General features: G+C 39.6%; 2 protein-coding genes and 1 pseudogene across 6 annotated transcripts in view; 2 read left to right on the top strand and 1 right to left on the bottom strand.

The window, feature by feature from the left end:
• CATSPERE (catsper channel auxiliary subunit epsilon) overlaps positions 1-4,348 on the bottom strand; it is a 181,102-nt gene extending 176,754 nt beyond the window's left edge. For 2 of the 4 annotated variants that reach the window (XM_025391765.1, XM_025391772.1), the window contains exons 1-2: positions 4,180-4,348; positions 1,707-1,755 (exon numbers count right to left, since the gene is read on the bottom strand). In XM_025391765.1, coding sequence (XP_025247550.1) covers positions 1,707-1,755; positions 4,180-4,244 — 114 coding nt within the window. In that variant the 5' untranslated portion in view covers positions 4,245-4,348. The remainder of the gene's footprint in view (positions 1-1,706; positions 1,756-4,179) is intronic. The other 2 variants (XM_025391780.1, XM_025391790.1) reach the window with 2 other exon arrangements.
• Positions 4,349-13,959: 9,611 nt separating this feature from the next.
• ADSS (adenylosuccinate synthase) lies at positions 13,960-58,006 on the top strand. 2 transcript variants are annotated; one of them, XM_025388339.1, is made up of 13 exons: positions 13,960-14,568; positions 28,442-28,544; positions 29,316-29,384; positions 33,532-33,576; positions 41,771-41,837; positions 42,116-42,223; positions 43,265-43,346; positions 45,899-46,025; positions 47,265-47,419; positions 48,404-48,528; positions 50,102-50,199; positions 55,051-55,200; positions 56,852-58,006. In XM_025388339.1, the coding sequence occupies exons 1-13, from the start codon at positions 14,386-14,388 to the stop codon at positions 56,902-56,904; spliced, it is 1,365 nt and encodes a 454-aa protein (XP_025244124.1). In that variant the 5' UTR covers positions 13,960-14,385; the 3' UTR covers positions 56,905-58,006. The 2 variants fall into 2 exon arrangements, with proteins under 2 accessions (XP_025244124.1, XP_025244113.1); XM_025388328.1 differs by having other exon boundaries at positions 33,526-33,576.
• A 9,630-nt stretch (positions 58,007-67,636) lies between these two features.
• On the top strand, positions 67,637-71,382 carry LOC112635279 (annotated as a pseudogene).
• Positions 71,383-72,089: the final 707 nt, after the last annotated feature.

The raw sequence follows: 72,089 nt of genomic DNA, 5'->3' as shown, positions 1-72,089 counted from the left end.
TCCTGCTCAAAATTTCAGTGGTATCCCCACTGAGATACACTTCTGTGGAGCAAACTCAAGTATGAATATTGATAAAAGAATCTCATATAAAATAGTAACAATAGTCCCTGAAAGCATATTGAAATACTACATTGATACTGTGTGGGTTTTTCCAAAATCCAAGGATGATACAATATAAGTGAATATATTAATATGATTCACTATGATAACAAGTCTAAGGAGAAAACTCATAAAACTTTTTTCCGTAGACTGTGAAAAGGCATTCCACAATTCACTATAAATATCACTTATAGTGACTATTTTTACCATATTCAATAAATTAGGAACAAATGAATACTTTGTTAATTTAATGAAATGTATCTCTCTCTGCCCAAAAGGGAGCATCTGTTTAATTGGGAGACATTAGAAGAAATCTACTAAAGTTAGGAAGAAGATAATGAGATCAACTCTGGAGGGCTACATCATTCTTCATGAATTGGAAGATTCAATATCATAATGATACCAGTTACTATGAAAACAGTGTCAGTTCTCCCCAAGTGCAATTCCAATAAAAATCTAAGCAGATTTTTGTTTGTGAAAATTAACACTTTTTTGAGACTCTGTCTCAAAAACAAACAAACAAAAAAAATAGAGCCCCCAAAAGTTTAAATCATAAGACAAAGGGGGAGAGATACTTGGCTCATCAAAATTTAGCTTTTTTTCCCAGTAAAGTATCCATAAACAAAGTTAACAGAAACTTGAAAGAGATAACTGAATCTTTGAAATCAACATTTGATTAACTTTTAGAATACAATGTAGCTAGCACTGTGTTAATCAGAAAAGGCAGAAAATTAAATAAAAAATGGGCAAAGGGTATGAACAGGTAATAGAAGGAGAAGCCTGCATAATACGCAAAGAGATGCTCAAAATCACTAGTCATCAAAGAATTGAAAGTAACAACAGCAATAGCTATCACTGGATAATAATGAGATTGGGAAAAAATAGGAAATTTAATAATATCAAATTTTGGTGAAGATGTACATTGAGTGAGAATATAAATTGTAACTGCCATTCTGGAAACAGTCTTGCAGAACTTCCTTAAATTAAGTGTATTTCCCATGGCCAGGCAACTCTATTTGGCTACATATAGCAGGTAAATGATTGCACAGATATACAGATACATAAAAGGACTTGTAGAGAGGACACTCATTACAGTATTGTTTGTGATAGCAGGAAGCTATATGTCCAGCAATAGGGGTATATAAAATATAATTGATTTACACTAGTAATTAGGCAGCAATAAGAAGAAATGAAGTAGAAAGTATTGAATAAAAAAAGTAATATAGAGAATGAGGTCTATAGTTTGTGTGACCAAACATCCTGATTTGTCTAGACAGTTCCAGTTTATACCTCTTGTATAATTATTAATAGCACTCCCATTCTCAAGAGGTTAGGAAGTATACTGAATGGTTATCCTACCTATATAATAACACCACATTGTGAATAGTAAATCACAAAAACACTCAAAACAACACTATTTTTGCTACATGCAAATTTAAGGACATGGATTAAGGAGGGTACCTGTGTTAGGGTAATACACGGGATGAAAGAAATGAAATGGAAGAGCGACAATGACTGTAAAACTCAATATGATTAACTCTGCTCTCTGCTTTAAAGTTCAAAAAATTTAATACTTAACTATAGTTTATTAAAAATTCAACACTTACAGTACTTCTGGTACTAAAAATGCGATAGTTTGGGCTGTTACTGGAATACCTGTGGAGGAAGAGGCCAAGTATGAATATTAAAACTAACTTATTCTTCAAATATGAGGATTCTCTACATGGTCAGGGCATAGCTGGGTTGCCAGGAGCTTCACCCTTCTGCCCAATTCCCTTCCTGGACAGCAACTCAGGGCTGAAATTGGGGCTATCAGTGACCTCTACCCACATCTCTGGATGTGTTAGGGTTTGCTCAGTATCTGAAGACGGTAAAACAAGATGAGAAGTTAATACTCTTTACCTGTTTATTTTGGTTTTTTTTGTTTTTTGGTAGGATGAAAACTCTTGAAGAACATGGGCTGTAACTCTTTCACTTACAAAGAGTTAAAATAAGAATAAAGATTGGAATTTCAAAAACCAGTATTTTTTTTTTTTTGAGACAGGGTCTGTCTGTGGAGTACAGTGCAGCACTTTTGGCTTACTGCAGCCTTGACCTCCCAGGCTCAAGTGATCCTCTCACCTCAGTCTCCCGAATAGCTGGGACTACAGGTGCATGCCACCATGCCCAGCTAATTGTTGTATTTTTTGGGTAGAGACAGGGTTTTGTCATGTTGCTGCAATGGAGGGTTCTTAATTCCTGTCTAACGCAGGATTATCAGATTCATCTAACGCAGCCCTGTCCAATATAATTCAAGCCACCTCCTATTAATTCAAGTAGCTACTTTAAAAGCACAAGAAGAAATGGGCGAAATCAATTTTAATAATTTTTAGCTTTTAATTAATTAAAACTAAACAAACTAAAACTAAACTTAAAATTAAACTTAAAATTAATAATATTAAGTTTTATTCAACACGTAATCAGTATAAAACGATTATTAGAGAGATATTTTACATTCCTTTTTCATACTAAGTCTTTGAAATCCAGTGTGTACATTACACTTACAACACATCTCAATTTGTGTTATATTTCAAGTGCTCAAAAGGCACATGTAGCTGGTGACTATCATAAATCATCACCCTACAATTCCTTCAGCTTCCATTTGCTTCAAGAATCTATTCCATGTCTATATTGCATACCTAATTGCAATTGGAATTGCTCCATCCCTAAAGTTTTAAATCAGAGGCCTTTTTTCTGTATGTAGAGGAGGAGTTGCTAGGATATCATTATGCAATTCCCTTATCAGAATTATACAAGCCTTAATAGCACTCCGAATTCTTATTTTTAACAGAAATCAGTCACCTTTATAATGAAACACATTTTCTGTATATACAGATCGAATAAAAAAAAGTTCATGTATTTTACATATACCTATAAATAAAACCGAAATCTATTGTCATTGATGGCTTTTTTTGAAGTGTGAACCACCTCACACTTCTTATGAATCTAAGATCCCTTTCATTACAGAGAGAAAAATACAAGTGGCAAATTTTGTACTTTAATTTACAAAGTTAAATTATGTAATTTAATAAGATCTGGTAGTGAAAGGATGAAATGACCTTTCCTGGCAGGCCTTTTCTCCTCACCTGCTCCCTCAACAGCTGCTTCTCACTCCTACTGGGGCTGAGGACAGGCTAGGGAGAGAACAGTCGTTCAAAGAGTCACGTTTAATTTATTAATTTAGTCCCAGATAACAATGACAATGCCTTTTCATTCTTGCTTTATCATGTCTAATATTTAATGTATTCTTGTTGGAAACGGATCTAAGAGGCCCAAAGGTATGTGGGGTGTGCAGATAGACACGTGCTATTTTTTAATGAAAAGGGCACTGTCATCTCACTCTTGGACCACAATGATCCTCTCCTCTGGCAAAAGAAGGGTGCACAAGGGGAGAGGAATGTAAGTATTCACAGGGGCTGGGGTGTGATGGCTTATGGCTCACAGCTCATGGCCTGTAATTACAGCACTTTGGGAGGCTCAGGCAGGAGGATCCCTTAAGGCCACGAGTTCAAGACCAGTCTGGGCAATATTGTGAGACCCTGTCTCTGCCAATTTTTTTTTTTTTTTAATTTAGCCAAGCGTGGTGGCACGTGCCTGTGGTCCCAGCTATTCAGGAGGCCGAGGTGGGAGGAGCGCTTGGGCCCAGGAGTTTCAGGCTACAGGGAGCTATGATGGCGCCACTGCATTGCAGCCTGGGCAACGGAGGAAGAGGCCGTCTCTAAAACAGACAACCGCCGCCCTAAAAAACAAAAAAGTAAGATTTCACTGGGACTCAGATGTTCTGAGGACAGCATGAAGGTACTGCGACCTTACTGCAGGAACTGGGTCAGCAAAGTGCAAACAGCGGCCCCTCGCGCTCATGGAAAACTCGGGTGGGAGCGGCGGGACACTGGTGCTGGTGTTGGGGAGTCGGGAGACGAGGCAGTGGTCGGCCAGGGACAGCGGTCCCGGGGCGCATGGGGTGGGGAGCGGGACCCTCCCGCCTGCCCTGCCGGGGGTAATCCCCGCCCAGTCGCTCGCGTGCGACTGGCGTCTCTCTACCTCCAAATGGCCAAGCCACAGCAGCTCAGCCACGACAGCAGCACGGCCACTTCCCGGGCTGACATGGCGCCTGCTCCGCCGCCGCCCAACCGCCTCGGCCACTCCCGTCCAGGCCTCGCGCATTCCCGGGGGACGACGGCCAGGCGGGCGGCAGGAGGCGCTTGGGTCCCGGCGCGGCTGGACACGACGGGCCGGGCCTGAGGACCAGCGAGGGAGAAGTGCGCGCGTGCGCGCTGCTGCCTGCGCTCCCTGGAGGCCTGGAAGTAGCTGGAGTGCGAACCTGCACACCGGATTTTAGGAAAGGCAGAACCAGGCTTTCCAGCAGTGAGATAGCAAAAACACTTCGAAAAATCCGAGTTGCCAATTAAAAAAAAAAAAGAAAGAAAGAAAGAAAGAAGGAAGGAAGCAGGGAATGAAGAAAGAAAGAGAAGAAAAAGAAAAATCCCAGTTGCCTGAATGAATGTGAAACTTTTAAGGTAGTGTGTGTTTTAGCCCACATCTTCATGTGACTGTGTATGGACACTGCAATAGCAAATACATATCTGGCAGTGCTTTCCAGGGAGCAGGCACGTTATAAGTGATTGTTGTTGTTGTTGTTGTTGTTTTGAGACGGAGTCTCGCTCTGTCACCCAGGCGGGAGTGCAGTGGCCAGATCTCAGCTCACTGCAAGCTCCGCCTCCCGGGTTCCCGCCATTCTCCTGCCTCAGCCTCCCGAGTAGATGGGACTACAAGCACCCGCCACCTCGCCCGGCTCTTTTTTTTTTTTTTTTTTTTGTATGTTTTTTTTAGTAGAGACAGGGTTTCACCGTGTTCGCCAGGATGGTCTCGATCTCCTGACCTCGTGATCCGCCCGTCTCAGCCTTGTTGTTTTTGAGACAGAGTCACCCTCTGTCACCTAGGCTGGAGTGCAGTGGCTCCATCTGGCTCGGCCCACTGCAACCTCCGCCTCCCGCGTTCAAGCGATTCTCCTGCTTCAGCCTCAGGAGTAGCTGGGATTACAGGCATGTGCCACAGGGCCCGGCTAATTTTTGTATTTTTAGTACTGACGAGGTTTCCCCATGTTGCCCAGGCTGGTCTTGAACTCCTGGCCTCAAGTGATCCACCAGCCTCAGCCGCCCAAAGTGCTGGGATTACAGGTGTGAGCCACCAGACCTGGCCAGGCACACCATAAATGATTTTTATTTTATTTATTTATTTATTTGTTGCAGGAGACTAGAGTTTTATTATTACTCAAATCAGCCTCTCTGAACAACAGGGGAGCAGAGTTTTTAAGGATAGCTTGGTGGGTTGGCGGAAGCCAGTGATCCAGGAGTGCTGGTTGGTCGGGGATGAAATCATAGGGAGTAGAAGCTGTCTTCTTGTGCTGAGTCACTTCCTGGGTGGGTGCCACAAGAACAGATGAGCCAGTTGATTGATCTGGGTGGTGCCAGCTGATCCAGCAAGTACCGGGTCTGCAAAATCTCTCCAGCACTAATCTTAGGAGCAGTTTAGGGAGAGTCAGAATCTTGTATCCTCCAGCTGCATGATTCCTAAACCTATTTCCAAATCTTGTGGTTAATGTTAGTCCTACAAAGGCAATCTAGTCTCCAGGCAAGAAGGAGGTCTGCTTTGGGAAAGGGCTGTTACTGTCTTTATGTAAACTATAAACTAAATTTCTCCCAAAGTCCAAAGTTAGTTCAGCCTATGCCCAGGAATGAACAATGACAGCTTTGAGGTTAGAAGCAAGATACAGTCCATTAAGTTAGATCTCTCTCACTGTCTCAATCATAATTTTGCAAAGATGGTTTCAATCCTTCCCTTTGGGTAGGTTATGAAGATGGGAAAAGGCCGTTGATCGCTCTGGCTTCTTCCAGATGACAGAGGACGTAATGGGAATGGGAGTGAACTCCAAGGTGAGAAGAGTGGAACCGCTTTGCAACTGGTCTAAGCGACTCATGCAGGCCTGGTTGGGTTTCCAAGGCTGGCATGGCAAACACATTAGTACTCTCATCTATAGTTTTACTACAATGTTTAAGTGAACAGCCTGCTATAAGGTAAATAATGAGTCCTAGGATGAGGAGTACAATTCCCAATTTTAAAAGCAAAGATTTGAAAGCATTAGTCTGGGGACTTCTAACCCACAAAGAATTTAGTGTTTAGTCTAAACTGCAGAAAAAACCTCAAGGACACCTAACAACCGTGTACTATAGTTTTTCTTTTGAAGCATAATTTTTTTCTCTCATCACCATTTTTATTCAAAACAAACCATGATAGAACTGATTTGTTTACAAAATAAACTTTAGTCTTACTGTACTTGGCCTGATTATTTGCATAAAGTGCAGCAATAATAATTATTTTTCACTTAGGCTTTTTTCATTGGCTTTGATAGAACTCTGTTCCATGAAGAATCTCAGATAAGACTTTTTAAAAGGTGAGCCCAGGCTGGGCACGGTTGCTCATGCCTGTAATCCCAGCACTTTGGGAGACTGAAGTGGGTGGATCACGAGGTCAGGAGATCAAGACTGTCCTAGCCAACAAGGTGAAACCCCATCTTTACTAAAAATACAAAAATTAGCTGGGCGTGGTGACGTATGCCTGTAATCCCAGCTACTTGAGAGGCTGAGGCAGGAAAATCACTTGAACCTGGGAGGTGGAGGTTGCGGCGAGCTGAGATTGAGCCACTGAACTCCAGCCTGGTGACAGAACTAGATTCCGTCTCAAAAAAAGAAAAAGAAAACAAAAAACAGCCCAGCCTCAAATACCTGTGAGTTGGTATTTGAAAATTCCTTTCCTCTTGAAGTCCCAAGATAACTTGGAGTTCCTGGGCCCGTTAGAAAGTGACATTCTTTACTTACCACAGGTCAGGAACCTTGTACAGGGACTCTGTGTGGACAAGGTATGAGGCCAGATTCCCCAGTGGGCTTTAATTGGCTCTGTAAGTCAACTTTGATTCTTTCAGGGAAGCATGCCATTCCAGTCAAAGCCTTGGTAAAATAACCAATTTCTCCAATTGTGTTCTGTTACAAAAGAAAACAGATTCTTATTGCACTTATTTAATTAACCATACTGCCATAAATTGAGAATATTCACAAATAGTTTCCAAATTCTGGAGAAATCAGATAGAGAGGAACAAATATACTTTAAATTTTGTTCACAGGAGTATATTTTACTCACCTGTTAGAAGTTGCAAATAGCTCTAAAGAAATAAGTTCTCTTGACTCTGAAAAAAAAGGTTTAGCAATGTTTAACACATTAGCTCTCCATGAGAGCCCTGTAAGTTTGGTTTTTTCCCTCTATTCCAATAACACAATTTTTAAAGTTATCTGAGACCTGCACTCAGAGTCCTGTATCTGTCATATAAACTGCCCTTTGAAAAGGACCAAAGCAAGACAAAATGTCTGTGGATGGCAAAAGCCCATAGCCACTATTAAAGCTACAACTGACTAGGAATTTTGGTTACTTCTGTGGCATACAACAATTTTACATAACAATTATAATTATTAATAATGTACACTAAATTATCACATTAGAGAAATGTCCCATAGTTTTGGAACACATACCAGTAACATATTTATACAAACACAGCCCCAAAGAAAACCAAACACCATTCCCTCTTCTATTTGAAAGGTTTTTTCTATTCTAATGTCACAATCTCCCAGAGTTATTAATCAGAAACCTGCATTTAAGAGCACTTGTTAAATTTTATAGCTGATTATAAAATCATGTTTTAAAGAGGACCAACGTGAGACAACAATTGTCTGTGGATGACAAAAACATTTTAGGGCAGCCACTGTTAAAGGCACGACTGACAAAGAAATTTACCTCTGTGGCACACAGTCATTTAACATAATAATGATAATTATTACTGGTAACATATCCTAAGTCATATTAGAATTATAGCAGTTTTACCTAATTTTGGAACATATACCAATAACACATTTACACAAATATAGACCAAAGAAAGCCAAACACCATTTTATATTTGACAATGCTTCCTGTATGATTTTTGGACTTTAGAGGACCTAATATCTAAAATATTACGTTAGAAAGAGACATAATTTATAATTTGATTTTGGAAAGTCTGTCAAATATCAAAGGTTTAAAACACTGGATATCACAAAATAGAATCCCAGGTCACCATAAGTCATTCATTTGGCCAAAATGGTAACTCCAAAACAATTAAAAACAAAAAGAAAAACCTTTACTGTGACAGAGGTGACTTAGCTTTCCAAAGGAAGATCCAATGAAAATAGCATGAGGCCAACTGAATCTTTCTTCTCTCTCTCCTCCTTTTTTCCCCCTGCCATTTATCCAAAGGAGAAAACAAAACCCTTTCATTATCTTTTAACATTACATAAAAATCGTCTTCAGAAGAGAAAACCAAATTTCATGTGCATCTTTAATGTTAAAGCTAGTTTTTTAAATAAAGTTTTATATCTCTATCCAGTTTTAATTAGTTTGACCATAAGGTAAGATTTTCATAAACTTTTTAGAACCCTTTACAATTTTCCATCAAACAGCAGATCAGTTTTCTAAGAAAACCCTGTTATTTGGACACGGGGGCCCAGATTCTGGCCCCACATCAGTATGATTTTAATATTTTAACCTACAGAAAAAAGCTAATTATTTCTTTCAGCTCTTAGCCAACTTGTTTATACCCACAGAATTTTTTTTAGATTCACCCTTTACAAACCTTTTCACTTTGCTTAAACCTTCAGATTTGTTCCGTTCCTCTTTCAGGGTGAGACAATCTTTAAAACCCTCTGAACTAGACAAAATTACATGCCCTTTAACAAAAGCCATATTCCTGTGCCTTCTTATAATCTTTTACCAAAAATCACATTCCCTACACACCTTGTATGTAAAACTGTTTCTCCAGTAATCTCAGTTTCACGTTAGCAACTTTCATTTTAGTGAAAAACCTGATCAGTGAGTGAGTTAATTCTAGGGGTGGAACCTAGGACACCAGACAGAAGTGAAGATAAGGCCTGTTTTCAGCATAACTAGGGGCATGGCTGTCCACGTCTCCCCAGGCCTTCTTTATAACCTAATGCTCCAAAATAGGTAAATCAAACGATTTTCAAAAGTCCAAGGAACAATTTGACTTTAAAGCATTTAGCAAATCTGATATCTGATCTTAATTTAGACTAAATGTCTATATTTTCATGACATTTTACCAATAATCTTTAAAACTGTCTTTATTTCCAAAAGATTACTAAAGTCATGTGAATAAAAAGGCATTCAAGTTTCTATTTTTCCGACAAAATATGTGATGTAAGCGCTCATTTTTCTAAGGAAATTAATCAGAGCTTTTTTATATAAACATCACACACCAGACAGAAGATTCAGCACTTGTAAGATTTTTCATTTGCCAGTTTTTTAATTGGATTACTGGCTTCATGGGGGAGCCCCTGGAGGAACAGGGCCAGGAAAGCTTGTGTTTCTAGGGCCAAATAAGCAGCAAATAAGCCACTGAAGGCAAAGACAGATTCTTAAAAATAAGGGTTCCGTTTTATACTGGATCCTGGATCCCAAGAGGAGGGAAATACTTCGAGAGAAGGCAGTGCAGTGCTTTTACCGACTGTGCATTTCATTGCAAGGCACCGCAAAGCCAATTAGTCCATTTGTAATTAGACCACCCCCCATGGGAGTCTCCTCTCTCTGTGGGGCAGGGGGAATGTTTCCATGTCTTCCAGGTGGCCAAAGCATGCTTCTCTGATCCAAGTGTGCCAAGACTCAAGTATGCCTCCATAACTACTATTAGCCAACCTCTAAAACATATTTCCTACCTGGTTGTTACACACCAAAGCTCTCTCAGAATGAGAAGTAATTTCTGATACCCCTAAAACTCAAAACCGTCAGGTAACACAATGCAAAACAGAACAGAGCCTTTGATTTTGAGAGGGATCTATCTGTTTTTAATTCTCGGGGTTTCATGAGGAAAACAGAACTTTCTTCCAGAACGGGGACTGTGGTGCCTCCTGTTTTTCCCACGGAGTCCCAGGCTGCCGGAAGCGATCTCACGGCCTCTCGTGTGCATGAAGATAGGCAAAACAAAAAAGTGGAGGAAAATAATTCAGTTGACTGAGAAGGAAAAAAGATCTTTTTCCAGAAAAACAAGATCCAAGAAGACAGAAACATAAAGGCCTTTTAAATATATCTATAGCTGGTTTATCCACTTTTAATTAAGCTGACTCTTAACCATAGTGCTCTTTAAAAAACAAACCCTTAAAAATTTTATTACCCAACTTTAGCCATGCCAAGCGGCCAATATTTTTGGCTTTTGAATTCTACCACAGGTAACTTCCCATATGAAATTAATACATTTTAACTGAGGTTATAATTTAACCATGGACACACAGGTGTCTCAAAGAGATGGTAAGCAGTTTTTTTTTTTTTTCTATAAGATTTAGAATCTCCCCCAGGGTAGTTTAGAGAAAGGAAAATTCAAGACAGGAAATCAGAAGCTATCCATGGGGGCGGGGGAGGCGGGGAACCTCGATAAATGGCAAAGTTACATAAATAAAAAACCAGAGGGGAATCATTCCGGAAGCCAGGAATAGAACGCAGACCCCCACTGTCAAGAGGCAAAGCCTTAGCTACTGAGTTATACAGCACTGAGCAGTTTCTATTCTTCCCAGAAGGAGCCTAAAGAAGCCAATTTCAAGCTTGCAAAGGCTTTTAACTGCTCAAGAAAATGTTTAGGGCTAACCTACAAATCTCCAAATTCCTGTCTTCTAGATGGCAGAAACCAAGAGAAATTATCTCCACATGGTCACAAAGTTAAGCTCTTAAGGACACAAAACAAGACAGAGAAATTTCACACAGTATTGGCTTCAGGGACCTGTAGTAACGTTTGTAACTGACCAGCCTGCCAAGCTGGCTTGAAAAGCAGGCTTATAGGGGTCCTAAAGCCACGTTCTATCCTGTGGATACCCATCTCTCCACTACAGAACACAGAAAGACAAATTCTTAGCACAAAATTACACCAGATTTGCTACAGCCTAAGACTAGTCTCACAAATCCTTTTTTCTATTCATCAAACCCTTGCAGAGGAGACAAACAGTTTACTATTTACTGAGAGAGAGACAGAGACAGAGAGAGAGAGAGACCAGAAACTTGTCTGGTAAGAATTTCACACCCTTTTTGCCAACATACCAGATTTCCAGGTTCCCTTTCTCTGCAGCTTCCAGAAGAATGGAGCGGCTTTTGATGACCCTGCTTGCTTGTGCTGTAGCTGTGGGGTTCAAGCCACTTTACAAGGGAAAGTCACCCTTTCCTGCTTTATGGAACCGTAGACAAAATTCTTAATTTGCAAGATGCTGCCCAGAGGGCTGCGTGGGGGACCAAATTAACATTTTCCATCCCAGCAAAACACACATTAGTCACCTCGTTCAGCACCCAGTATCAGCCTGGCAAAGCTCAAAACCTTTCTCCCGTTGGTCCCTGTTGTCTTTGAGCCACTCCAGGTGGGGAGGGATGACCTCGGAATGGTAATTCACAATGGGGTCTCTGGGCAAGAGGAAGAGCAGATAGTCGCCCCAAGACAGGCCTGTTGACCCTTCTCTAGGGCTCATCAAATGTGACCAGACAAATAAGGAGGGGTCTGAGTTAGGTCTGCTGGACTCCATCAGCAACCTCTTCTGAGATCCCTTCCACACAGACAAACACACACAAAGACGAGAGGACAGAGGCCTTCCCAATCAGATCCCTAACCAAGAACTGCAGGAGTGTCCCTTCCCAACTATCCTCCTATTCTCCTGAGAAACCTCTTTGAAATCTTCCTGATTGAGGAGAAGTCTCCCAAACCTGGACTCTTCCTACTAGTTAGAGCCAACCGAGACCGCCCAGGAGCCGAACAAACACCCTGCAGTGGGGCTACAGACACCCCACCATAGGGCTACAGAACCAGTCGGGAGAAAGGAGGCATTGGCAGCACCTAGGATGCTCTCCAATCCAGACACCCCGCCCCGCAATGGGGCTACAGACAGACACCCTGTGATAGGGTTACAGTTAAGGGACATCTCCCCAGGACTATTTCTCCATTGCAATTAAATCCATGCACACTGGGTTGGCAGCGCCCCGCCAGTAGAGAGAGTACCAGAGTCAGCCCCCAGTCCAAGAGAACTGGGTGGCCACCTGGGCAGGCTTCTGGATCCATCGCTGGAGGGGGGCCACTGAACCACGAGCAGGTAGCCACAACAGCAATCCCAGACACGCCCCCAAATTTGTAACCGCCCAAGCAGTTCACCTTGTCCACTGCCGAGACAGAGTCGATTCATCAAGACAGGGGAATGGCAATAAAGAAATAGTAATTCATGTAGAGCTGGCTGCGCAGGAAACCAGAGTTGCTTTATTACTCAAATCAGTCTCCCATAAATGATTTTTAAAAATTGAATGGAAATGACTAGTAACATGTGCTTATTCAGTATCTACTATCTGCCCAGCACTACCTCGGGCATTTGAGTAGAAAGAAATAGATGGCATTCTCATTTCCAAAACGTTTGTGATCTTGTAATAAGGCCAAGATAGACACCAATTATCACATATTATTATAATTAATTTGTTTACTAATCAATAGACCAAATAATTTGAATCCTTGAGGGCTGCAATTGTATCTTTATTTCTCCTATGTTATCAGTGCCCAGGACACTTAGTAAATAGCAGGTTCTCAATGTTCCTGACTTAACTCATTGACTAGAAATAAAATACTAAAGTGCGCTCTAGAGACCATTAGTGAACATACAGTATGTCCAGGCGATTTGGGAGATGGTGCATGTAATGTGATTCTATTCCCACTTTTTTTCGAAGCACCTTTTATCAGAATTAAACATCATGGTTAATTTGTGTTGGAGTTGAAAGGGCATTAGATGAACAGTAGGTATACGCCAGAATCTAGTTACAACTGTAACTAAGAGACAGTGGAATCTACAGGAAGGACATGGGCTCTGGACTCAGATTATCGAAGTACCAATTTAGGCCTCACTAGGGCAAGTTACCTAGCTTTTAAATCCTGTAAAATAAGGATAATAGAGGATCACCTACCTTATATGGTTGTGGGGATTTAAAAAAAGAAAAGAAGTGCATGACAGTATCTGCATATATGTACTATATATGACATAGGTAATCCACTCCTCCTCTCTGAGCCTTTGTTACTACTGTGTAAAATGAGAATTAGGACTTTACTTGATTTATTGATTTCAGGTCTCATGTCCTTTATCTTATCGCCTTACTGTTGAATTTTGTCTCTTTTTTTTTTGAGACCTTGTCTCGCTCTGTCGCCCAGGCTGGGGTGCAGTGGCCGGATCTCAGCTCACTGCAAGCTCCGCCTCCCGGGTTTACGCCATTCTCTTGCCTCAGCCTCCCGAGTAGCTGGGACTACAGGTGCCGCCACCTCGCCCAGCTAGTTTTGTTGTATTTTTTTAGTAGAGACGGGGTTTCACCGTGTTCGCCAGGATGGTCTCGATCTCCTGACCTCGTGATCCGCCCGTCTGGGCCTCCCAAAGTGCTGGGATTACAGGCTTGAGCCACCGCGCCCGGCCTTGAATTTTGTCTTATTTGATCCCTGTCCCCATCTCTGTTACTTCCAGACTTTCAATTTCCAATTCTACACTTACACGTTCCGATTTTATGCTGTTTGTACTGAGAAATTCCACACTTGGTATTTTGTACACGTTCATTCCTTAATAAAGACAAATCCAGACAAACCTGCAGATGGCAGACACAGTGGCCCCAGAATACGCCGCCGCAGCCCAGAGCGTTGCGTGCTGGGAGTTGTAGTCCGACGCTCCACACGCGCCTCCGCGCCTCTCCAGTTTGAAAGCGAGAGGTAGAGCGGGTAGGCGGGGTGCTCAAGGAGAAGCGCTCTCGAAGCCCCGCCCCTGACCTTTTCCGCTCGCGAGGTTCGCACAGGAGTGGCGCGCCAGGCCGCGGAAGGGGCGTGGCCTCGGTCCGGGGTGGCGGCGGTTGCCGCCACCAGGGCCTCTCTTCCTGCGGGCGGTGCTGCCGAGGCCGGCCTGCGCGGGGCAGTCATGGTCCCCCATTGAGCGGGCTGTGGCGGAGAGCGGGGCGGGGACTGGCTGGAGGGTGGCGGCCCGGCGGGGCGGGGGCGGGGCCGGCCTCTGGCTCCTTCTTCCTCCGCATGTGGCTGGCGGCCGCAGAGCAGTTCGGTTCGTTGACTCCTCGGCGGCCGCCTCTCCTTCGGGCTCTCCTCGCGTCACCGGAGCCATGGCGTTAGCCAAGACCTACCCGGCGGCATCCTCCCTGCCCAACGGCGATTGCGGCCGCCCCAGGGCGCGGCCCGGAGGAAACCGGGTGACGGTGGTGCTCGGTGCGCAGTGGGGCGACGAAGGCAAAGGGAAGGTGGTGGATCTGTTGGCGCAGGATGCCGACATCGTGTGCCGCTGCCAGGTGAGGCGACGGGCCTCTCACGGGAGGCTGGGCCCGGGAGCTCGGGCTGCCTGGCACCTGGTGCCCAGGAACTCGGACGCAGGACCCGGATCCACTGGCCAAAATGAGGTGTCACCTTGAGGCTCTCTCCTCCTGTCCTGAGCTGCGGCGACGTGGAGAAATGGCGGGAGGTCGGGGACCCCTGACCTGGAGCGTCGGGTGAAACTTGGGGTGGTTCTGGAGGAAAAGGTGGGCTGGCGGGGAGCCTTTGAGAGATGCGCGATGCCTGGGGACTTGCAGTTTGGCGTCTGGGGACTGGTGCTCCGCCCCGGGACTGAGGCCAGGGTGGAGGTGGGATGCGGTCCGAGTTTGAGGAGCTACCGCCCGAGGCCTGCTCCCAACTCTTCCGACTGCGGGCGGAGACCCGGCGCGACGGCAGAGTCCCCCCATCACCGCCCCCCCACCCCGCCCAGGGCGGCGGAGTGAGAGTGGATTGTTTCGAAATGTCCTGAAACCCAGACTCCGTCTGCAGGACTGTGGCATGCAGTGTTTTGCTTCCTCTGGTCCACTTTGTTGACATCCAAACCCACCCACCTCTGGGCTTTGGACTGTTGTTTTAGGGCCCTGAGTTTCTTGTTTTTGTTTTTGTTTTTACAATGTGCTCCGTACCTTAAAGTTAAGGAGAAATTACTTTTACTAGTTGGTCCCAGAGGAAGGAATCCCTTCTCTGTTGAAAAAAAGTAAATACATGGATGTCAAATTGAGTATTTAGAAATAAATATTTGCATTGCTAAGGTGACATCGAAAGTGCACTTTCGGAAAACGAGGTGGTAATGAACTTCTAACGGGAGACACGTGGTTTTCAATGTAAGCTTTCTTCCTATTTGTCGTTTCCTTTGAAGCAACATACAGGGGAGGCCTTTTGTAAAGGCTCTCAGATAACTCTCTCCAGCTTCAAAATTCTAAGTAGATGAGTAATAACCACGTTCAAAACAAAGCATAATGTAATATTTGAAGTTAACTGCTGTCTGTTTAGGTTGCAAGAGTATTTGTTTTTGAACATACATGGCATGATATGATGGTGCCATGCTGTATATGTTCTAGTAAGTCATAGGCCCCCTTGAATACCATTCTGAGCATGCAGAAACAGTGAAATCACAGGTATATAGGAGAGCTAAATGCAAATATTGCAAATATTCTCTGATTTACCTTGTTTCATTTTGTTTTGTTTTCATGCAGAAATCCACCCTGTCCATTCTGAAATAGCTGTTACACTAATTGCCTCTTAGGAAACCTTCACTACCACCTCTCCCTCCTTCCCTTCCAGCCTATTACTTCTCCACCCCTCTGGCAACACACTTTGTACCTTAGCACTCTGGAGGGTGCTGCCATTAAATTCCTGCCCCACACTTTCTTAGGAAATACTCCAGAAATCCAGCCTTTACCTACCTTTTGTCTTACATTCAGATCTGGTCATGCTGTGGGGAAGACGTACCAGAACGCCGAACTTTCTTGCTGTCTAGAAGGGGAGAGAGGCGGAGGCCTGTGTGTCTCCTTCACTGACATCTTGAAATCTTTACGTGGAAGTAGCTCAGGTTGAGCTACACTATGGGTTGTAAGAAGGTTTGGAGAACACAACCATTATGGTATTTATTCTAAAGGATTCTCAATTTAATATTCTATCGAGAAATATTAGAAGTAGTTTGTAGCTTGGAGAAGGTGTTACTAATGTTACCAAGAAAGTAGTCTTGAAGTCGTGGACCGACCTGATCTGATGCCCTTGGAAAGTCTAGAGAAGTGATTGAGAAGGAACTAAGTTTGGCTTTAAAATGTTACCTGAAGATGGTGGAGAAACAAATGAGGGGCCCTGTTAGGCAGACTTCCCTCATCTATATATTTTTGACCTAACTACCTTCCTTATAGAATCCTTATGTTCTTCTAGTGCCTTTTAAGAGTGTATCATTAGGATTCTTTATTAGTCTTGTTAGCAAAAAATAGATGAGTAATGAATAGATTTAAGCATTATCTCTTGTGATTTACCTTGGTAACTTTGTATTATTTGGTTAGCCCTAGTAAGCTGGCATCTACTTAATGAAGTTCTCCTAGGTGTTAAAATTGGAATGTTGGAGTTCTTACTGAGTGTGTATAGAGAGCTGGAAAAAATCAACAGTAAGACATTGTGAGCTTGGATTGCCTTGTCTGATGTCTTAAGTTTTGTGTGTTGGTGAAAACATGTCCTTTGTTAGAGTTTAATATATTCTGCCATATTGATGTCATGAGTTCAAATTTTATTCAGCACTGTTTCTCCAGAAATGATGTACACATAATGTATCCATATTTCACCAGTAGAATCATAAGGACTTTCTCCCAACATAAAACATAGTTTTAAAAAGAAAAACTGGCATTGCATTTAATGATAAATTTTAATATATAAAATGCCTTTTTGGAAACACTAGATGCAAACCCAATGGCATTTTCACTCTTACAGCGCTTAAGGCCTGTGTTATTCAGATTCAGGATTTATGGGAAGTTAAATATAACTTGGTAGGTTCCCCAGATCCGTAAATATGTAGCACTTACATCAAAGGACAGCCACTACTGATGCCTTAATTTTAAATCAATATTTATTTTAAGAAGAAGAGAGAAGAATTAAATAGAGGCCCAACCCTGGGTACAGGTCATTCATCTAGTAAACACTGAGTATCTTCAGGGGATCACTTAGCCTGGGAGTCAAAAATCTGAAAAAGGCAGGGATTGTGCCTACAAGGAGCTCACAATCTGGGGGACAACTGCTGTGTAAGCAAAAATATTGAGAAGGTCGGGATGGAGAAAGGTACTAGCCTAAGTGTTTCAAGGGATTAAAGTATGGGACCAAAAAGGTCCCTTTCTGGCATCACAGAAGGAAGTCTAATACTGTTTTTTCCCAAATTCTCTCAAAGTAAAATACTATGCTTTGGTTTCTTTATTTTGCTGAGTAGAAACTACAGAAACTTCTTAACTGTAGTAGTTTATACCAAGCTTTAAGCAAAGGCTTATTCATTGTTTTTGAGGAAAGTAAGTTTGGTGGTCTTGGTTATAATGACACACACGAAGTTGCCTGTGATCAGGAAAGGCTAGAGCAGTATTCCCTGTGTTTTCTCTCCAAGGCTTTAAAGCCAATACAAAAAGAAAATACTAAAGTTAATTATAAGGGAAGGCAGACCCCATCACTTGATATATGTTTTTAAAAGCTTGCTGTAAAAATAAACATACTGAAAAAATACTACTATTTTCTAGCTAGATACAAGTATCCGCTGAAGATCTGAAACCACTATTAGTAAGTGTTAAAGAAGCATAAAAGACATACCAGCAGCAAACTGAGACTTTCTCCTTGAAATAAAAGGTGAAAGGTAATTTAAAAGAAAATGTTAGTATTATTTAATGCCTTGACCTTGTACAGCTAAAATGATCTGCCAGGATAGTAGGTAATTAGCATTTAAGGTAAGCCATTCTTCCAGGTTTATAACAATTGCTATTTCCATTTTCTGATTCTTTTTGTATCATTTATAGCATTTCCCTAGTATATAAGTATTTACCAATGTCTGTTATACTATACTTGGTTAAATCTTGTTCTGTTTGGTTACTGTGGTTTCTCTACCAGAATGTAAATTTTCTCAAAAGGGGGACTTCGTTTTTTTGTTCTGTAGCGCCTAATACTATATGAAGCAGAAGGGAAATACTCAACCAGTGTATTCTGGGTGGCAAGATCACCCCTAGAAATTTATTTGAAATAAGTAATAGTAACCCTTTCTTGTAATTGTTTTAACATCTCTCTGGACAATTTAATTGACTGGTGACATACATTTAAGGTGGAATTCCTAGCATTCCTTGGATTAACATTTGTTGCTTAGTTTTTTAGCTGGAATGTTTTACATTGTACCATTCAAAGGCTTTGTTTATATTAAAATCTTATTTCTTGTTTCTAGGAGAAAATAGGTAACTGATATTTATCTCTTTTTCATGTATCTCCTGAACTATTTCAATTGAATGCCATGTAGGGTTCTAATAACTAGCTTTTCTCCGCTGAGGATAGTAAATCTCAATGTTCAGTCAATGAGGATGTCCTAGGTTGCTATTTCAGTTAGTAAATATAGTATCCTGTCAGCTCTGCTTTTGAGGCATGAGTTTTTATATGTATATGAGACCATCTCAGTGGTGTCTGATCAAAATTATTCTGTTTCTTTAACTTTGGTGGGAATGGATGGGTTTGTTGGATATTTTCAAGTATCTCTAAGAAAAACTGTTGCCTAGAGCAAATCTAGAATGAACCAATAAATTGATATGTACTTAGTAGCTTTCTTGCTGTAACTGGATACGAATCCAGCTGTCTTACCTCTCAGGGACTGTGTCAGATGTTGACACCGAAGATTAGTGTGGACTAAATAATGATAAATAAAAATTGGTGACTATTATACTTTTATCAACAGAAACATCAACATTCAGTATTGCCTGCTGAAAGCAATGAAAAGAACAATAAATGAAGGGGGGAGTTCCTGTGGCTACTCTGGCTCTGGGATGGGATAGTTCTTTACATTGAACCAAAATTTATATTTGATTCACATAATAAAATTCTTTTTTAAAAAGAGGCTCCATGAGATTTCTGAAAATGAGATTTTTGTCTATATTAAGTTTTAACATCTTTTTTAAAGGAAGAATTTTATTAGTAAGAAAACTTTTTTGACTTGAAATCTCTAGTTTAATTTCAGTGTGTTTTTAAGAAAATATTTTCATGAATGTATTTGGGTGAATTTTTATCAAACATTCACAAAGAGCTGTGTGATATCATTGGTTTATACATTTTTGGTTGGATGTCTTATGCTCTCAGCTATGACCCTGGTTTGGTGAGTGTGAAAGAATATTAGAGTTTGGTAGCCAGAGTCTAAAGCTTCTTAATTAGGAACCTAAGATCCTCTCAGGCAATGCCTCCTTCCACTTTCATTGTGAGAAGTTATTTCATAATGGTAATGTAAGGTCTAAAATATAAGGTATCTGAGGTTTTCATCATTTGTGACGTGTGTATGAAACTAGAAGGTAACTATAATCATGCAAAGTAAAGTGGATACTTTTAAACCTTTAATGGATAACTGAGCTTGGATATCTTTGCTAAAAAGAAATTAAGATACCCTGTATATTTTTTTCTCTTCCTATCTAGTGTGTCTGGTTACTGATGAGTAGTTAAATTTGATCAACTTGCTGGTAGTAACTTAACCTGCTCTACTTTGGAATCATAAGCTAATTGCAGTTATGTGAATGCTTTCGTGAAAGAACAATCTTCATTTATAACTCTTGCTGTGGATTGATAAGTGCTTTAGTTTTGGTGAATGGTAACATGTTTTGTCTGGAAAGGAGGAGATACAGATCTTACAATCTTTACCCTGAAAGCAGCATAGATAATAAGCATTGACTCCAAAGATTTTTAGGCTCTTAAGAAGCTTGAAGACTAAACAGAAAAGTAGCAACCCCTTTTCAGTTGCTGAAATAGTTTAGGGGCACGGGATCTGAGACATTGCTGCTCTCTACTGTAATCCATAGTGGTCACTGACTTCCTGATGTTCATTTTGAGCTCTGTGATTACAGTATGTTGTTTTCATGTATTCAAAGCAAAAGGACAAAGATAAGACACAGAGGCCTAACTAAGTAGCCAGAAAAATGCCTCTGGGCTTTGTGCATGAAGTTGTTAGCCCTTGACACTTGGGCCTGTATTCTGGAAAAGAGACCATTGTTTCAGGTCTACAACACTGAGGATCATTCACTGCCTTCATCCCTCTACCACACAGATACCAAAAATGTATGTTCAGAAAAGCATTTTACCAACTCAGAAATACGACTTATTTCTAGGAAAAAAAAAGTTCAAAAAATTATATTTGCAGGAGTGAAGAAAGGAGTGATTTGGGGAAGGAGAAGGCCCAGTAGCAAAACCAAGTTAAGAATCAAAAGTCACTTTTGTAGACTAATATCATTTAATTCCTTTCCAACCTTTTTTTTTTTTTTTTAACCTCCCCTGGACCTTTGGAGCTTCTTAGCTAGAAGCTTATACATAATATTAGCATTTCCTGATCCAAAATTTTATTCTATAATTGGATTTGACAGCCTCTGGTTCTGAGGAGTCATGGAAAGAACATTCAAAACACTTGTCTTCCGACTTCCGTAAACTTAACATCAAATTAGGAAGAAAAGGAATGCATGGAAAACGAGAACAGTTACAAAATAACTAAATACTGTTATATCATTCCTATATCCTGCAGTAATGCTTTAAAGTGTTGTCTTTGACAGCATAAAATGTTATTAATATCTAGCAATTAATCATTTTAATATTCAGTTTTACTAGTACAAGATGTAAACTCAGCAAGGGGTATATATACTATGTCGTAGTAAGTTTGTTTTGTGAACCGTTTGTGTTCTTTGTTTGCAAGCAATGGAAAGAAACTAACTCAAGCAAAATGGGGATTTGTTTAAAGGAAGAGCAGGATGGTGGCCTGAGATGAAGGCTGCTCCTGGAATCTCAGCAGCTAGAACCGGCAGCCTGTTTCTTTAGGATGCTTCCCGTAGGTGATAGGCGTCTCAGACTGCTACTGCTTTCCTTCTCTGTACTCAAATTCAGATTCCCAAGGGGGAGGAGCTGACTGGCTCAGGTTGAAACATGTTTCCCTGCCTGGATCAGTTTGCTGTGGCTGGGGAGATGATTCCTATGATTTACAAGTAAGGGAGAAGGAGGGGGACTGAGCATGCAAAAGCTCTAAGTAACCTGGAGTTAATGTTGTATGGGAAAATAAGGTATGAGGAAGCATTTGTTCTGGATTGTTCCTATTTGTAAATTATTTTCCAACAGTCTAATATGCTATTGACCTGTAGTGCTTTTCTGGAAGAAAAAATAGCGTTAAATTGGTTTGTATTATTTTAACCTTAATTAAAATAATGAAAATCAGCTATGTATTGATTGTAAAAACTAAAAGCATACACCTGAAACTTTGCTTTTCAGCTTTGAGAGCATAGAATTTTAGTCCTGGTTTTTGTTTCTGTCATGATGTTCCAGTTTATTTCATAGCTCTGTGATGAGATACATTTTTTCCTGGTAATTAAGAAGCTTATTTAATATTTTCTTTGTATTTAATCTTACTGTAAGAATAACAGTCAAAGAAAATTGATAAAATATATATTATATTAGGGGATGTTTTATGACCGCAATTGAATTTTCTTTCATATATTGTTCACCCTAATAAAATTAACGTGCATTTATTCTTGATATTTAATATAAGAGCATCGTATAAGGCATTATAAGCTTGTGCTTTTCCTCAAAGAAACCTGCCACATAGCTACTTGTGGACTTATGCTGTTTTTTGTTTCTTGGGGGGTTGGAGAGGGGTATATTTCAGAATTAAAATGGTTTAAAAATTGGCCTCAACATGAAAGCCTGCCTTGCAGTGTTGTGGCACTGATGGAAGTGTGAATGTGAAGGCGGTGTTAGCACGTGGCTGGAGAGCCACTCTGCCACTCTGCCTCCCTCCCTCCTTCCCTGCCTCCCTGCCACGTGGCTTGTGAGGAGCCACGTACCTTTCCGTGCCTAGGCCTCCCCATCTGTGGAATGGAGTCAGTACAACCTACTTCATAGGGATGTTGTGAGGACTGAAAAGAACAATGTCAACTGTTTTTAATACTCAGATGCAAGGATGATGTCAGTGAAATCTGTACTGTATAAAGGCTACACAAAAATGGACAGACATTTGGTTAACTGTGGCAGATACCAAAAATGTATGTTCAGAAAAGCATTTTACCAACTCAGAAATATGACTTATTTCTAGGAAAAAAAAGTTCAAAAAATTATATTTGAGATTTATTACTAAATATTTTCCCTGTTGGATGTAATTGATCCAGAAACAACGTTGAGATTCCACAGCCCTTTGTTTATATAACTATTAATTGAACATATTCTATTTTTTTTTAAGTAGTATAAAATATACAGCTATGGTAATGGAAAGTATTTGTTAAATGCTACAAGAGTGACTGGGATCATAAGTGTTATGGGAGTTTGACAAAGAAGCAGGAGGTAATTAGTGTAACTGTTCATGTGATTATAAGATTCATACTTTTGTGGAAGATAACTGATCAAGCTCGGTTTGTGGAAAATTGGGATTGAGAAGGAAATTGTATGTTTCCATTAGAAGTAGAACAACAACAACAAAATATCTCCCATCATTTATTTGGTACTATCTGGCCTCCCCAGTGCTACCCGGGAGAATCATGGAACATGATTAATCAAACACATCCTTGCTGTTGCTCATCCTGGCACGTACTACATGGAGTTGCCCATGGGCCCATGTAGGAGCAGCTCCATCTGCCCTTATAATATGTGGGTGGAAGACTGAGGGGTGCTCGTATTTGAAACTGGTTTTGGTTGTGGTGCTTATATTTGAAATTCTTTGTTTTGCTGTCTGCTAATACATGACCTCTCCTTGGACCAGTGTAATCTCTGTTTGAGGACAATTGCCTGAAGTCCCAAGGTGAATAATCTGAATATTTTAGGTTTAGCATCCAAATAGGCACTTTAAATTTGAAGCTTTGTCTGTTGCATTTTATAAAATACAGTATACTAAAACTTGTTTCGTATATAGATTACCTCATCAAGAAACTCCTTATGAGCAGCTCCTTCTCAGTTCACCTCAAGACCCTTCTGCATAGTGTGCGTTTCGAGATTAAAAGTTATGCCCCAGCTGCCCCCCAGAGCACTAGTGACCAAATAGAAATAAGACTTAGATATTTTCCTCTAAATCCTACGTAGGATAATCTAGGGTTTTTCTGGGTATATTTAACCATATTTACACACTGAAACAATTTAAATGATATTTAAACCATATAATAATCAATGTAATACTGGTTATTGAAAAATGTTGATATTTTTCAATAACTAATATTTGGATGAGCAAACTTTATACCACCGTGTGACTTTAAGTCTTTTACTGCTGAACTTTCCAGCTTGCACTACCTATAAACTTGGACAAACTTAAGGAGTTAAGCCAATTTTTCCCTCTAAAGTCATCCATCACAACCATCTGCCTAAAAAATTATGTGTGTGTGTGTGTGTGTGTGTGTGTGTGTGTCTAGAGCAACCATCGCCTCTTTATTATGGTTAATTCCATCATTACTACCTGTCTTGGTAAAATATTAGCTAAGAGAGTAAGCTTTTGTTGCACAATAAGAACATTGTCATGCACTGCCAGTAATAATTGTCAAATAATAATTCATCAAATGATTATATTAGTATATCTATAAAAGTAATTTTATGTAAATTAGGAGACTTACTTTAAGGGTCTACTCCAGAAATTAGAGTAGTTTATTTTTAACCTTGAGCAAATGATGAAATTTTAAAAACTTGTTTTTTGGGGGATTTTTTTGAGACAGAGTCTTGCTCTGTCGCCCAGGCTGGAGTGCAGTGGCGCGATCTCGGCTCACTGCAAGCTCCACCTCCCGGGTTCACGCCATTCTCGTGCCTCAGCCTCCTGAGTAGTTGGGACTACAGGTGTGCACCACCACCCCGGCTAATTTTTTTTTTTTTTTTTTTTTGAGACGGAGTCTCGCTCTGCCGCCCAGGCTGGAGTGCAGTGGCCGGATCTCAGCTCACTGCAAGCTCCGCCTCCCGGGTTCACGCCATTCTCCTGCCTCAGCCTCCCGAGTAGCTGGGACTACACGCGCCCGCCACTGCGCCCGGCTAGTTTTTTGTATTTTTTAGTAGACACGGGGTTTCACCGTGTTAGCCAGGATGGTCTCGATCTCCTGACCTCGTGATCCGCCCGTCTCGGCCTCCCAAAGTGCTGGGATTACAGGCTTGAGCCACCGCGCCCGGCCAATTTTTTATATTTTTAGTAGAGACAGGGTTTCATCATGTTAGCCAGGACAGTCTCAATTGCCTGACCTCGTGATCCACCCGCCTCGGCCTCCCAAAGTGCTGTGATTACAGGCGTGAGCCACCGTGCCCGGCCTAAAAACTGGTTTTAAAATAATAAACTGGTTGTAGCTGGGCAGAGTGGCATGCACATGTAGTCTCAGGGACTCAGGATGCTGAGACAGGAGGATTGCTTGAGCCCAGGAATTCAAGGCCTGCTTGGGCTATAGTGAGACCCCATCTCTAAAAAAAACCTGATTTGGCTTTGATAATAATACCTTATTTGTTGTCTCAAAATTACCAAATACTTTATAACAACTTAGTAAAAATTTATTAAACTTAGTAATTTGTAACAAGAGGAACTGAAATACAGGTAAGAATTACCCTGTACGTTATTTTTAAAAGACTAAATTAAGATAAATAATGTTCTTTTGGTGTATACTATATGTCCTAGGATTCTATCAGAATTGATGATAAAATTACACAAGTGTGAAATAATAATACATATTAGGAAGTTTATTACAAGATTGTTTATAGTAGCAAAAGATTGGAAACAGGCCGGGCGCGGTGGCTCAAGCCTGTAATCCCAGCACTTTGGGAGGCTGAGACGGGGGGATCATGAGGTCAGGAGATCGAGACCAACCTGGCTAACCCGGTGAAACCCCGTCTCTACTAAAAAATAACAAAAAAACTAGCCGGGCGAGGTGGCGGGCTCCTGTAGTCCCAGCTACTCGGGAGGCTGAGGCAGGAGAATTGCGTAAACCCGGGAGGCGGAGCTTGCAGTGAGCCGAGATCCGGCCACTGCACCCCAGCCTGGGCGACAGAGCGAGACTCCGTCTCAAAAAAAAAAAAAAAAAAAAAAAAGATTGGAAACACTCTGAATGCCTCTCATTATGGGACCAGTATAATAAGTTATGATATATGTACATATGCAAAAGGATAAAATACAACTGTTAAAGGAATGAGATGATTCTCTTTGCAAGGTTATGGAAGTACGCAAGCTGCCCACCTGTATATAGTTTGCTACCATTGTATATGTAAAATAAAACAGTACATATGTTTTGTATGCAAAAATCACTTCAGGAAAGACATCAAAAACTTGTGCTAACTGGTTGTCTTACAGCAAGGGCATGAGAAAGGCTTCACATTTTACTGTGCATACTTCTGTGCCATTTGGTGTCTGTATCATATGTGGGAATTTCCTATTTAAAAATAAATAGTAAAAACTAATGCACCTGTTTCCTTTCTGGTGTCACCTGAAGGTGTTGCCCATCATCCCTGTTTCTGTCTGCCTGTGCCTTTCCAAAGTGTGTCTTACAGATTTTAGTCCAACACTGCCAAGTTTTTTTATTTTAAATATATGCCATACCTTAGTCTTCAAAGAGTTCTTTGCTTTATACAGTGCAAAACACCATGTAAATAGGTACTTGCTTTTTGAAGATTTTTTTTTTTTAGCAGGGCCAATTTTTCTAGCATTTTTGTGACCTCATAATTGGTGATGATTTGGTAAAAGTAGTAACATTCAATTTGTTAAAAATAACCTTGTGGATCGGGCAGAATGGGGGAAGATGGTCAGACAGAACCCTTTACCAATTGTTCGCCCACAGGAACACCAGATTTAATAACTATCCACACAAAAAAGCACCTTCATAAGAACCAAAAATCAGGTACCTGGTTTTAACTTCCTATCACTGAAAGAGGCATGGAAGAGGGTAGGAAAGACAGTCTTGAATTGCTGATACCACCCCTTCCCCACCCCCAGCAACCATGGGACACTGAGAGCGAATCTGTACCCTTAGAGGCAGGAGAATGCAGTGATCCTAGGACTTTGCATTGGAACTCAGTGCTGCCCTTGTCACAACAGAAAGCAACACTGGGCAGAACTCAGCCAGACCAGCCCTTACCAGAGGGGAATTGCCCATCCTAGTGGTCAGAACCTGAGTTCCAGCAAGCCTAGCCAGCACATGCTAAAGTGCTCTGGGGTCCTAAATAAATTTGGAAGATAGTCTGGGCCACAAAGACTGCAGTTCTTGGGCAAGTTCCGGTGTTGTGCTGGACTTGGAGCCAGTGGACTTGGGGGGCATGTGACCTCGTGAGACACCAGCCAAGATAGCCAAGGGAGTGCTTGTGCCCCCGTTCCCCCAACCCCAGGCAGCACAGCATGCAGCTCCAGGAGAGGCTCCTTCCTTCCACTTGAGGAGAGGAGAGGGAAGAGTCCGGAGGATTTGGTCTTGCAATTTGGATCCCAGCCACAGTAGGACAGGGTACTGGGGGAAGTCCTGAGCTCCCCATCACAGGCCCTAGTTCCAGCACAAATTTCTAGACATACCCTGGGCCAGAAGAGAAGTTGCTGCCTTGAAGGGAAGGACTGAGTTCTGGCAGGATTCATTACCTGCTAGCTAAAAAGCCCGTGAGCCTTGAATAATTAGCAGGCAGATATCTACCCAGACAGATAAGGAAATTGTGGTACATAAACAAAGTGGAGTACTATTCAACCAAAAAAAGAATGAAATCCTCCTGTCATTTGCAACAACGTGGATGGAACTGGAGGTCATTATGTTACGTGAAGTAAGCCAAGCACAGAAAGACAAACTTCACATGTTCCCACTTATTTGTGGGAGCTAAAAATTAAAACAATGGAACTCATGGAGATAGAGAGTAGAAGGATGGTTACCAAAGGCTGGGAAAGGTAGTGGTAAGAGTTGGGGGTGGGGTGGGGAGATGGTTAATGGGTATACAAATATAGTTAGATAAAAATACATGTAGTATTTGACAGCACAACAGGGGACTACAACAGTAATTTATTATACATTTTTAAATAGCTCAGAGTATAATTAGATTGTAACACAATGAAAAGATAAATGCTTGAGTTGATGGATACCATATTTACCCGGATGTAATTATTACTCATATGCCTGTATCAAAATATCTCATGCGCCGCATAAATATATGCACTACTACGTACCAACAAAAATTAAAAATGAAAGAAAAATAGCCTCGTGATCAGCCCTCATTCTCAGGCAATATAGTTTTGATTGGTATTTTTTGTTATAGAAGGATGTTGGTAAAGTTTTTATTTGTTGCAAATACATCCCGAGTTTACTTTTAAAAGTCTGTTAATGTTGTATAGAAGTTTAAACATATGTGTAATCAGCTGACAAGTGTGAAAACTTGTGTTTTCTTCCATGTTTTTTAAACATATAAATTAGAAAAATTATCTGGTTACTTAATATTTAGTCTCCTTTGTACCTAATTTTTGTAATTTGACTTTTTCCATTTTGTTATTTCTGCATAAGCTTCGTAGAAAGCAAATTTCATCATGAGTTTATAGTATGATTCTCAGTGTTAGCAGTTCCTTGATGCACGATATTATTTTATCCAGAGGTGAGCAGGTTCTGGGGATCTGTCACTAACCAAACCTAAAAGACTGATATATAAATTAGAGGCCAAGGATAACCAATATTTGGGGGAGATTCTTGTTAAGTCCATGTAAGAATACAAATTTCAGGTCACAGAGTTGCTTGACAGAGTCTTAAGACGATGGGAATTATATGCATATTTACATCAAGTTAGGGTAACTGGATAGATTACTCTTCTCTTAGAGATTTTTTTGTGTGTAGATGGAATATCATGGTTAGTTAGATTGCCATAATCCTCCATAGCCAAAGACAGACTAACTGCTCTATGTATTTTTTTCACTTTTTTCCGTCTTTTAAGAAGGAGTATGATTTTCTGTCTTTCAGAAACCTGAATTCCCCAATGTCCATATTCTTTCAGAATAATCACTCAAGTGTACTACAGTGGGGAAAGGAGACAGCCAAACTATTTTAAAGCCTTTCACGAATCAGTAAAGGTGGCAAATATTTGGACTCTCTTAAGTTGACCTTTTAGCAGGAAGTCATTAATTCACTTTGGAAGGAGATATGTTATTTGTCACATTTATCATCAAACTTAGTTTTCCCCTGTCTTATATTTTAGGGTGGAAATAATGCTGGCCATACAGTTGTTGTGGATTCTGTGGAATATGATTTTCATCTCTTACCCAGTGGAATAATTAATCCAAATGTCACTGCATTCATTGGTAAGTATATAAACTGAGCTGCATGGGGATTCCCCCCACCAATTGATAATGGCATTCATTTTTTATCATCAAAACTGATTTCATCTCTCACTAACCAGGTGGTTCATTGATCTCTTACTAATTTTGACCTTGATACCTTCTGGAATATACCTGACTTTGGCTATTTGTCACTGTAAGGTGTTTTAACAGTAATACTTTTTGGAATGATTACTTTGCATTCATTTGTGCTCACTGACAATCTTAATTCTGTAAAGAAGTATTAGATCATCGAATCAGTTTTCCAAATACTTTTTTTCCCCAAATACTTTCAGCCATGACTCATAGTAAGAAATACGAGAGGTTCATGAGTTTATTTTGAACCCTTACAATACATGATGCAATCTGATCTTTTCTACTCTACTTTTTAATTTTTAAAAATCCTTATCACAACCTACTAAATTGACTTGTGACCTGATAGGGTGTGATTCCCCAACCTGAAAGATACTGATTTAGTGTGTACTGTGACCATGTTCCATTTGCTTAAAATTAACATAGTTTCCTTCAAAAACATATTTCACTTTGTTTCCAAGAAATTTTCAACTTCATTGAGTATAATTCTAGCATAAAATATTCACTATATTATGTTCCATTATGTATTTAAATTATACTCCTGTGAAAACTTGGAATCATTTCTGTGGTAACACCCTGGTAAATCAGAATGTCCTTTAAGTTACATGTGTCTGAGTTGTAATTATAGTGGCTTACGGCTGGAATTTGTTGGTTTTCCTTTAGGAAATGGTGTGGTAATTCATCTACCTGGATTGTTTGAAGAAGCAGAGAAAAATGTTCAAAAAGGAAAAGGTATGAAAGAATTAGTCTACTAGGTAACCAGTTGTTCTTTGTAAAGTTTTATTAGGATCTTATGCCAGGCAAACAACATGTTTGTCTTATACTTTAAAATTGCAGGCTACTATAGGACAAATTTTTAATGTCAGTTATTAAGTTTTATTTATTATAAACACTGTTTTAAACAGAAGACTAACATCTTACGTCATTATGTTAAGTCTTGATTTTTTTACACATTGGTTATCTGTAAACTTTATCTTAAGGTAGCTAGAATTACAATATGTGGGTGGCAAAACTAGGAAATTCCTGAGTTTGCACACTGTCAGTCTTGTTTTCTAAAAGGTCTAGAGCTCTCCTTTTGTTGCTACAACTCAGGGATAAAAGGGAATTTTTTTACCCCCCCATGCTACACAGATGTAAGGGGAATTGTTTAGGGCCCTCCTTCTAAATGAAGTAAATGCTGCTTTTATGCAATATATCCATGCCCATCTTCTTAAAAGAAATAGTCCTGGATTCTTGTCTTTACTGATCTCTTGGATTTTTAGAGGTGTGTTTACATTAACCTTGGCCATCTCATTAGGGTGTGAGGGGAATTTGATAATACAAACCCAGTTTAAACATCTCTAATACAAAAATCTGAAATCCAAAATGCTCCCCAAATCTGAAACTTTTTGAACACAGACATGACACAAGTGGAAAGTTCCATACCCAACCTCATGCAACGAGTCACAGTCCCAACATAGGCGCACACACAGTTTATTCAGTGTCTCCCAGGGAAAAAAGGCCTTCTCCCCTTTCAGCTTTCATATATCTTTTCCATGCACGCCCAGATTCCCCCACACAAGCGTGCCCACAGAGGGTAATAAAGAGGCATGTGTGCTAGCTGGATGTTCCAACTGTGGTAAGAAATGAAATATAGAATACAGATGGAGACGGAAAGCCTACTGTTTGTTGTTACTGCTGTTTGCCAGCTGATACAGATACTCTGGTGCTGCTGCTGTACTGCTTAGTTACCCTCAACACATGTTTTCCACTGTATTAGTGGTATGTCATATTTTTTACTGTTAAATACTTGCATGTGAATCACTGTAAGGAAATGATTACTTATCAGCATATAAATTCAGAGTCAAGAATGTTGGTATTGGTAAACAACCACAGATGGAGGAGGAAGAGGAGGAGGGAGGAGAAGGAGGAGGATGGAGGAAGAAGAGAAGGAGGAGGAGGAGGGTCCCTAAACTTTTTCATGCACAAAATTATTTAAAATACTGTATAAAATTGCCTCAGTTGATGTGTATAAGGTGTATATGGAACATAAATGAATTTCATGTATATATTTGAGCCACACCCCCCAGAGATCTCATTATTTGTATTCCAAAGTCCAAAAAAAATCTGAAATCTGAAATATTCTGGTATTTGGAATAAGGGAATCTCAACCTGTAATACATAATTGAGGAGAATCATTAGTATAGTTTCCCCTTGAATTAGCTCACATTTAAAAGACGCAATTACTGTTAAAGTATTGTTCAGGTTTTTTTTTTTTTTTTTTTTTTTTTTTTTGGAGATGGAGTCTTGCTTTGTCATGCAGGCTGGAGTGCAGTGGCACGATCTCGGCTCACTGCAACTTCTGCTTCCTGGGTCCAAGCGATTCTCCTGCCTCAGTCCCGAGTAGCTGGGACTACAGGCACGTGCCACCATGCCTGGCTAACTTTTTGTATTTGTAGTAGAGATGGGGTTTCACCATGTTAGCCGGGATGGTTTCCAACTCCTGACTTTGCGATCCGCCAGCCTTGGCCTCCCAAAGTGCTGGGATTACAGATGTGAGCCACCGTGTCCTGCCCTGTTCAGGTTTAAAAGTAGCAATCTGTCCTCAAGTGTTCTTAACCACTAAATGTGATTTTACAGAACCCTGTCTTTGGTACCATCTCTTTTCTCCTTTCTGCGTTTTTACCTGTGACCTAGTCTGTGATTTTTATATTGGTGCTGCTCTCTGTTCTCATCTCCTTTAATAAGTTTGCCCTACTCCCTTTTTCCTTCTAGCCTATCCGACCCTGCTCTTTTTCCACTTTACTGAATTTCTTGCTCCTATTTTCTTTATTGTATCTCCTAAACTAATTTTAGAGTACATGTTTGTGTGTCGAAACAACCATAGAGGGGGACGCTTAATATTCCAGGTTTACTTTTTCGCACGTTACCGAGGAGGTTCTCCTCTTTAATCTTTAAGGAATATATTTTAAAAATAAATCTTAAGGTAAAAACAAATTTTTCATTATTAAAGATTAGTTTTGAAATGTTTGCAGCTTGGCAGTTTGTCTTTAGTATTGTCTTTAAAGAAAAACATCAATTTGGATTCATTTGTTCATTCAAGCATTTTTTTTTTTGGAGACATGGTCTTGCTCTGTCGTCTATGCTGGAGTGCAGTGGTGTGAACACAGTAGTGAGCCTCTACCTCCTGGGCTTAAGCAGTCCTCCTACTTCAGCCTCCCGAGTAGCTGGGGCCGTAGGCACGTGCCACCATGCCTGGCCAGGTTTTAAAATTTTTTTTATTTTTGTAAAGATGGGGTCTTTCTGTGTCACCCAGGCTGGTCTCAAACTCCAGGCCTCAAGCAATCCTCCTGCCTTGGTCCCCCAAGTGCTAGGATTATAGGCCACTGCTCTTAGCCAAAAATAATTTTTAAAACCACTTATTGGATAACAGGCCCTGTGCTATGAAAACTCACAGCCTCTCCTCTAGGTCTTCCACAGTTAAATGGGGAGACAGATATATCTCCTTACAATTCACTGTAGTAAGTACAGTAATTAACAGTAGTACCTTAGAAGAATTAGTGAAAAAGCTTATTTTCTGTGCTTCTTTTTTTTTTTTTTTTTTAGATGGAGTCTTGCTCTGTCACCAGGCTGGAGTGCAGTGGCACGATCTCGGCTCACTGCAGTCTCTGCCTCCTGGCTTCAAGCGATTCTCCTGCCTCAGCCTCCTGAGTAGCTGGGATTACAGGCGCTCGCCACCACACCCAACTAATTTTTGTATTTTTAGTAGAGACAGGGTTTCACCATGTTGGCCAGGATGGTCTCGATCTCCTGACCTCAGGTGATCCGCCCGCCTTGGCCTCCTGAAGTGCTGGGATTACAGGCATAAGCCACCACACCCGGCCCATATTTTTTATAATAATTATCTTTTGGGAAAGGGTGCCATTCCTAAAATTAACTCCCTTCTGTCAAATTTCTCCCTGCTAGGTACCTAACCTCCCCTAGCAAATTTCTGCCTGCCAGGTACCTAACCTCCCCAGCATGATGTTTTTCTACCATTTGCCTTTTGGATTCCTAGAAATATTTTATGTGGATGTGACTGGTTTGAATTTGGAGCTTTTAGAGCAAGACATTTGGAAAGATAGCATGTGAGTGAATTTATGTATGGAATGAATGACGTGAGAAAACTCTTGTTAGACATGATGTTTCCTATACAGAAGAAAAGATACAAACATGATTGCTTCAGTAAAAAGTGCTTTTAGACATTGTATTTCCTTTTTTTTGAGACAGCATCTCGCTCCACCGCCTACACTGGAATGTAGTGGCACAATCTTGGCTCACTGCAACCCCTGCCTCCCGGGTTCAAGTGATTCTTGTGCCACAGCTACCCGAGTAGCTGGGATTAGATGCACCCACCACGACGCCCAGCTAATTTTGTATTTTTGGTAGAGATGGGGTTTTATCATGTTACCCAGGCTGGTCTCAAACCCCTGGTCTCAAGTGATCCACCTGCCTTGGCCTCCCACAGTGTTGGGATTACAGGCATTAGCCACCATGCCCGGCCTAGACATATTTCTAAAGAAATTAAGATTTTAGGCTGAGGTGGGCAGATCACGAGGTCAGAGGAATGAGACTGTCCTGGCTAACACGGTGAAAACCAGTCTGTACTAAAAATACAAAAAAAAATTAGCCGGGCAAGGTGGCGGCACCTGTAGTCCCAGCTACTTGGGAGGCTGAGGCAGGAGAATGGCAGGAACCCGGGAGGCGGAGCTTGCAGTGAGCTGAGATCGCGTCACTGTACTCCAGCCTGGGCGACAGAGCGAGACTCCGTCTCAAAAAAAAAAAAGAAATTAAGATTTAAAACTGCTGTACAGAATGTTCAATTAAAATATATCTTTTTCCCCTTTCTCTCCAGGACTAGAAGGCTGGGAAAAAAGGCTTATTATATCTGACAGAGCTCATATTGGTAAGGTGGATATATTGCATTTATTTGTAACTATCTTTTTATCAGAAATTTATCAAATGAAAGTATTTAGTAACTAATTTTGTCTTTTATTTTTATTTAGCGTAAGTAGGATGGATTGTAGTAATTGAGTTCTAAATACAAAAAAAACTTAACTTTTTTTCTTTTTTAACAAAGTCTAGGCTGAAATTTACCTATTTGAAAAAAAGGTTAACTAAGCAAATTTGTAATACAAGTGGTATTTCATAAGACATCTCTAATTCTATTTAAAAATAAGCCACATCAAATGCAAAGAACATTTATTTGTACATGTAATATTCTTGTAAAAGTAAGTGTACCATTTTGCAGATAGAGTGAGTCTTTGTGCCTAAAATGTAATAATTATTGCTTTTTCAGTGATTCAGATTTTGTTCAGACTAACCTAAATTTCAGCCACTACCAATAAATTTGGGATTTTCTTTTCTGTTATTTTGCTCTTTCAGAACCAATAGAATTGTTAATTAGCAGTGACATGATTAAGAGACAATAACCAGAAAAGAAATCAGTAAAAACCATATAGGAAACTTCTCTATGATTGATCTGCACTCTTAAATTGTATTTAAATATGTATGTGTCCTGTGGCAGTAGCTGCTCTAGTTTTAACACTGGCCTCTATTTAAAAGGCAGCCTCATCAAGATACTTAACAGTATTTATCAGCCAAGCACAGAAATCAAATAATGGTCCCTCCAGATAATAGCCACAGACTTGAATCCTAGGTATAATCCTAGTAACCCAAATAAAATAACTTATTTAAAGTAAACTCTATTGGATTAACATACAGTTTTTATATGAAACTGGCCTCTTTGTTACATTGTGTGCCACAGGCTTCTTAATCTGTAAAGTCTGAAAAGAACAATTTTTTGTTTTTACTGAAAAACAGTTTTATGTCAATATTTGTTGTCCTCCTGTATGTTGTCTATTAGTAGGCTGGTTATCCTTGAATGCAAAGACTTTGATAGCTGTTTGTTAGTGTAACTGGATAAAATGTGGAATACTTCTGTATTTAACATAAAACTAAGCTTGTGAGTAGTTTATATTTCACCTGGTTATGCTTAAACTATGATAGTATTATCAGTAATACTTTTATTTAAAAGGCACCTTTTATATTTCCAGAATAATTACTAACATAGATGCATAACCCAGACAAAAACCAAAGGAAACAAAGCAGCTTTGCAGTCCCAGATGATCACGTGCAATTTGGATAAGGACAAAAGGTTTTGTTTTGGTTTTCAGAAGAAGGAGGTTGTCATTTTTGTTGCCCATTTTAAGCTTCTGATTTTAAAAATATTTATATTTTGTTTGTTAGCTTATCTTAGGACTTGAATTTTAAACTTATATATCACTGTTGTGCTATCATATAGGAAGCAATACAGTGTTACTAATACTTTTTTGTTGTTGTTAGATGGAGTCTCGCTTTGTCACCCAGGCTGGAGTGCAGTGGGGTGATCTCGGCTCACTGCAACCTCTGCCTCCTGGGTTCAAGCGATTCTCCTGCCTCAGCCTCCTGAGTAGCTGGGATTACAGGTGTGCCACCATGCCCAGCTAATTTTTGTGTTTTTAGTGGAGATAGGGTTTCACATGTTGGTCAGGCTGGTCTTGAACTACTGACCTCAGGTGATCTGCCCACCTTGGCCTCCCAAAGTGCTGGGATTACAGGTGTGAGCCACTGCCTCCAGCCCTACCAATATTCTTTCTTATTGGCAGTTTCTTAGGTGTATAAGGAAAAATGTGTTTTTGTGAAGTACTTTTGTAGCGTTTTTGTTTGCTTATACTTACTACTCATTAGCTTTATTTATTCTGTTACCAATAGTCAACTTTATCTTCTTTTACCTTCGTGATATTATGTGTAACTTTTTGGTATCCATTGTTCCTATTGTGGATAAAGCAAGGCACTGCATTAGATGATAAAAACCACTACTTATCTTCAGAACGTTCTAATGGCTTTTTGTTATGTTGTCTGCTCTGTGAAATTCACTATCTTAATCAGCATACCACAATTTAGGATTGCAAAACAGAATAATCCCTAATACCTGCCCTTTGAATAACGTATAGCATCAGCGTATGTAATCAGGTAGTTGGGCTATGTGCAGATATAAATATATGCTGATGATATCAGCCTGTTGGAAAGAACATCGTGTTAAGAGACATATCCCTGTTCCTGTCTGGATTCTCCATCTTCCTTCTTCATTGCAATTGCTTTGGGTCTGTCACTTAACAGTTCCATCCTTGGTACAGCATAGAGGTTAAGCAAGTTACTTAATTATTTTAGACCACCAAAACAAAACAACAAAGTAGTATGGGAAGGGGTAAAAAGGCCTAGAGTAAAAGGAAAGTAATGTAGTTTAAGCCATAATAAATGTAAATGAGTATTATTATTTTATTTACAATTATATTTCTTTAATAATGATTTTTTTTCCCATAAATGTATGTCCTTAAAGGAAAGTATTTCTGACAGAGGACTGAGCCTGTAGAAGATAAGCTCAGACTAAAATTTAGGTGTTAGTAGTAATATGTGTAATAATGGATGTGTTGTGCTTTAAAATGTGTGTTACTATAAGCCTATAAGGTTCATTTCCTAGGGTCCTTAAAAAGTCTTACAAGAAACATATTTTTTATTTTATTATTTTATTTTATTATTTTTTGAGACAGGGTCTCATTCTATCACCCATGCGGGAGTTCAGTGGCATGATCTTGGCTCACTACAACCTCCGCCTCCTGGGTTCAAGCGATTCTCGTACCTCAGCCTCCTGAGTAGCTGGGATTACAGGCATGTCCCACCACGCCCAGCTTATTTTTTTGTGTTTTTAGTAGAGACAGGGTTTCGCTATGTTGGCCAGGCTGGTCTTGAACTCCTGACCTCAAATGATCCACCCGCCTCGGCCTCCCAAAGTGCTGGGATTACAGGCGTAATCCACTGCCCGGTCAGAAACATGTATTTTAATATAATCAATTCTATAATAGTGAAAAGGAGTAAATAGTATCATTAAAAAATCAAAAAGCTAATTGGAAAATCATTGCTGTGAAACTGCTTCCGTCTTTGCTTTAGAGACTCCCCTGTCACCGTGGCACTGAATGGACAGTTCTGTAAGCTCCATTGTAATTTAAGGTGTTAGAATTCTCATTTCAGAACTGAGTACAGGATCTGGCATATAGATGCTTCAAAATGTTCATTTACTTCCAAGGATTTTTAAAATCTTCCGTAGTATGAGATTCTGTATAAAAGTGTGGTGGGTGATATGGAGCGTAGTACAATGGAAAAAACTATAGGCTTTGAAACTGAGGGATCTGGATCCAAATCTTGATTATGGATCCTCTGGCAAGTGATTTCCTTTGCAGTCACTAGTTCACCAATCAGTAAAAACACCTTACACAGGTTGTGTCCACAAAGGAAAGAATTTTATGTGTTTTCTTCATATATGTGTACACCCAACAGCTAACTTAAGTGCTGTACTTGGTCAAGATACACTGTTTTTATCCTGACAAATACTGCTCTGTAGTTTTCTTTAGTTTTGTTGTCTGTTCTTCAATTTTGGTGCCTTCTATTTTTCTGAAAGAGTTGTGTGTGAGGTTGGTAGTATTTCTTGTTTAAATGTTTTATAGAAAATCTTTGTGAGGATGTTTTTATGAATTCCATGAAGATTATGAATTTTATTTCTTTAATAGATATTGGGATATTCAGATTTTTCTGTTTCTTGTGTCAGTTTTAGTAATTTATGTTTCCTAAAGAAATGTATTCGTCTAACTTCTCAAATTATTGGTAACTTTTGTAGTCTTCAGTGATGTCCCTCTTTTATTCATGGTATCCATTTTATGGATTTTGTGGGTTGTTTTTTTTTTCCAAAAAACCATTTTCTCTATTTTCTGCTTCACTGGATTCAGCTCTTTCTATTCTTCCTACTTTCTTTGGTTTAAATTTGCTCGTTTTTGTAGTTCCTTTAGAAGCTTGGATCATGAACTCTAGACCGACGTCTCTCTCTTCCTCCCTCCTTTCCTCCCTCCCTCCCTTCCTTTCTTCCTTCCTGACCTTTCTTTTCTAATGTAAGCATTTAAAATTACATGTGTTCCTCTAACACATGTAATTATGTTAGCTGTATTCCACAAATATTATTTATACATTCATTTCCATTCAGTTCAAAATAACATAATTTATATTTTAACCTATATGTTGAGTATGATGTTTGTGTTTCCAAATATTGGAAGATTTTCATGATTTCTCTCTATTCATAATTTAATTTTATTGTGAACAGAGAATATCCTCTGTATGATCCTAATCTTAGTTTGTTGAGGCTTCTTTTCCGGCTCAGGTTGTGGTCTGTTTGGTTAATGGTCTTCATGCACTAGAAAGAATATGTGCTCTGCTCTTGTTGAGTAGCGTGTTCTTTAAATGCCAATTAAATCAAATTGTTTGATAGTGGTGTTCAAGTCCTGTATCCCAGCTGATTTTCTGTCTGTATTCTGTCAGTTACTCGGAGGAGTGTTGAGCCTCTGACAATAATTGTGGATTTGTCTATTTCTCTTTTGAAGTCAGTCAGTTTCTGCTTCATGCACATTGAAGCTCTGTTAGGTTCATGTATGTTTACAGTTCTGATTTTGATGCATTGAACCTTTCCTCATTATGAATTGGTATTAACAACCATAGCTTTTTATGATCAGCAGGTTTCCCTGGTGCTGTTAGTGGGAAAGTTTTGATGCTGTATGTACTAGTTAGTTACTTTTCAGAAGCTAAATTTGTTATTGTGTGATTTAAAAGTATCTAATAAGCTATGAATGTTAATACCACAATATCCTCTTTATGGTAATATTCCTTATTCTGATATCTACTTTGATATTAATATAGCCACTAGAGTTACCTTAAGATTACTATTTGCATGGTGTATCGCATTCCATCCTCTAATGATCTTTAGTGTGTCTGTCTCTTTGGATCTTATAATGTATTTTTTATAGACAAAATGTAGTTGGGTCTTGCATTTTATTCATTGTGACAATTTTATCCTTTAATTGGAATGTTTAGACTATTTACTTTTACTATAGTTAATTATCACTATGGTTAGATTTATGTCTGCTCTTTGTTTTCTTTTTATTTATTCTTTATTTTTCTTCTTTTCCTGCTTTCTTTTACACTCAACATTTTTAATATTATCCCCACTGTTAACTTACTAGCTATACCTTTTGTTTTATGAATTTATGAATTTTGGTAGTTGCTGTAGGGGCTATAATTGCATCTTTTACGTTACTCGAGTTACCTTCAAGTATTTCACTTAGAAGGTTTAAGCAGTTGATTTTTTTAAGGCAACTTAAAAATTATTAAGTTGCTGGCCAATTCTTTACATTAGCACACTAATGCAAGGACCTATTGCATTAAACTTTTGCCCTGTTCACTGAATCTCATAACTCAGTTTGTACTATAAGAGATGCTTATTGAGGGAAAATGGCCTAATGAGTGGTTGAGACCCTTAAAAAAATTAAATATGAAATCCAGATTTGTTAGGTGTCTGTTCTTTTATTTAATATCTATGTATTACATGCCTACTGTGTCAGGTATGGTGCTGAGCACTAAGGATTCAGCAGTAGAAAAGACCAAAAGCATCCCTTAATGGAGCATATCGTGTACTAGTGAAAACAGATCATATCACTAGAAATGTGTAATCCATGTAGCATGGCATATAGTGCTCAGTTCTGAGGAGAAATAGTAACTCAGAGAAAGGAGCTAGGCAATGGCAGGCAGTTTGAAGGAGGAGGTAGGGGCCTACAGTTGTATGTAATGTGGCCGGGGAGCCTTCACTGAAAAGTGACAGTTGAGTCCAAGACCTCAGGGAGATGTGAGAAAGCAAGCAAAGTGGCTGTTACATGTTCTGAGTCTCATACTAAATATGGTATAACATTAATCATGTTAATAAAACTTAACTATAATAGTAAATTAAAACTTTTAAAATGCTGTTAATAAACTTAACTAAAGGTGCACAATTATGATGTTTTCTTTGTTTGCAATATCTAGGCTGTAGAAAGTGAAACAGATATTCCAAGGCTGTTCTTTCAAAACAGTAATAGTGGAGGCATTAATGCTCCATGCCGTGATGAAGCCTTATGAACGTAATTATTCTGATTACACTAATTGCTTCCTGGGGCCTAGAAAAACCAAGGAAAGCATTAGCTCTATGACAGGGCGCTAAATTAATGTCTGAAAAATATGGTTCACCTGCTTTGCAGCAACCATTTATTTGTGGGTTATCAGTTGCTTTTTAAATTTCTTTGAGCATAAAAAACAAAACATTTACTTTCAAATGTCTTTTTATTCAAAAGAAATGAGAATGGTATACTCTAAGATCTCAATCTTGTCATAACTGATTTGCAAATTCAGGGTTTAATGAAACAGCCCTTCAGAACTATTCTGGCCTCTCAAGTAACTGAGAAAGACTATTGCTTGGGCAATAAAATGGGAACATGATGATAAACTGACCCTTACAGATCAAAATTATTGGTTACATAAAGAGTATTTTATTCTTTTTCATTGCTGTGTAGTATCCCTTTATATGACCATTTCACACTTTTAAAAATCCATTCATTCTACCATTGATGAAAATTTGAGTTGTTTCCAATATTGGGATATTACAAATACTGTTACCCTGAGCATTCTTGTAGATATCTTTTGGTGTGCAGTATACTGATATGACTTTAAAGGTGTTACTGTTACCTAACTGTGGCACTAAGACAGATATTGCTTACTAGATACTTCTAAATCACACAAATTTAGTTTCTGAAATATAACTGATTAGCATGTACAGTATCAAAACTTTCCTACTAACAGCACCAGGGAAACCTGTTGATCATAAAAAGCTATGGTTGTTAACCTTGCCAAGCACGGCAGGAGGATTGCCTTGACAGTTTTAGTAGTGTCTCAAAAAGAGGAAAGTAGAGAAGAGTACATACATGGTTTTATGGGCAGGGTTAATCAGAGGATGGGTTTAGATTGGGTTATCAGACTTTTCTGGCTTCACCATCTATAACTTCAATATCAGTCTTCTAATGCTTCTAAATAGTTCTTTTACAGATGCTACCATTAATCCCAAGAACCTCATATCAGTCTTTCTGTTAAACATCTACACATTTCAACTTAATTATTTGGAAACAGTGACTTCATTAGCAAAAAGAAACTATGGTTAAATATATTAAAAATCAGTAAATTGTACATCTTAAATGGGTGAATTTTGTGCTATATAAATTATATTCCCATAAAACTGTTTAAAAACAAAACAAAAAACAAGAAGCCTTGGTTAGAAGTTCAGAGACCAAAATTCCAGTTCTTCCTCTTCTATAAACCAGCTATTTGTTCAGTCAGTAAATATTTGAGGACTTGTTTGCACTGGAAATCAACTAGTAGACTAAACTGACATGATCCTAATACTCTCAGAGCATTGGCAGGGGAGAAAGAGTACAAGTTATGTGTAGGTGTAGAAAGAGGCAATATTTCATGCAGAAGTACATGCCTTGTAGCTGAGGGCTGCAAAGAATGCCAGTGTGACCAGAGGGCAGTGCGGGTGGCAGAGCATAAGATGAAAGTGTAGACTGTGCAAGGAGGCCAGATAATAAAAATAATTTTGTGTCTTTTTTTAGAGCAGTGGAAAACTGTTGAGTTTTAAGGGCAGGGGAGGTGTGAATGCCATATTTGTGTCTTGGAAAGATGCTTTGGCTGCATGACAGCATTTGGATTAGCGATGTCTAAGAATGGAAAGAGGTACACACACTAGGAGACTGCAGTTTTGGTGAGAGATGATGGAATCTCGAGACTAGTGAGGAAAAGGGAGGTGTCAACATGAGCCCTAGATTCTAGGAGTCCAGAACCTAAAGAAAAAAGAGTATTTTTGTAAATTGACCTTTGTAAAATTTTAGGGCAGGATGTTTCAAAATTACCCTCTTAATGACTTAGTTTTTTAAATAGTATAGACTGTAATAAATAAGAGTGAAAGATCAGACAGATTTTCATCTTAATGTACTAATTGGTGTTATCATCTTCTACCATTATCACTTTTAAAAATGTGTTTAGTTTGTTATACTGAAATGAGGCTGAAGGGATTTATAACTTCAGTAATTTGAAATGCAGTGTATTTTGTTTTTGTGTATTATCTTTGTTTCAACAACTGTGGTTTTATTTCCCCTCAGTATTTGATTTTCATCAAGCAGCTGATGGTATCCAGGAACAACAGAGACAAGAGCAAGCAGGAAAAAAGTATGTGTGTGTGTGTTTTTTGTTTGTTTGTTTTTTGTTTTTGGTACAGTTTAAGCATTTACAGACCCTTATATTTTAATTCTAGACCAGAAGTTTAAGAAAAGTAAGTATTAGAATATCCTGTTTTAGAGAAAATCAGTAGGATTATGAACATATACTTAGCAAGAAATAATATAAACAGAAAATAGTCATATGTAACTTTATTCACTGTAATGATCTGACCATAAGACCTACATCTTTCTTGTCTAACTTAAAGCTTGTTTGGATTTGTTTTTAAGTTTGGGTACAACAAAAAAGGGCATTGGCCCAGTTTATTCGTCCAAAGCTGCTCGGAGTGGACTCAGGATGTGCGACCTTGTTTCTGACTTTGATGGCTTCTCTGAGAGGTAACTAACTTGTGTTTGAAAATGGAAGGAATGAATGCATTTTTAGATTTTTTTTTTAAAACCTAGGGTGTAAAATGATACAGTCAGTGTTCTAGTTAAAATAGTGGTGGTTGGCCTTTTTAAGATTTGAAATGTTCAAGTTATCTTTATTACATTATACTTAATCTTTAGTTACAGATTAACTTCATGAAAAATAACATGACGGTGGTTTAATAGAATGTCCTAAGAAGACAAAGGCAGAGTTATATTTAAGAATTGAAATATGGAATGGTTTCCTGAGAAATAGAATGATTCCAGGGGCTGTGGCAGTCCTTGGATGGTTACATTCTAAGGTCTTGATCCTTGCATTTTCAGGCCTGGAGACTCCTTATGTCCTCCCACCCAGAAATCATTAGCTCTCAGATGCTGGTGAATTATTGTATACCAAGCTCAACTTGAAAAACAGAGATGCTACGTTAACACATGCTTTCTGTAGCCAGATCTCCATGGGAAACCTAGTAGTCATCAAAAAGCTACTCAGTGACTCAATGATAGGGAGTTGGTTGTGTATAATAACAAGTGGCATCAAAGCTATAATGACATTGTATCCCCTTTCAATCAACCACGTAACATTTGTCTGCACTGGCAGTGCACCTTTACTGAAGAATGTTAGATTGCTAATGTCTGCCTCTCTCTCTTTTACAAGTATCATGTAAACTGCCCCTGTTTGTTATGGTACAGTATAATACAGTTAATTCAGATTTAAGTCTTTTGTGTTTACAGATTTTAGTCATTCCATTTCTCTTCCCTCCCTACACACATATCACCTTAATTATATTGTCGCTATGCCTAAACTTGAGTAAAAAAATAATTTGAATGTCTTATGTATTCATATGGCTGATCTCCTTTATTAAATTTTATTTCTCAGAAGGTAACGTCAGTTTCAGGATTAATTTGCTGTTAAGATCATTTACCATCTGCAGAAATCATTGAAATCAAATGATATTATTTTAAATATTTTTGTACAGAGTGGTAATGTCTTGATTTATCTGTATTTCTCAGGTTTAAAGTTCTAGCTAACCAATACAAATCTATATATCCTACTTTGGAAATAGACATTGAAGGTGAATTACAGAAACTCAAGGTAATGCTTTCTGACCTCTTTAATGTTCTTTTTAATACTTGTTTGGCATCTAGATCTTTTCATTCCTGCAGGCTTTGGGTAAGAACTGGCAAAGGAAATTGTTTGTCTTGGACATGGTATGTTTGAGTGACTTTACATGATATGGTTTAGATAAAATACTGAGTAGGGAGCAGGAGGAGTACCTGAAGTAAAGGAGACAAGAGTCCAGATCATACGTCTCATGTGCAATGACAGGGAGTTTAGATCTTATCCTGGAGATAATGAAAAGCTGCTAGGAAATTTTGAACAGAAAGAAGACTAGATTTGCATTATCTAAAAATCACTTCTAACAGTTGGAGGGTAGATCAGCAGAGGGCTGAGTGAGAACTTTTCAGGCTAACCAACCCGTTTAGGAAGGATAACCCCATAGGGCCAGTTTCTTTAGCACTGCTCTCTTAAGAGACAAATAAGGTAATTGACCAAAGATTAGTCTGTTCTTGGCAACTATTAGGTGTCAGTGGTGCTTACATTGGTCAGTAGTTGAAATTCCTATCTTCTCCATTCTTTCACCTTTTACTATTTTTGATGAACTTCAAACTGTTTCCTGTGAATCTGATTATTATTTCTTCTCATCTATAAATAAGTATCAGTATCAGTTCCAGAACTGAGTAGGAATCTACAAACCTCATGTGCCATTCTAGAATAAATGCAGACCTTAGGTCTGCCCAGTCACTAAGTTCTAAACAAATATGACCTACAAGGAACGTTTTAAATGTTAGGTATTTGCATTTCAGTGCACTGATTGCTGTTACAAATAGACTGCCATTTTCTTTTTATTCAGTTATGCAATAAATATTTTGTTTTATTTTGTTTTTTGAGACAGGGTCTCGGTTTGTCACCCAGGCAAAGCGAGAACTGTATGAACTGTATGAACTTTGTCACACAGTTCATACAGTGGCATGAACACAGCTCACTGCAGCCTTGACCTCCTAGGCTCAAGGGATCCTCCCTCCTCAGCCTCCCGAGTAGCTGGGACTATGGGCACACCACCACACCCTGCTAGTTTTTTTTTTTGGTAGAGATGGGTTTTCACCATGTTGCCCAGGCTGGTCTTGAATGCCTGAGCTAAAGCAATCTGCCTGCCTTGGCCTCCCAAAGTGCTGGGATTACAGGCATGAGCTACCATACCCAGTCTATTATGCAACAAATATTTTAACTTTTTGACTAGCAACTTGGAAATATTTACTTGCCAAAGTATGAGTATGGCTTTTGAATTCCATTTTATATGTGTTCCACATAAATGTAAAGTAGATGAATAATAATAAATAGAATTGGGTAGGAAGATTCTTATAGGTAATGTATGTTGAACCAGAAAACTGTAAGAAACAAGTGGGATGACTAATGTGGTCATTTCAGGCATGAAAATAGAACTAAAACAGGAATAAGTCAGAAATTGGAGGCTAGAGCCAAGGAGTGATCTATACATTTATCAGTGGATATTAACACACTCAGGTGGGTTCATGAGTAGATTCTGGAATTTCCATAATAGTCAACATATTTAAACATAGTTGAACCTAGGTTTCATGCAGTTATACTATAAGGCCTTAGGGGAAGCTCTTGGTTATTTTACATTTTTAATGGAGTTCTGAAGTTAAGCAGTAGTACTAACAATTAAATGCTTTGAGAAATTTTTATAATGCCCATGTGTTACATAGTATTGGACATTATCTACTAGTAATAGTGTAGAGATAGATAATGTTACAGTAATGGGATAAAATTTAAAAGAATAACAGCAATCAATCACTAATAGTTGCATACTTGGCAGTGTAACTTGTGGCCCTCACCACATTTTGAGAATCACTCTGATGCAAGTTTCAGAATTCATGGTTGGCCAGACACAGTGGCTTACACCTGTAATTCAGCACTTTGGAGGCTGAGGTGGGTGGATCACTTGAGAACAGCCTGGGCGACATGGGCAAATTCACCTCTACCAAAAAAAAGAAAAAAAATGTAGGTGGTCATGGTGATGGTGCAGCTACCCAGGAGGCTGTGGTGGGAGGATTGCTTGAGCCTGGGAGGTCGAGGCTGCAAGTGAGCCACGTTCCCACCGTGTACTTCAGCCTGGGTGACAGAGCAAGGCTCTGTCTCAAAAAATGAAATGAAATAAAAAAAATCGTGGTTTTTATGTTATAAATGCAACTTTTCAAATACCTCACAAAATTTAAAAGCACAATGTAATATAGTCATTTATTTTTATTTTCCTGAAAGCTGTTTTATGAAGTATGACTACTTTGCTGAGAGGGTTTTATTTGCAGTGAGGTTAATATAGAACCTTTGAATTTCACTGTATCTCTAGTTTTTGTTGAGCTAATGCCTCTTTTCTGTTCCTGGAAAATCAGCATGAGAGATGAAAGCTAATCCAAATGTTACAATAGAGTGAGCACCGTCACCAGTCCTTTTCTGCTTTGCGTTTGTCAGTTTTCATGTCATAAAGTCAGGTAATTTATTCTTGTTCTGGTTATGTTAAACATTTATTAATATACATGGAAATTGGTTGTTGTCTTTGTGTATAGGGTTATATGGAAAGGATTAAACCAATGGTGAGAGATGGAGTTTATTTCCTATATGAGGCCCTACATGGACCACCAAAGAAAATCTTGGTAGAAGGTGCAAATGCAGCACTATTAGATATTGATTTTGGTAAGTAAGATATGATTTATAGTTAAGGGAGCTTAACTGAACCCTAAGTAGTTAAGATATAAATAAGTAATGTTAGCATTAAGGAGTTTTAAAACAATGTTTTTAGCTTGTATATTCAGGAATGATAAAAGTTTGTCATCCTGTGGCACTCTTTTTAGAGGAATATTACAGAACACACAATACATGTGTTAAGTTCCCTATTTTATTAGAAAAATAAAATCATCATTTGAGTTCAGTAGGTCTGAGGTTCTGTAAATTGTGGTTTTCATTGGTTTATGGTTCAGTTTCAATGCCTGGAACTGTAAGGTAAGATAAATTCTGTGGAAGAATATGCATCTTTAATTCAACCTTTTAAAAATGTGTACATTATTATTAAGCAAGATTTATAAAAGCCTATTTATATAAATTAATTCCCTGGGCATGAGACTCTGAATTCAGAGCATTTCCTTTATCTTCAAAAGGTTAATTAATGCTTAACTTCTTTCTTCAAACTACTGCCTCATTAGTTTGTTGACCGTTTCATTTAAATATGATTTCTCATGATTAGTCTGATTGTTCTCAGCTCTTACTGACATTTCATGGGCTTTTGTCTCCAAGTAAACTATTGAAGAAAGTGTATTTCTGTATAGTAGATACGTATTTTTTATACCGTACTATGCCTAGCCAGTCCGGAAAGAAAACAGAGTGTCTGCTTGGTGGAGTGAATAGTTAAATATGAATGAGACCTTTGGGGGTGAGAAAGTATGCCACTCTTTAACTAGCTCTTGTAATTTGAGGGTTATTCCCTAAGTAGAGATTAAAAGCTGGGGAAATGTTGAATACTACAAAATTCTTGTGTTGCCGTCACTCCAGATTGCTACAACACTTTAAATATTCATATGAGGGAGTCATATTTGTTTTACACTAACAGGGAACTCTGAAAACATGTAGATGAGTTTCAGCATTAAATTTCTTCATAATCCATTAAGTGAGTAGCTACTATAAAGAGCTGAGTCAGTAACTGTACATGCATTCAAGGAGCCGCTCTGGTAAGCACTTCAGTTAAAGCTCTAACCTCGTTTTTATATCGTTACAGCTAAAATGAATAAAAAGTAAAACATTGGGACTTTGAGGGGGCAGTTACAGTTCAGATCTGTTAGATACCTAAATATACTCAAATGTAGAATTATAATGGTATTTCTGTTTTAAAATGTGTTGTTTACGTGTATAGTATATTTTAATGTCTGGTTCTGTTTTTAGGGACTTACCCTTTTGTAACCTCTTCAAATTGTACTGTTGGAGGTGTTTGTACTGGTTTGGGTATGCCCCCTCAAAATGTTGGAGAAGTGTATGGAGTTGTGAAAGCTTATACAACTAGAGTTGGTATTGGTGCCTTTCCTACAGAGCAAGAAAATGTAAGCCTATTCTAAGTAAATAATCAAAATGTATTAAAAATTCATTCTTCTTTTTTTTTCTTAATGAATTATTGTCTCCTGTACCTTTCACTCAATTTGCAAGATTGGTCAGAACAACGTTTTCCTAAATACATAATTTTGGCTGGACATGGTGGCCTCTGTCTATAATCCCAGCGCTTTGGGAGGCAGAGGCAGGCAGATCACTTGAGCCCAGGAGTTCAAGATCAGCTGGGGCAACATGGTGAAACCCTGTCACTAAAAAAAATACAAACATTAGCTGGGTGTGGTGGCGAGCACCTGTAGTCCCAGCTACTGGGGAGGCTGAGCAGGAGGACCGCTTGAGCCCAGGAGGCAGAGGTTGCAGTGAGCTGAGATGGCACCATGGCACTCCAGCCTGTACAACAGAGCGAGACTCTTTCTCAAAAAAATAAAGTCAACAAAAATAAACAAAAACTGTAATTGTAATGATGCCAGACTATAAGAGATAATGAAATGATAGCTTTAAGCAGAAAGGGGCAAATCAAGGACTTGGGTAGATTATAGGAAAAACAAATTGTAGGAAGTGACCTTAGCTTAGATATTTGAGCATGTTTTTGATCTTAGTTTTCTTCAGAAGGGCATTATGATATCAATGACTTCTTAGATATGTTTGCCTTATGGTTTCCAGGAAGGAAGAATTGGCTGGATTCGTTTATTTAATAAATACTCAGTTTTTTTCTTAATCTGTCAATCTAAATTTTAGGAAGTTGTCTGTATAACATTGTAAAAAATACTGACTTTAAAAAATGGTAGTAAATGAAGCATTCCAAATAATGCCTCCCTCAGATAAAATCCATCATCTCTGTGGAATTCTATCTTCAATTTAGTTATTACCTGAAAGATGTTTATCTCACAGAGGCTCTGCTGTGGTCTGTAGTATATATTATTCCATCAAATATATAGCACTGCTATTCTAATCCTAAAGTTCTATTTTCTCTTCTGTAGGAAATTGGAGAATTACTACAAACAAGAGGTAGAGAGTTTGGTGTAACCACTGGAAGGAAAAGAAGATGTGGCTGGTTGGACCTCGTTTTGCTCAAATATGCTCATATGATCAATGGATTTACTGCGTGAGTATTCTTCAGAAACATTTAAAAATATTTCAGGAAATCATAGATGATTAATGGCCATAGGTTTAATTTTGTGGAGTACCTTAATAGGAAAATTTCACTCTTTAGACTCCATATTGAAATTGTAGTGCCAAGCAGAAGTAGACCAAGATATAGGGGGAAGGGTACACAAGGAGAGGGACCCCAAGTTATCCTCCTAGACATCCAAGGTTGTTGAAAAGAATCTTGATACTCTTACATGTATGTAAGTATAGAGGCAGGCAGAATAGGGTACATAGTCAGACAGCTGGATAGATAGGTGAATAGATAGATAGGTGGATAGCACAAACACCATGAGCATGTACAGAGGGGAGGCGATGTACCTAGTGATTAGTGCATGGGCTTAATGTCTGAGTTCCTGGATTCAGATCTCAGATCTTGCATTATGCGTGTGTAGCTGAGCAAGTTAATCATTCTCTGCCTCTGTTTTATCCTCTCTAAAATCTATATAACAGCATTACCTACTTCATAGGGGTATTTTTAAAATTAGGTGAGAAACGTAGAGTCTATAGCACACTGCCTGGCTAACCGAAAATGCTCAGGAAAAGTTAAGTTGTTATTAATGCTTATACATGAATAGGTAAATAAATGTGTTCATATCTGTGTTAGACTGAACTTCCAGTAAATAACAATAAGGTTAAAAATAAAATTTTTGGACGAGAATCCCAAATTTAGTTTGTTATCTAATTTCCACAGATTTTCTCTTTAAAACCTGTTTTCCGGTCAGTTTGTTGGGAAATTTTGATGTATCATGAAGAGGTCCTTGATGTGGTTTTTCTCACTCTTCTTTGACAATTTCTGACCAGAAGGGTAGAGGTGATGGTAACCAGAGTGAAGAACTGAGGGATGCTGGCATGTGTGTAAATGTACATGTATCTTAATCATCCATGTAGTGTAGTGAGTTCTGCTGTGTTCCACAGCCACAGTGCAACCTTAACTCCAGGCAGTCCTCCCGCAAATACATGTTGTTTGTTCATCAATCATAAGAAAGCTGATCTGGGCATGGTGGCTCATGCGTATAATCTCGGCACTTTGGGAGGCTGAGAGGCAGGAGGATCGCTTGAGGCTGGGAGTTCGAGACCAGCCTGGGCAACTTGGTGAGACCTTGTCTCTACAAAAAATACAAAACAATTAGCTGGGCCTGGTGGCACACGGCTGTAGTCCCAGGTACTCAGGAGGCTGAGGTGCAAGGATGACTTGAGCCCGGGAGGTTGAGGCTGCAGTGAACCATGTTTGTGCCACTGCAGTCCAGCCTGGATGACAAAGTGAGACTGTCTCAAAACAAACAATCAAAAAAGAAAGCAAAATTCCTCAGTGAAAATCTATTACAATTACTAGCAAAAGAACTCAGTGTACGTTGTCCTCTAGTGTCTTCTGTGTGGCACGCTTTAAAATCTAATCCTAACCAGTTTTCAGAATTGCTTTAGAACTTTCAGCTTTGCATGAATTTTTCTTTACTCCTGCATTAATCAAATTAGATAGTAGAGCCTTTAAGAGTTTGCTCTTTTAACATTGCCTTTTCTTCCAAAATTAGGTTGGCACTTACCAAGTTGGATATTTTGGACATGTTTACGGAAATCAAAGTTGGAGTTGCTTACAAGTTAGATGGTGAAATCATACCTCATATCCCAGGTATTTTCTCGTAGGCAATATCTAAAGGATACTATAAGGTGAATGTATTATAGCAATTTCATAAAGCTCTTCCATATAACTTGTGATAGATAGATAGCAACAGGCTTGATATGCCCTTTATGATTTGTGCAAATTAGCTCACTTATTATTAGTTATTTGGTTCATAGCTAATTACTTATTTAGGTGTTGGGTCACAACAAGCATGTGCTCAAACTCAAAAGAAAAAACATGGACCTCTGAGCCCAGCCATACTGCTCTTGAGTCTCATTTGCCCTCCTTTGAAAGTAGTTTCCATGGAGGTGTTTCTCCCTTCCTTGGGAAAGTATACCACTCTTTGGAGTGGGTAAGAAGAGGGGTAAGAAGAGCCCTTGTCTTGTTAAGCTGATTCTCAATACATTAGCCCTCCTTATCCTTCAGGCCCCATGAATGACTTTCTCTGCCCTTTATTCTATAGTAGTCATTTGATAAGGGTTAGGAATATGCCAAATGAAGGAATATTGACTAGCTTAATAAAACTTGATGAGCCGGTAAGTTTTGTGACTACCTTATGACCACTGTTTCTTAGGAATTAAGGATAGCTCTGAGTTCTTAGAAATTAAATGCATATTATCTTTCCTTTTCTTACATGTATGTAAGTATAGAGGGAGTCTAGATATCTTATAAAAAAGTATCTACTGCCAATTGTAGGATAATATTCACTTGGAAAACTGGCTGTTCCAATATATGTTATATCCTGGTTCTTAATTCTATTTACAAAGCTATTTCAAGAGTTATAACTTCAAACACCAAAGAGAATAGTCTAACCAAGTATAATGACATGTGGCAAGGTCTACCATAGAGAACATTACAGCAAATTCTTTTAATTAAAATATTAAAAACTAACAAAACAGATAAAACTGGTCAATTTCATGTGTTTAATTTTAAAGCTGTTCTTGGTCAAGATCCCATTGAACCACTCTTGAGATGAGATTTGTATCCAAGAAGTGCAGTAGAGAATGCTTTCAGCAGTAGCGTTTGTGAAAGAAGCAGAGGGACTAGTTGAAATGCAGTGCAGCCCATCCCATTGGGAGCCACAGAGCTAGGGTGGCCCGTTAAGAGTTGTACTAAATTGAGGCAAGTAGCCAGAACTTTGTGCCTCTGCACAACTAGCCACTAAATAAGAGCTGTTCCTCAAGTGAGGTAGCTCCCTTTGGCCAAGAGCAGTTCCTGGAGAGGGACGGAGCTATGAATCAGCAACATGCAGTGCTCCCCACCAGTAGCAGAGAGTGCTTAAAGAGGGTAAAATAAGTTGACAAGCCTCTGGGAATAGCTCCTGTAGGATTCTGGTTGTTGTCTTTCCTAGGGAAGCTTACAAGAGGAAGGTGAGTGGTGTAAATTAGCCCCTACCCTGGCTATCACAGCGGGAAAGTAGAAGCAAGAGTCCTATTAAGCTTAAAGCTAAGGCTCCCCCTATCATGTTGGATTTCATGTGCCAAAGCCAGCAGGCAGGGAATGGAGTCACTAGAAGAGGTAAATGATTCTGATCAGCATCTCCAATATGCTTTTAAACCCACTGGTGAATTTTTATTTCTAGAATTTCCATTTAGTTCTCTTCTCTACTTTCTATTTCTCTACTGAGATTCCCTATCTGTTCACTCAGTAACAATGAAATTTTCTTAATTTATATTAGCTACCTTTTTTCTGTTAGTCTAACATTTAGACCATCTTAAGTCAAGTTTCTCTTGACTATTCTTTTCCTTGGTTGTGGATCACTGTTTCTATGCCTAATGACTATTGGTTGACTATTAGACATTGTGGATGGTATATTAAAGAGACTCAGATTCTGTTATCTTCCTCTGAATAGTGTTGATTCTTGTTTTAGGGGACAATTGAATTATTCACTGATCATCTTGAACTTATATAGTTTGGTTTTATGCTTTGTTGTGTAGTTACATGGAAAACCCAAGATGTTTTTCAAACTTTAAGCTGGTATAAGTCAGTCTCCAAATTTTGTCTCTTCTATAGATCTTGGGTTTTGGCTTCATTATGGGGGGTTTGTCATAGGTTTCACTCAAGGGCGTGGCTTTTATTCTTAAAGAGCAGCCTTTCTGGTGGCTCTGCTGGATACCAGGAGAGTTAAGGTATAATAATGAGGTCTCTTCAATCCAGCAGTGCTGGGGCACCAGTGCTCCCTGTCCCTCCATTTTCAGAAGCACTGCCTGGCTTCTAGAGTCTGGTCGAAGTCCCCCCATTGTGTAGCAGCTGAGGTCTGGGAAGCCTCTGCTGGTCCTGCTCTTGCCTGTGGCGTCCTCCTGTGGCCATGGGACTCTCACATGGACTTCTCGGGGGCCCTTCTCTCTGCAGCTCCTCTCTGATGCCTGGCCCTGCTGATTCTGGCTGCTTCAGCTTTCCTGAAGTCAGCTGTCTACCTCCCCAGGTCAGTGGAGCTGCCATCCTCTGTTTACACCAGTGTTCTGAACTGTGGTCAGGAAATTGTTCCTAGGCAGAAAGTTGGGTGGCTTCTGGGCTTGCTTGTGAGTTTTCTCTCCCAGGAGCCATGGCTTGGTGCCTGCCTGTTGTCCACTGCCTAGAAGGAGTTGTCATTTTTTTTTTTTTTTTTTTTTTTTTTTTGAGACGGAGTCTCGCGCTGTGTCACCCAGGCTGGAGTGCAGTGGCGCGATCTCGGCTCACTGCAAGCTCCGCCTCCCAGGTTCACGCCATTCTCCTGCCTCAGCCTCCGAGTAGCTGGGACTACAGTCGCCCACCACCACGCCCGGCTAGTTTTTTGTATTTTTAGTAGAGACGGGGTTTCACCATGTTAGCCAGGATGGTCTCGATCTCCTGACCTCGTGATCCACCCGCCTCGGCCTCCCAAAGTGCTGGGATTACAGGCTTGAGCCACCGCGCCCGGCCGGAGTTGTCATTTTGAGAACTGGTTGGGAACTGTGTATTCTATGATGACTAGAAATGGAAGCCCCACTGATTCTCTTAATTCCTCCTACCACAGCACTTCCGGCATACCTACTTAGTATGGTTCATTACTTTTTCTAAGCTTCCAAGAGCATTCCTAGCAGGATGTTTTCATCATCTCTGTGTCATGCATCATGAGAGGATATTCTCTTACCAATATACTCTTACTCAACTTTGTTCTACCACCTGCTGCCCCCCTTGACCCAGCATCCCTCAGGATCCAGTTCCATATACACTCTCTTAGTGCCTACTGGCAAATGTTGGCTTGTTCCTGCAGATCTTTTAGAATATAGTATCTTTCCTTCCTTAGTAGGCCCAGTACTTCCTTAGCCAGGTTACATTGGGACCTGAGCCTAGTTATTTGCTTACCAGAAGGGGGAAGGTGAAGGTAGATGTGAGATAGGTACATGCTGCCTTGCAAGACAGAGGCCTCTTCATCATCTTCAAGCAACAGGATGCCACAACCTTTAATAGGAAGTAGTGGGACATTTTGCAGACCCAGAGAGTTTGGAAAATCTAGGGATTCAGGATTTTCAGGTACGTCAATTCAGATGTCCCATTCAGTCTCAGGGCCCCACTTTTTCCCAAACAAAGCTCTGACTTTGCCATAGCAAACTTGCTGGATTGCAGAATTCAGGTTTTTCTGGAGCTTTGCAGTCTATATGATTGAATTCTTATCTTAATCCTCGTCTTGTTTTGCTCTCTGCTATAGGAGATGGAATTTCGTCTAAGTTCTGCCAGAGAGGTTGCATTATCTTTCTCCAGTTCGTGAATAGCATTCATCAGGAGCCATCCAGTTCTCTTGTTCCACTGTGCTCAAATCTCAATGCCTCAGATAGAGGCTATCCATACTCTATTTACCCCAGTGATAGTCCTCATTGCCAGCCAGCCAGCTAGCCAATGATCCTGCCTCGTAGTTCTCGTTTTAGAGCTATCTTCCTCTGACCGTTCCTGGTGCCAGCTATCTTAGATTGAGTTCCCTAGGAAACAGACTCCAATGTAGAGATTTGCACATAGGCGTGTTTGCTCATAAGTGCACTGAGCAACAACATCTGTGAGGGAGTGGGAGAAGCAGGATTATGCAGAGGGAGAAATTGCACTGCAATATAGTTGTAAACAAGCCTTCGCTGATCCCATAGGGAGCTCTGGAGCTAACATAGCCCTTGACAGTTGTCCCAAATTAAAGTTAAGTGCCCAGGTTGTTTCTGTTCCCACATTGACAAGTCAATGGATATGGGCTGCTGTGGGGCAGCAACTCCCTTTGGTGGAGGGCTAGTCCTGCAGAGGCTCTGAACTGTGAGTGGTCAGCAGGCAAAGCTCCCACAGCTCTGAGTCTTCAGAGAAATCTGGGCAGAGTACCAGAGCATCCACTCTATTGACTCAAGTCAAAGAAACTCTTCTTTAGTACATTTTCAGTTTCCATTAGGGGATACAGAGAAAATAGGTGGAATGATGAAGAAAATTTCAAGCAGAACCATAGATTTCTCAGAAGACAGCAGGTATGCAGGCCTTCTTTCTGTGAGGTTGCTGTCATTATGCAGATCTACAATCCCTATCAATAGAATGGAAATTCAATAAGCTTTAAAATTGGAAAGTTTTAAGTTTAGCACCCAGATTCATTTGGCAGCAAAACCAGACTTGAACTAATGTTAGTATTACATAATCTTTATCCTCTTATAGCGAATAATCATATGTGTTGCTGCAGAAATATGTTTGATTATAGAATACTACCCCAGATGGTATTTGCACTGTTTTACCTTTATACTACCTGAAGAATTCTAAATCCCAGAACGTATCTGGCTCCAAAGATTTTGAAAAGAGATTCTGAACCTGCAATATATCAAAAAGTTGTTTGACAGTAAGCAGTGTGTACCATGAACAAATGTCCTCTTTAACTTTTAGCAAACCAAGAAGTCTTAAATAAAGTTGAAGTTCAATATAAGACTCTCCCAGGATGGAACACAGACATATCAAATGCAAGGGCATTTAAAGAACTACCTGTTAATGCACAAAACTATGTTCGATTTATTGAAGATGAGCTTCAAATTCCAGGTAAACATAAAAAACACTTTGTGAATGACTGTCTCTACTTTTGTTTTTTGTTTTTTGTTTTTGAGACGGAGTCTTGCTCTGTCCCAGGCTGGAGTGCAGTGGCGGGATCTCGGCTCACTGCAACCTCCGCCTCCCGGGTTCAAGCTATTCTCTTACCTCAGCCTCCCAAGCAGCTGGGATTATAGGCATGCGCCACCATGCCCAGCTAATTTTTGTATTTTTAGTAAGAGACAGGGTTTCACCATATTGGCCAGGCTGGTCTCTCCTGACCTCGTTGATCTGCCCACCTCAGCCTCCCAAAGTGCTGGGATTACAGGCATGAGCCATCATGCCCGGCCGACTGTCTTTTCTTTTAACTACCTGTCTGCCTTTGAAATAGAATAAAGGAAAGATTGTTGTTACTTTACAGAGTGCACATGTTTTGCATAAATGCCCAGGAAGATCTAAAGTCATAATTTTATTCCTTAAAGTAAATATAGTGTTCATCTTTATAGAAATAATAGATTACTTCTCACCCTTTCTGACCCTGTCTTTAATCCTTAGTCTTTTTTTTTAAATCCTGTGACATTGTCTCATTCCTTTCTTCCTCTTAATAACAAATCCTCGTGTATCTCTACCACCACCAAAAATGGTTTGTGTTTTTGGGGGATTAAAAACGGTTATGGTTTGGGTTAAACTACCCTTGAGATTTAGAGTTTCCTGAAAATACATTGGGAAGTAATAGGTATAGAAAATGGGAAATCTCACTAAAAAATGTAAGAAAAGAATTCTTAAAAATAGTTAAGACTGTTTATTAAAGAACACATGTAAGATGGCGAGGGAGTTAGGCATAACAGCGTTATGGCTGTATCTAGTTATGTGAAGTCATTCTTTTAACAGATGGCTTTTTCCTTATATCCTTTTGTTGGCATTGATGGGTATTTGAAGGATAAGAAAAAGTGAAGTGTGTGGGATGTGTCCTCCATATAAAATCTATTATGCACTTACTCTGATTTTGCCTTGTGGTTCATTTGTATTTGTGGTTCGTTTCCAGCATGATTCCTCCCTCCTAGCTTGATGTCAAATTTAGTAAGCATATTTGCTTACTGCTCTTAGTCAGCATTTTCTTGAAATATAAACAGCAATGAATGTAACAGAAATCTGTAAAATACCACAAAGGTTGATCCTAACAGTACCTTAAGGAAGCTGGTAATTCTGCAAATAATCTAAAACCATGTGGTGCAGATGATTCGATTTCCATAGACTCACGTAGCGGGCAGTTTCTGAGGCTGTGCAAATTAAAATCATATTCTCATCTAGATGTTTAAGATGCTTATCTTGGCCAGTTATCAGGAACTCGATCAGACTTTCTGTAGGTCTCTGCTGGTTTTGGTCAATATTTTACTATCCTAAGTCATTAGAAATGAGGAAATTGAAAATATTGCACAGTTAAAAAGGGAACAGTAAGGCATACTATCCTGTGCCGGGTCTTGTTTGTACATCCTGTTTAGAAATAGGCACAGTCTGCTAACAGAATAGAGAACATCAAAAGGGCACTTAGGGAAAAGTTATGGTGATACTGAGAAAAGTGGGGGACACCGGTTTTTTAATCCCAAAGAGTGAACGTTAGAAATGAATTGATGCAGTTCCTTTTCTCTTTGTTTTCTCCTAGTGAAATGGATTGGTGTTGGTAAATCCAGAGAGTCGATGATTCAGCTCTTTTAATGATTGCCAGTAGCACAAGAAACACTCCTTGAGAGGGAGAGGAAAAGACTTTCTTAAATATTTCATTTATGACCTGCAAATTCAAGAATAAAGACATTGAAGTAAGTTTGAAGCCCTACAGTTGTTTCCAGTCTTTTCAGATGGATGCCTATTGTGGAGATTAACTTTGGCATATTCCAGTGTCAGCTTTCCTTAGCTGGAATTGCCAAATCATTTGTTGCTCCTGCTGCTCTCATGGTGCCACGTTTTTTTTTTTTCAATGTTTAGTAATAGTATCATCCGTGTTGTTTGATATCTAAAGTAGAATTACTTTTAATGTAGTTTTTCTTCATTATTGTCATTGCGTGTTCTTAAGTTTTACCCCATTAGATGGTAAGAACAATTAATGCAGTTTTGCACAAATATTTTTACATTCTGATCATTCAATTCTGTTATTGTAATCTTTGTTGTTAGAAACAAATGATGGAAACATAGGGGTTCTGTAAACTTTTGTAATGCTATGAATTCTGTTTAAATTTTGGGCTGTTTATTTTCTGCTGAGACCATTGCAAACCTGAGCTTTGGCGGGTTGGGAGGGGTTATATATTCATGGGTCCTTTAATTTGTACAGAGCACAGAACTGATTTCTCTCTGTCAGTGATTTAATACATTGAACATTGAGTGAAATGTTCAAAGAGAAAAGATGTTTCCCAAAACAACAATGTTTATGTTAAAAATAGTCATTAAAAGATCTGTTGTAATATATGGTGGATATTTTTCTTTAATTTCAAACATTACCTCTGAAATGTATATCTTTTCTTTTTTATCTTACCATTAGTTTTAAATCTAGTGGATTGGTTTTCAACATTGTGCCTGCCGATATGCCTACAAAATCATCTGTAAGTGTCAAAATGAACCCAAGCTGTTAGCCATAATTTTGATTATGCCTTTATTTCTCCTTTCTTGAAAAAAAAAAAAAAAAGGTGTTATTTTGACAATTAGGCATAACATTGTTTTGTAGATTATCTTTTAATGAACTATTTTACATGTTAAATTAGGTGCCACTTACATTTATTTTATTATACCATCAATAGCTGATTAAAAGAACCAAATATTTCTAGTATGCTTTGCGTATTGTGTTTTTGTTCTACTAAGAGAGGTTAATAATACTAGTATATAGGGACGAGCTTTATCTCTGTAGTGTAATACTTAGTTCAAGAAAAGTTCTAAAATAGGAGCAGTATCATTAGACTCAGTAAGTATAAAGAACAGTACAGATTATCCTACAAGCCAATTATTGATCAATAATGACTTATATGTAAAAGTAATTTATAATGAATATATAATTTCTGTTTAATAGAAAATGAATGGGCTTTTAAAGTCTGCATTCTTATCTTGGTTACAAGTATTGCACTATTAAAATGTATTTTTAGTAATGGTTCAGAAACAGATCCAAAGAACCCATTCTCCTTTTCAAGTATAGGTGTTAGACTCTACCTAGGTATTGGGTATGCAGTGGTGACAGGAGCACAGTCTTCCTGAAACTTACTATAGTGGGGGACAGCATGGCAACCAAATAGAGATTTATGAACAGTAGCTACATGCTGCAGTGGAAAAGTACAAGGTCTGATGGATGAGAATCTAGTCTTAATTTAGCAGGGGTTGGAGAAGCCATTAATGGAAATAATGTCTTAACAGACCAAGCAGATGAGTACAGAGCAGACAGCGGGACATGTACTGTACAAAGGCCCAGAGGCTGGGAAGAATTTGGAAAGTTGGAGCAACTAAACAAAATGAGTGAGGGGCTGATGAGATTGATTAGCTTGGCAGTAAATTCAAGGAGTAAAATCATGGGGGGTGTGTGTGTGTGTGTGTGTGTCTGTGTGTGTCTGTGTGTGTGTGTGTGTGTGTGTGTGTGCTGAGGCAGAGTCTCGCTCTGTCACCCAGGCTGCAGTGCAGTGGCGCGATCTCAGCTCACTGCAACCTCCACCTCCCGGGTTCAATCGATTCTTCTGCCTCAGACTCTTGAGTAGTTGGGATAGCAGGCACATGCCACCACGCGTGGCTAATTTTTGATTTTTAGTAGAGACGGGGTTTCACCGTGTTGGCTGAGCTGGTCTCGAACTCCTCACCTCAAGTAATCTGCCCGCCTCGGCCTCCGAAAGTGTGAGATTATAGGCATGAGCCACCACATCTGGCCAAAACCATGTTTGACATGAAAGAAGAAGACTATAATATAATACAAGACATACAGTAGTTCCCCCCTTATCCATGAGAGATACGTTCAAAGACCCGCAGTGGATTCCTAAAACTGTGGGTAGTAGTACCAAATCATATATGTACTATTTTTTCCAATTACATACCTGTGATAAAGTGTAATTTATAAATGAGGCATAGCATAAGATTAATAACTAATAATAAAATAGAACAATTATGACAATGTACTGTAATAAAAATTATGTGAATGTGCTCTCTCTCTCAAAATATCTTCTATTGTACTGTATTTACCCTTCTTGTGATCATGGGAGATGCTACAATGCCTCCGTGATAAGACGCAGTGAAGTGATGTGGGCGTTGTGATACAGCAATGGGCTACTGTTGGCCTTCTGTGTTCCTGAGTCCATAATGGCTTGGTGTCACTCATTTCAAGGGATTCCTTGCTGAAGTCTTTGCATGGGCTCAGTGCTTTTTGGAGTGACACATTGCCGTTAATCACAAGATGTTTTCTGTTCATATCTTCCACCCATAAATGGAATGCCTTTTCCATCTTAGCACTTATCATGCACCGTGGCCATAGCTTTTGCAGTTTGAGGTGTGACAGCAAAACTAGCATGAATTTCTTCTTCCTCCTTCAAAATTTCACAGATTTGTTCTTACTGTAAATCTTAGCAACATCAGCATATGATTTGTTTTTATTTCCTTCAACAGAACTTTCACTTTTTCACTTGAAATGAGTACTTTTCAGCTTCCCTTTGGCATACCTGAATTGCCAGCATCACTACTCTTGTGCTTTGGGGCCACTATTAAGTAAAATAAGGGTTCCTTGAACACAGGCACTGAGATACCAGGCAGTCGATCTGATTAACCACTCGATCTGATAACCGAGACAGCTACTAAGTGACTAACAGGCAGGTACTGCAGACAGTTTGGAGACACAGGACAAAGGGATGATTGACATTCTGGGTAGGACAGAGAAGGATGGCCTGATGTCTCATTATCGTACTGAGCGCTGCTTGCAATTTGAAACTCATAAATTATTTCTGGAATTTTCAATGTAATATTTTGGGGGCAGGTTTGGCCTACAGTAACTAAAACCAATGAAAATGAAACCACAGATACGGGGAGACTACTGTATTATGCTTAAGAAGGCCCTAATGCGAGCACAGGAAAATTGCTGAAACTATATACTCTAAATTTGAAAACTCAGTAGATGGAAACTGTATGGCAGAACAAGACACTGAAATGGGAAGAGGGCCTATTTAATACTTATTTTTAATATACTAATTAATGAATATAGTTGAATAGGGATGCAAGAATATCTGAGGCATTTTTGAAAGTAACATGTTGAGAGAGGAGTCTTTTTCCTGCCAGATGTTAGAACATTACAAAGCTACTGTAATAAAAATATATAAAAAATATATAGCATTGCTATGAGAAAGAACAAATACACAAGAGAAATGGAATAGACATTCCAGAAATAGATGCAAGCATATTTGGGAACTTAACACAGGCTTATCTAATCTTAGGGAAAGCCACCTTCATAAAAACAGCAAACTCAGGAACCTAAGGAAAAAATGTTCAGATTGAACTGTGTGTGTGTGTGTGTGTGTGTGTGTATATATATATGTGCGTGTGTGTGTGTGTATATATATAGTATTATGAACAAAGTTTTTTTTAAAAGCCTTAGAAAACAAACTTGGGAAAAAATATTTCAATGCATATCCCTAATGTCCAAAGAGCGAATAAAGTGACAAGTAATAGAAAAATGGACAAAAAAATTAATATATATCAAGCAGTCCACAGAAAAAGAAGTATCAATGGCCCAAAACATGGAAAGTATCCACCTCCACCTTTCCCTATAGATTAAAAACTATAACTTAACATTGAGAAACCACTTCTCATCTCGAATTGGTAAATATGAAAAGATCAGTGCTACTAAGAATGTGGAGAAATAGATAATTTCATAAACTGCTGGTTACAGTGTGAATTAGTTCCATTTATAGGGGAAGCAATTTGGCAATATCTGTTAAAATTTGTATTTGCAAATCCTTTGACCCACCAGCAATCACACTACAAAAAGAAAAAAGAAGGCCGGGCTCAGTTACTCACGCCCATAATCCCAGCGCTTTGGGAGGCCGAGACGAGGTCAGGAGTTCGATACCAGCCTGGCCAACATGGCGAAACACCATCTCTACTAAAAATACAAAAATTAGCTAGGTGTGGTGGCAGGCACCTGTAATCCCAGCTACTTGGGACGCTGAGGCAAGAGAATCACTTGAACCCGGGGGCGGAGGTTGCAGTGAGCTGAGATCATGCCACTGTACCCCAGCTTGGGTGACAGAGTGAGACTATCTCGGAAAAAAAAAAATACATTTAAAAAAAGAAAAAGGCAGCCCTATTTCATAAGTAATTGAAAACAATGTGAAGGTCCGTTAATAGCATAAGATGGTATTCTATGAAATAGAAGAGAGGAGGGAATAAGATATAAAACTATATTTGTTGGTCTAAACCAAGGACAAAATATGCAAGGGTGTATATCAAATGGTTAACATTGGTCACTAGGAGAGAACTTTGAAGTTTTCCTTATACATTTTTGTACCGTTTATATTTTTAAGAGCATATAGTTTTTAAATTATTTTTAAGAAATGAGTTATAGGCTGCGCATGGTGGCTCACGCCTGTAATCCCCAGCACTTTGGGAGGCCGAAGCAGGCGGATCACGAGATCAGGAGATCAAGACCATCCTGGCTAACATGGTGAAACCCTGTCTCTACTAAAAATACAAAAAATTAGCCGGGCGTGGTGGTGGGCACCTGTAGTCCCAGCTACTTGGGAGGCTAAGGCAGGAGAATGGCGTGAACCCAGGAGGCAGAGCTTGCAGTGAGCCGAGATCGCGCCACTACACTCCAGCCTGGGGGACAGAGCGAGACTCCATCTCAAAAAAAAAAAAAGAAATGAGTTATAGCAGTTATTGAGAATAAATTGCTATTTGAAATGTGCCTGAGAACTGAGTACATTCAGTGTTTAATAGTTTTAGGAATCCACAGTGTAAATCATGGTCAGTATACTTTTGGGGAAGGATAATTGAGATGTTGACATTTGACATCATGTTATAGGCTTGGTCTTTAGAAACCATATGAACACCCACACTGACAGAAATACTGATATTACAAATGAAAGAATATGCTATCATTAGATACCAGAGTCATACTGTACAGGCTAAAAGATTGCCTGTTTGGAAAATGCTTCCGGAATTTAGGGAAAGAAGATATTATTGGCTTTTTAACTTGCTGCCCACTGCTTTTTTCTCTTAAGGTTGAAAAGTAATTTTGCTTGGAAACACCAACAACCATTAGCCTAGATGTTTTTGTAGAACAGCATCCATCTTTCTAGAATCTACCTGAGAAGAAAAGATCTGGGTGACTTTTATACACAGCATCCATCAGTCTTCTTTCACCTTTTTTAGGCGTTTTTTCTGGCTTTGTCATTTTATTTTTTATCAAAGTGATACATGCATATGATTTTTATTTAAACATCTTTATTGAAGTATAATTTATATATTATAACATTTGCCTGTTTTAAGTATACAGTTCAATGATATAGTGAATTTACAGAATTATGCAACTGTCATTACTGTGCAATTTTAGAACATTTCCATCACACTGTAAAGATTCATCCTGCCCATTTGTAGTCACCCCCATTCCCACACCCAACCTCACAAGTCTACTTTTTGTCTCAATAGAGTTGCCTTTCTTGGACATTTCACATAAATGAAATCACAATATTTAATCTTTTTGTATCTAGCTGGATTTTTTAATATCTTTTGAAACAATACCATGTGCTTCATTCCTTTTTTAATGTTGAATAATATTCTATTATATGGATATACCACATTTTCTTCATCTGTTCATAGACACTTGAGTTATTTTCAGGGTTTTTTTTTTATATTATGATAGTACTGCTGTGAGCATTTGCATTTAAGTCTTTGTGTGGACATAGGTTTTTGTTTCTCTTGGGTAGATATCTAGGAATGGAATCTCTGGGTCAGATCATACATTTATGTTTAACGTTTAAAAGAAATTTCCAAAGTGACTGCATCACTTTACATTCCCACCAACAATGTATAAGGATTTCCATTTCTTTACATCCTCATCAATACTTGTTATTATGTATCTTTTGATTATAACCATTCTAGTGGGTATGAACTGTTGGTTTCTTGTTTTAATTTGTGTTTCCCTAATATGACTAATGATGTTTTAGCATTTTTTAATGTCTATTTATATATCCTTGGTGATGTTTATTCAAATATTTTGCCCATTTTTAAATTGGTTGTTTTTTAATTATATAAGAAGTCATTATACATTCTAGATTCAGATTCTGTATTAGATCTAATTTGCAAATTTTTTTTCTAGTCTGTGGCTTGCCATTTCGTTGTCTTGGTGATGTTTTTTGAAGTGCAAAAGTTTTAAATTTCAGTCAAATCCAATTTATCAGTTTTTCCTTACCTAGGTGGTTTTTGGTGTCACATTTAAGGAATCTGCCTAATCCAAGGTCATTAAAAGTTTTATTTGATGTTGTATTCTAAAAAAATGTATAGTTTAAACTTTCACATGTGAAAGACCATTTCACAAAATCGTCTTTGATCCATGTTGAGTTAATTTTCATGTGATGCAAGGTAAAAGTCTTCGTTTATCTCCTTGTTTATAGATGTTTACTTGTCCTCACACCATTAGTTGAAAATGCTATTCTTTTCCCATTGAAATGCCTTTGCCCCTCTGTTCTTATACCAGCACCACACTGTTTTGATACTGTGGCTTTATAGCGTGTTTTGAAATTGAGGAGTACAAGCCCTCCAGCTTTGTTCTTTTCAAGATTGACTTTGCTATTCTGGGTCTTTTGCATTTGATATAAATTTTGGGGCTGGCATGAGAAAAATGGCAGAGTTTCAGCTCCAGATACCCATTTCTCCACAGAATCAGCAAAAAACAAATAGGAACTGTCAGAATGAACTTTGTCAGAACTCTGGAAAACACAGGTTTACATCAATCAGGCAAACAACAAATCAAGAAGAAGGCAAATTAAAAATGGTAGGAAAGCTGTGTGGTGTTTTTAACTTGTCCTTGCCCATCCCGTTTCCAGGTCAATGGCAATCTTGAAGAAAGCAACCTGCATTGCCAATGTGCCTAGTCTCTGGTTCTAAAGGGAGCAGAGCAGACCTTATTTGCAAATTATTGTGGTTTTTCTATTTTAACCTCTCTGTGGCTACCTGAAGGGCTGACACATAGTGCCCATCTGTGTTTTATCTAACTCAGAATTCACCTAGGATGGAAAAGTGGTGAGCATTGCTTGGAAACATTATAGGGAGAACAAAAAAAACCACAACTGCTTGGAGCAAAAGATGATATACAGTTGAGGCATATAATACACAATCTAAAGCCCGGGAGGAAGAACAGAGGAGAGTTTATTTGAGAAATTAGGTCTTTCAAAAGTGTAAATTAGGGAATATAGAAAGCCATATATGTGCTCAGGGCAGGACGCATGCCCAGAAAAGACCTGAGAAGATCCTAAACTCTCACCTTTGGCTGATCTCTAGGTTTAGTGTGAGAAGAGAAGCCTGAGGCAGAGTTGGAATCCCTGAGCCCAGAGCTTTGTATGTGTGTGTGTGTATGTAATCCTAGTATTTAAGAAAATCTTTGTCAAAGCAGTAGCCAAACACAAACTAAAGGAACAGAGACTTCAGTAACTAATACAATAAGGAGTACAGTTTTTGCAAAAACAAAAACAAAAAAAGGTTCGAAAAATCAGTAATACAATCTTAGCCTTCAACAATCAACAGCAAACCCTAGGGAAAAGAAAAACTGATTTACAGAGTTTCCACATTATAATATTCAAATGTCCATTTTCAATAACAGCAACAAACTGCAAAGAAACAGGAAAGTATGATCTACTCACAGGAAATAAAAGAAAAAGACTAAAGCCATCCCTCAGAAAGATGATACCTCAGACTTACTAGACAAGGACTTTAAATCAACTGTCTCAAATATGCTCAAAGAACTAAAGGAAACCAGAAAAATGATGTATGAACAAAAGAATATCCAAGAAGAGAAATGATGAAAGGGAACCAGATAGAAATTCTGGAGTTGAAAAGTACAGTGACTAAAATGAAAAAATTTACTAAAGGAATTCAGAAGATTTGAGCAGGTAGAAGTAAGAATCAGTGAACTTGAAGACAGGACAACTGAAATTATTCAATCTGAGGAGCAGAAAGGAAAATGAAGAAAAGTGAACAAAGCCTAAGGGAGCCTACCATCGAGTGGACCAACATGCATTATGGGAGTCCCAGAAAGAGGCAGGAAGAATATTTGAAGAAATAGTTCATCAAAAAGTTCCAAAATTTGATGAAAGGCATGAATCTACAAATCCAAGAAGCTCACTGCATTCGAAGTAGAATAAACACAAAAGAGATCTACAATGAGACACATAATGAAACTATCAAAAGACAAAGATGGAGCATCTTGAAAGCATCAAGAGAGAAGTTACTCATCATGTAGAAGGGATCCTCAGTAAGATTAAAAGCTGATTTCTTACAAAAATCATAGAGGCCAGAAAAAAAAAATGGGATAACATTTACTTAGTGTACTAAAAGAAAAAACTAAGAATATTTGACAAAATTATCCTTCAAATATGAAGGAGAAATTAAGACATAAGTAGATAAACAAAAGTGGAGGAAGAATATTACCCATAGGCCTTTCCCATCAAGAAGTGCTACATGTCCAGGCGCAGTGGCTCCCACCTGTAATTCCAACAGTTTGGGAGGCCAAGGGATATGGATCACTTGAAGCCAGGAGTTTGAGACCAGCGTGGCCAACATGGTGAAACTCCGTCTGTACCAAAAATACTAAAAAAATTAGTCAGGTGTGGTGGTGGGTGCTTGTAATCCCAGCAACTGGGGTGGTTGAGGCAGGAGAATCACTTGACCAGGAGGTAGAGGTTGTAGTGAGCTGAGATCACCCCACTGCACTCCAGCCTGGGTGACAAAGCAAGACTGTCTCAAAAAAAAAAAAAGCTACAGGGGAAGAGCTACAGGGAGTCTCCCAGTTTGAAATGAGAGGAAACTAGCCAGTAACTTCAAGCTGAGTGAAGAAATAAAGATCTCCAGTAAAGTTAAAAAGGTAAAAGCCAGTATTAATGTATTTCTGTTTTGCAACTCCACTTTTTATTCTACATGATATAATAGGCAAATGCAAAATGCTTAAAAAATAATTACAAATTTATGCTATTGGGTACACTGCATAGAAATGTAATTTGTGACAACAATAAGGTCAGGAAAGAACTGTATAGGAGCAGAGTTTTTGTATGTTATTGAAGTTAGTATCACTTAAAATAATATTGTTACAAATTTAGGATGTTAATTGTAATCATCATGGTAACCATTAAGAAAATATCTAAAATATATACACAAAAGAAATGATAAGGAAATTAAACAGAACCCTACAAAAAAAAATCAGCTCAGGACAAAAGAAGGCAGTAATGAAGGAAATTAGATATAAAAGATAGTTCAGGCCGAGCACGGTGGCTCACGCCTGTAGTCCCAGCACTTTGGAAGGCCGAGGTGGGCGGATCAGGAGGTCAGGAGATCAAGACCATCCTGGCTAACATGGTGAAACCCCGTCTCTACTAAAAATACAAAAAAATTAGCCAGGCGTGGTGGCGGGTGCCTGTAGTCCCAGCTACTTGGGAGGCTGAGGCAGGAGAATGGCGTGAACCTGGGAAGCAGAGCTTGCAGTGAGCCAAGATCGCGCCACTGCACTCCAGCCTGGGCGGCAGAGCGAGACTCCGTCTCAAAAAAAAAAAAAAAAAAAAAAAAAAGTTCAACTGTATGCTATCTACAAGCAATTCACTTTAATCCAAAGATACAAATAGGTTGCAAGTGAAAGGATGGAAAAAGTTATCATGCAAAATAGACTTTACATTTAAAACTGTTACAAGAGACAAAGAAGGGAATTATCTGTTGATAAAAGGGTCAATTCATCAAGCAAAATGTAACAATTATAAACATATTCATACTCAGCAAGCAACAGAGCCCCACCAAAATATATGAAGCAAACACTGACAGATTTGAATGGAGAAATGGTTCCACAATAATAGAAACTTCAGTACCCCATTTTAATAATAAAATTTATTATTATTAGAACATTTAGAACATGAATAAGGAAATAGAGGACTTAATTAACATTATAAATTAAATAGTACACTTCCCCCAACAACAGCAGAATACACAGTCTCCTCAAGTGCACATGGAACACTGTCCAGGACAGAGGATAGGTTACAAAACAAGTTTAAAAATACTGAAATCATATAGAGTATCTTCTCTGATTACAATGGAATGGAGCTAGAAATCTATAACAAAGAAAACTAGAAATTCACAAATTAAACAACACACTCTTAACCAACAGATCGAATAAGAACTTCGAAGGGAAATTAGGAAGATTGCTCTTTTGCATTTTACGGATATAACTATTTTGACAAATCTCATGTCAAATGATAAAGGTATGTGATGGTAATATGTCAACTTGACTGGGATGAGGGATGCCCAGTCCCTCGGGTTAAAACCTTGTTTCTGGGTGTGTCTATGAGGGTGTTTCTGGAAGAGATTAGCATTTGAATCAATGAACTGTAAAGACTGCCTTCACCAATGTAGATGGGCATCATCCAATTTGTTGAGTGTCCACATATTTAATAGAACAAAAAGGCAGAGGAATAGTGAATTTGCTCTCTGCTTGAGCTGGGACATTCATCTTCTCTGGCCTTTGAACTTGGGCTGGGACTTAACACCATTGGCTCCCCTGGTTGTAAGGCCTTTTGGCTTGGACTAGAACTACACCACCAGCTGTCCTGGGCCTCCAGTTTGCAGATGGTAGATTGTGGGACCTTCCAGTCATGGTGTTCATGTGAGCCAGTCCCTCATAAGTCTCTTTGTATCTATCTGTCTGTCTGTCTATCTATCTATCTATCTATCTATCTATCTGTATATACACACACACACATTGTATTGGTTCTATTTCCTTGGAGAACCCTAATGAATGCAGATTTTGGTACCAAGAATTGTACTAGAATAAGAAAATTCTAAGAATGAGTTTTTTGAATTGTTTCTGGGGCTTCTGAAATTTGCTGTGTACTCTAATTGGATTTAAAGGGGCTGATGACTCTGTATCCAGTAGTAAAGAGAGCCCTAATAGTTCATGTTTGGATACTCCCTAATCAACTCCTTATAAGAAGCAAGGGGACCGGGCAAGGTGGCTCATGCCTGTAATCCTAGCACTTTGGGAGGCCGAGGCAGGCGGATTGCCTGAGTTCAGGAGTTCAAGACCAGCCTGGGCAACACGGTGAAACCCCGTCTCTACTAAAATACAAAAAATTATCTGGGCATGGCAGCGTGTGCCTGTAGTCCTAGCTACCCGGGAGGCTGAGGCAGGAGAATGGCGTGAACGCAGGAGGCGGAGCTTGCAGTGAGCCGAGACTGTGCCACTGCACTTCAGCCTGGGCGACAGCGCGAGACTCTATCTCAGAAAAAAAAAAAAAAAAAAAAAGGAAGCGACCTCAAGGGTTCTGTATATTATATTTTTGAACATTTTTTGAAAACTAAGGAGTAAAATAGCATTGGTTATTGCTCCTAAGGTCACTGAAATTGCTGAGAATTAAATCCTGGGACTTGATGAATTTCAGCGCATGTTGAATTTCCAGCCCCACAGCATCCGCTCTTAAAGCGGGGGCATTAAATAGGAAATAGTGGAATCCTGTCAATTGAAATGGGGATGTTTGGGAAGGCCTAGATAAAGCTGGAGACATTGAGCCCCTAAAATCTGATGAGTCTTTTTTGCCAGCGGTCCCCCCATCCCAGTGGAAGTGACTTCCCCAACCCCAGTGACAGTGGCGTTCCTGCTCACAGTGACGTCAGCCTTTCCTCCGCTGAGGAAACCCTGCATTACCTAAGGAAACTGTGACAGGGTGGTGATTCCCACCACATCCCCATTCAACACTATTTGGCCTGTGCAGAAGAAGATGGATCTTGGAGAATGACAGTGGATTATCATAAGCTTAACCAGATGGTGACTCCAATTGCAGCTGCTGTACCAGATGTGTCATTGCTTGAGAAAATCAGCACATCCCCTGCTACCTGGTATGCCACTATTGTCTTGGAAAATGCCTTTTCTCCATCCCTCTCCATAAGGCCCACCCTAAGCAGTTTGCTTTCAGTGACATGACCAGCAGTGCACCTTCACTGTCCTGCCTCAGAGGCATATCACTTCTCCAGCCCTAGGTCATAATTTAGTTCATGGGGATCTTGATCACCCTTCCCTTCCACAAGATATCACACTGGTCCATTACTTTAATGACATTATGCTGATTGGACATAGTGAGCAAGAAGTAGCAGTAACTGTAGACATACGGTAAGACATTACCATGTCAAAGAGTGTGCAGTAAATCCAACTGAAATCAGGGACCTTTACCTCAGTGAAATTTCTAGGGGTCCAGTGGTGTGTGGTGTTGAAATATATCTTCCTCTTTCTTTCTTTCTTCTTTCTTCCTTCCTTCCTTCCTTCTTTCCTTCCTTCCTCTCTTTCTTTCCCTTTTTCTTTCTTTTCTTTCTCTTTCTTTCTTTTTTCTCCTTCCTTCCTTAGAACGTCATTTCAAACAAATTTATGTATTTGTTTCATGAGAAAGAGCATTCTAAAAGCAGTGTAGCCAGCATACAATCACATTGCTGCAGAACATTGAATAAGCTTTTTAAAAATCACAGGGCAGAGAATGGGATGGCAAATTGTTAAAATCAGGAAAGAGAATCCAACAAAGTAGGAATCCAATTTGTTTCCCACAGTAGGGTAATCAGTTTAGGAAGTCCATTCATGGTGTTAATTACAACAATGGAATGGAAACATTTCAGTTGATACCAGATATTTTCATATACTTGTTTTGGTAAGAGATATCCTTCCTAAGGTGAAGATTAAGTTGTTTCATCTGACTTCTCCCACAACCAAGAAAGAGGCACAGTGCCTGCTGGGCCTCTTTGGATTTTTGGAGGCAGCATATTCATTTGGGTGTGTTACACTGGGCCATTTACTGAGTGACCTGAAAAGCTGTGAGTTTTGAGGGGGGCCCAGGGCAAAAGAAGACTCTACAACAGGTCCAGGGTGCTGTGCAAGCTGCTCTGCCACTTGGGCCACGTGACCAGCAGATCTGTCAGTGGCAGGTAGGGGAGCCTTTGGGTAGGTGAGTCACACCTCCAGCCTTTGATGCCCCACGCCCAGCCTGAGGCTGCATGGGCCCGAAAACCGCTAGGAAAAGTGAAGAGGGGATTCAGGCTCAGAGAGGGAAGGGCGCTTGCCCAGGGTCACGGCACCAAGTGAAGGATAGGGCCTTGCTTGTTCATCTGGATTTTCAGGGGCTGAGTCTGGTACCAGGCCAAGGGGCCTGACCAAGGAGAACATCCAAGAAGCAGTCAGTAGAGATGGCTCACCACTGTCTCTGCAAGGCTTGCCCCAGGTCCAGCCTGGCTCCTCGGCACCACATTGGACAGTGATCTAGGTGAAGACGAAGGCCTCCTCTCCCTGGCAGGCCAAAGGAAGCTCAGGGGAAACCTATCCAAGGAGTCAGTGGAGATCCTCAGGCAATGGCTGTACTTGCACCTCTGTAATGCCTGCCCCCTGGGGCCGGGGAAGCCGAGCCTTTGTGGTCAGACCAACCTGTCAGCACTGCAGACGTGTAACTGGTTCATCAATGCCTGGCGGTGGCATCTCCCAGACTGCAAAGATGCGAATCAGTTTACCCTTTCTCGAGGTAGGGGTGAGGCCTCAGATGTGGCCCTGCCCAGTAGCAGCAGCCCCTCAGGGCTGGCTGTGTCTGTCCCAGCTCCCACCGATGTGCCCTCCCTGTCTGTGCGCTGGGTGCTGCTCCACTCAGGCCAGCAGGGAAAGCTGCCCCCCTTCCCTCCTTGGGAGCTGGAGCCCCCCAATACCCTATGACTGCTGGTAGCACACTCTGCTGACCAGGACTGAGGCTGGAAGCCCCACAGGGGACTCTTCAACATGCCACCAGCCACATCCCTAGAACAAGACAAAGAGGCTTCAGCAGCTTCCAGCTGCTTCCAGTCCTCCAACTACAGAGGGCTGCTGAGATGGAGCTTGAGAAGCAGCAGCACCCATCACTCCCATTCCTCCGCACTCCTTTGGTCTCTGAAAACCTCAAGCAGGTGTCTGTCAACAGGGGTGCTCGAGGCTGAAACCAGCAGTCTTGGGTTCCCATTTGGGTCCCCTCCATACAGAGGGTTTTCTGTGGATCACTGCCAAACATTGGGATCATGTCCTCCGTCCAGAGGTCTTCAGCAGGAAGACGCCAGCTGGCATCGCTGCGCTGTGATGGGGACCCTCTTCTCTGCTGACTCTGCCATTTCTCCAGGCCTCCCCTCAGTGAGGAGACCAGGCGATGGGAGACAGGCATGGTGCTGCTGCTACTGCTCCAGAGAAACCCTGGGACACCTTTGTTCTGCCTGGTTTCCTGGGCTAGGCTCAGGAAACCTGCCCAGTTCAGGCCTCTGTTGGGTCCAAGCTGCCCCTGTGCTGCTCTGTCAAGCCAGGTGTGGACATTCCAAGTTCCTAAGCATGGACAAAAGAAAAGAGCAACCCCGCGGATGTAACAGAACTGACTCCAGCTGAGTGTGTAGGTTTTTGCTAAACTGTTTATCCCTTTTTGCTGGGGTTTGCATTAATGGCAGTAGTTAGCCCAGGTGTGGGGAATGAGAATGCATGGCTTGATGGGATCTGATGAACTGGGAGTGACCCACCATTGCAATTGGGGATTGTTTTGCAAGGAAATAGTGTTTTTATTTGGGGGACCAGCAAAATCTCTACATTAGTGTAAAATTTCAAATAGTTGTTATATCATTGGTTTGGTTTACCAAGAAAAAAGGACAGAACAAAAGTTTAAAAA

This window comes from Theropithecus gelada, chromosome 1, assembly GCF_003255815.1.
Source record: "Theropithecus gelada isolate Dixy chromosome 1, Tgel_1.0, whole genome shotgun sequence".
NCBI lineage: Eukaryota > Metazoa > Chordata > Mammalia > Primates > Cercopithecidae > Theropithecus > Theropithecus gelada.
The sequence above is the reverse complement of the archived record's forward strand: the minus strand, read 5'-3'. Positions and strand labels throughout refer to the sequence as shown.

Excerpts from the sequence above, each read along its gene's own strand:
- ADSS (XM_025388328.1), top strand. The coding sequence starts at position 14,386 with ATGGCGTTAGCCAAGACCTACCCGGCGGCATCCTCCCTGCCCAACGGC. Across the intron at positions 46,026-47,264 it reads ACTATTAGATATTGATTTTG|GGACTTACCCTTTTGTAACC; the intron begins GTAAGTAAGATA and ends TTCTGTTTTTAG. Across the intron at positions 48,529-50,101 it reads ATGATCAATGGATTTACTGC|GTTGGCACTTACCAAGTTGG; the intron begins GTGAGTATTCTT and ends TTCCAAAATTAG.